Source organism: Branchiostoma belcheri, unplaced genomic scaffold (assembly GCF_001625305.1).
Source record: "Branchiostoma belcheri isolate BF01 breed outbred unplaced genomic scaffold, Haploidv18h27 scaffold102, whole genome shotgun sequence".
NCBI classification, from domain to species: Eukaryota; Metazoa; Chordata; class Leptocardii; order Amphioxiformes; family Branchiostomatidae; genus Branchiostoma; species Branchiostoma belcheri.
Genome location: NW_017802403.1, coordinates 544,944 through 617,032, shown reverse-complemented (window position 1 = coordinate 617,032; position 72,089 = coordinate 544,944). Strand labels below are relative to the sequence as shown.

The 72,089-nt window shown below is 40.4% G+C and overlaps 3 protein-coding genes and 1 long non-coding RNA gene across 4 annotated transcripts in view; 3 read left to right on the top strand and 1 right to left on the bottom strand.

The window, feature by feature from the left end:
- The window catches only part of LOC109474549 (matrix-remodeling-associated protein 5-like), a 20,162-nt gene extending 3,530 nt beyond the window's left edge, over window positions 1-16,632 (top strand). Inside the window, exons 3-14 of the mRNA XM_019774883.1 lie at window positions 169-347; window positions 2,257-2,351; window positions 5,154-5,235; window positions 6,434-6,467; window positions 7,576-7,623; window positions 8,901-9,028; window positions 11,009-11,105; window positions 11,927-12,071; window positions 12,982-13,109; window positions 14,812-14,938; window positions 15,821-15,948; window positions 16,571-16,632. Coding sequence (XP_019630442.1) covers window positions 169-347; window positions 2,257-2,351; window positions 5,154-5,235; window positions 6,434-6,467; window positions 7,576-7,623; window positions 8,901-9,028; window positions 11,009-11,105; window positions 11,927-12,071; window positions 12,982-13,109; window positions 14,812-14,938; window positions 15,821-15,948; window positions 16,571-16,632 — 1,253 coding nt within the window. The remainder of the gene's footprint in view (window positions 1-168; window positions 348-2,256; window positions 2,352-5,153; window positions 5,236-6,433; window positions 6,468-7,575; window positions 7,624-8,900; window positions 9,029-11,008; window positions 11,106-11,926; window positions 12,072-12,981; window positions 13,110-14,811; window positions 14,939-15,820; window positions 15,949-16,570) is intronic.
- Window positions 16,633-16,925: 293 nt separating this feature from the next.
- Window positions 16,926-20,077, top strand: LOC109475046. Its single transcript, XR_002140512.1, has 3 exons — window positions 16,926-17,046; window positions 19,002-19,137; window positions 19,984-20,077. It is a non-coding gene; the product is annotated as an uncharacterized LOC109475046 (long non-coding RNA).
- Window positions 20,078-25,710: 5,633 nt separating this feature from the next.
- LOC109474542 (hemicentin-1-like) lies at window positions 25,711-53,496 on the top strand. The gene is made up of 28 exons (XM_019774874.1): window positions 25,711-25,828; window positions 26,496-26,771; window positions 28,278-28,547; window positions 29,262-29,543; window positions 30,877-31,053; window positions 32,390-32,497; window positions 33,071-33,358; window positions 34,365-34,431; window positions 35,103-35,177; window positions 36,350-36,453; window positions 37,031-37,062; window positions 37,364-37,438; window positions 38,683-38,796; window positions 39,818-39,905; window positions 40,511-40,635; window positions 41,224-41,318; window positions 42,069-42,212; window positions 42,929-43,025; window positions 47,016-47,097; window positions 47,711-47,787; window positions 48,170-48,209; window positions 48,355-48,452; window positions 49,264-49,398; window positions 51,060-51,117; window positions 51,552-51,642; window positions 52,214-52,268; window positions 52,854-52,934; window positions 53,332-53,496. The coding sequence occupies exons 1-28, from the start codon at window positions 25,726-25,728 to the stop codon at window positions 53,479-53,481; spliced, it is 3,387 nt and encodes a 1,128-aa protein (XP_019630433.1). The 5' UTR covers window positions 25,711-25,725; the 3' UTR covers window positions 53,482-53,496.
- A 13,276-nt stretch (window positions 53,497-66,772) lies between these two features.
- LOC109474901 (zinc finger protein 525-like) lies at window positions 66,773-70,344 on the bottom strand. Its single transcript, XM_019775377.1, has 3 exons — window positions 70,093-70,344; window positions 68,622-68,697; window positions 66,773-68,275 (listed from the first exon to the last, which is right to left on the bottom strand). The coding sequence occupies exon 3, from the start codon at window positions 68,254-68,256 to the stop codon at window positions 67,237-67,239; it is 1,020 nt and encodes a 339-aa protein (XP_019630936.1). The 5' UTR covers window positions 68,257-68,275; window positions 68,622-68,697; window positions 70,093-70,344; the 3' UTR covers window positions 66,773-67,236.
- Window positions 70,345-72,089: the final 1,745 nt, after the last annotated feature.

Here is a 72,089-nt window from a genome sequence, read left to right as displayed (position 1 = left end):
AATTGTTACATTCGTGTGCTATTTCTCTATCATTCTACAGGACCTAACTACAGGATCTCTTCTCTCTCAGTTTTTGAAACATGTATGAACAAATTTACATAGTTTTTCATTTATATCATAGCGCTTGGATGTCATAATAAGTAATACATTCTTATCATTTAAATCTAGTGAATATTACTCATGATGACGTTAGCCAAGAGCATGATGGGTCGTTGTCGTGGCAACGCTATGACAAGATCCGTCTGGAGGCCTGTGTGGTGAGGACAGGCTGCAGGTCAGCTGTCGGCACCTTCACGGAACTGACCTCCAGCTCCCTGACCACTTGCCAAAAACTCAGCAGAACAGGGGTGAGTAGTGCTGTGTTAATATAAACTCCCGGATACATTTGATGATTTTTTAAATTTTCGTTCTCAGATTCATAACTATCAAACTCGCAAACGTTCCGATTTTCATATCCCTCTAGTAAAAACTTCTCTTGCCCAAATGTCGGTTAGATACAAAGGTGTCACCTTATGGAATGAACTAACTCCAGCCCTAAAGAATCCTACCTTGTCTCTTCTCTCAATCAAACAAGCTTTGAAAAACCATCTGATAAACGAACCTAGCCCCCTGTAGTACTAGTTTCATTTCGTGTTTTTCTCTTATTACCTCCATGAAATGTGTCATGGAGGTTGTCATGGAGGTTATATTTTCAGTTGCGTTTATCTGTCCGTCTGTCCGTCTGTCTGTTGGTCAACAAGATAACTCAAGAACGCCTGGATGGATGGGTTTCATACTTGGTGTGTTGGTAGGGTGTGACGAAAACTGGAAATGATGAGATTTTGGTCCCCCGTTTTGATATCTCACGATCTGGACATGCTAGGGTCATGAAATTTTGATGGAAGGTAGCTCTCGTGCTTGGGAAGAAGTCATATGAGTTTGGGCCCCCTAGCGGCTTGTTCTGGAACTGCAGGGCACTTTCTGGTGAAATGTTTAAAAGCCAATAAGTCCAGACAGGAACAACATATTTTCATTATTTTTGGTGTGTAGGTAGCTGAGAGAGAGATGTACATAATTAAATGCAAGTTATGCAAATGAGGACTGTATTTGCATAATTAATGAGGAAATTCTATAATTACAGTGTTTTACATTATACTATGTAACCTATGGCAGGTGGAACTTCAACAGATACTAATTATGCAAATGATGACCTAATTTGCATAATTAATGTGAAAATTCTATGATTTCGTAATGGTGAATGATGAGAATGTCATACTTGGGACATCTGTAAGTTAATCAAAAGTTAACATACATCACGATGCATATATCATGTTAATGCAGAGGTCATTTGAACAATTAAAGAAGAAATTTACATTTACATATCAAGATCATATTTCATGGAGGTATGAGATCTCGGAATTCTAGTTTGTAACTCATACCAATTATTATCATTATCATTATTGCTCTGTATTTATACCTTACATTACCTTATTTCATTGACATTAACTTTTACCGTACATTTTTTTTATTACTAGTATCCTTATTGTATTATTTCCATTTTCTATTGTATTATTTATATTAATTTATTGATTATATTTAATTTTGTATAGTTTAGAAGAGGAGGGCCTAGTATAAGCATTCCATGCTTCTCCCCTCCTCCTGCACCTGTTTTATCCTTGTTTTGTATTATTATTGTCTGTTTGCAACGTAGTTTGGGCAAAACTTTGGCCACATAACAATTGGAGGCTGACACTTGATGATGCCCGATGGCAATGTTTTCTTCATTTTGCAGCATAGATTTTGCAATCTATGGAAGGTTTTAGGTGGTTTGGAAAGAAAAGGGGTACCTGATATGGGTTTTTCTTGTAATAATATCCGGACTCGGTTCTTGACTTTTAGTTTTTTTTTTACTCGAACCTAAACATTTTTACAAGTCCGGAACCAGTCCAGCGAACCGGTACACAGCACTAGGGTTGAGTCCTGTTTAATATTTATGAGCTTCACTTCATTTGTGGAATGATTGACATAACAGGTGACTATGACCTCTTCAAAGATGCTTCTTTTTTTCTTTGGTGAAAAAAAAATATTTCTAGTATGATGCTCATCAATAAGATTTTTCAAGAAAATTTAAGAAAAAGTATCTTTTTCAGTCTTCAGACAGGATTTGTTTCTTGTTAGGTCAAATGGTAAGTTTCTTAAGATTCTTCCCTTAAGACATTGTTTTTGTAATAGTTTTATTTTACATTTAATGTTTTCATGTCTTCATGTTCCTTCTAGGAATCCACTCTGAAAGGGGAGGGTTGTATTGTGTCCCTCCCTCTGACCGTCACATGGAAGGCTCCAAAGGAGGATGTCGGACGAATCAAGTTTGTGTAAGTTTCTTACATTATACATCAATGTAGAGTTTTTCCTGTTTTCTGCAGTTACTTATTTGAAGGCATACAATGCCATTTCTGAGTGGCAAAATACTAGTAAAACAAAAAAATTATTTCAGATGAGGAAATCTGCCTAATATTGCCATTTCTTAGCAAATTTTTGTCATTATTTCATGCTTGAAGCAATAATAATAAGCCCAAAAGCAAGCTACATGTAATATATGTGCAGCGTGTCTTTATGTTTAGTCACTACTCATAAATACAGTAGTTGGATCCAACCTACCATACAAAACAAGAAACTGTCAGTGTCGTTGCATTCTGCTGAAATTGTATTGGATTGCCTTCATCAAAGATTAGAGGCCACAAAGCTGTTATAAAGGGGCCTGATAGAAATGAGATGTAGTCAGGCTGCTCTAAAATGTAATGTGAGGTACCCGGTAATGTGATCTTCAAGCAGATCCTAGGGTGGCAAAACACTGTATCAAATTGGCCAGACAGTATCCATTGGCCAGAGAGGGTCCAATACGCTAACCCTTGGATACTGCCTGGCCAATTTGATACAGGCTTATGCCACCCTAGGATGGCTACTTGGAGGTATATGTGAAGGACATAGTGGATGCCATGAAGGTTGTTGCCCTCCATCATAAATATGAAGTCTAGTACTAGTGCTTTGAAGTCTACCGCGAGTAGTGCTTTGAAGCCTTCGTAGTGCTTTGAAGCCAGACAATTAACCGTATTGATGAAAAGCAGGCAGAGACAAGACTTCCAATTATGGAGTGTAGCCCCCCGCTGGGCCCTGAAGTAGAAAGGACACTGATTTTTGTGATATTATAATGCAACAGAAAGCTCCACTTACATTGAAAAAAAAAATTACGCTAACTCAAATAATAAAAATTCAGTCAACTGCAAAATGCTTATATTTTGTCCCGAACAGTACAAAACAGTCCTTTTCTTCCTAGTTGTTACAGTTTTTCCATCTTTCAATGCAATGGTATCATTAAAAGTTCAAAATTCATTGTTTAAATTTTGAACCAGCCTGGTCTGTTGACTTTATGGCTCCTATCGTACCATTTTTACCATTATGATAACAGGATGCCTAGGCCTGTTTTTAATTTTTTTTTTTTTCGCCCGCCCGCTCCATTTTTTTTCTAGAAAAATCTGTTAACCATGAAATTAAATTGGTGTGGCCTTACAATGTTTTTTTTTTTAATGTACAGGCTACGTTTTTGAGTCACATTCATCACAATTATCATAAACCTTCACTAGAGTTCCACAACCTCATACCTTTGGCCAACCAATGTTAACTTTAAGTTTAGAACTGACTAATTATAAATTTTCTTTATTGATTATGCAAATGACATCCTCATTTGCATGATTCAAATTAGTTTAATCATATTCTTCAACCAATGACAGTCTTATATTAGCCAAAAAGGCAATTTCATTTTTTTATATTTCATATGCATGCAAGTAAGGTCTTGGGTTGTGTTAAATGATGGCCAAAAGTTGCCAAAATCTAATCATTTTTAGGTCTTTTATAAAGACTCAATTAGTTGGCTGGCATTATTTTGTTTATTTCTTTTGTTTGTTTATTCTGTAATGTACCTTTGGATCCGTGGTATATGTGTTATCTTTTGTGTTATTGTTGTTTTTTTTTGTAAATGAACAATCAAAATTAAAAAAAAAAAGACTCAATAATATGTACTGTTGTAACTCAGCTACCAAAAACCAGACAATCTACCCAAACCTTCTTGAGTTATCATTTTGATGCACAGTCACAAACACGCACACGAACATCGCGGAAAACATAATTTTTGGCAAAGTTAATAATCATTTAACCATAGTGATAACCCAAATACAATTGATTGTCTGGGAACCCAGATGGTCAGAATATTATTTTCATGCATTTTATAATTATCATTGTGATTATTTGAGCCCAAACAACTTTCTGTCTTGTAACAATTTTCCTGTCTTATTTTCAACCATGTGAAAGAAAACATTTTTAATGAGAACTAGGCCACACAAATTTAATTTCTTGGTTAACGGATTCGCTGCTTCATTTTTTTCTGATTTGAAAATAAAAATTCAGAATCAACTGCAAAATGCTCATCTTTTGCCCTGAACAGTTGATAACAGTCCTTTACATCCTAGTTGTTACAGTTGTTCCATCTTTCAATGCAATGGTATCAATAAAAGTTCACAATTCATTGTTTAAATTTTGAACCAGCCTGGTGTGTTGACTTTATGGCTCCTATCGTACCATTTTGGGCCATAATAGGATGCCTAGGCCTGTTTTTTTATTTTATTTATTTTTCGCCCGCCCGCTCCATTATTTTTCTAGAAAAATCCGTTAACCAAGAAATTAAATTGGTGTGGCCCTAGTGGGAAATATATGAATGAAGACCTTTATTGTACGCAAATACCCACTGGGTTCAGTACAGGTCACAGGAAAGACGTCACAGCTTGCAATGAATATATACAATGTACAAGCTAGTGCTAATTCTATGTACTATGGACATATAGTCTAATAATTACGATAATTTGGTTTCTTCTCGCTTCTTAGTGATGATGTAGATATAAGTACAGATGTGTTTTATAATCGAAGGATTGTCTAAAATCAACAGAAATATGAACTTGTCTGTGTTGCTAAGATATAATATAATGTTGCTATAATATAATGTCTGTTTGCCATAGATTTTGACAGCATGATATTTTTCCGTACTGTAAAATATGTATTTTACATATATTGGTTGTCTATCAACAGTTACTGTAAAAAAATGTTTATCTCCTCATTTTTATCAGGGCCATGATCTCACCAAAGGAAATAAGAAAGTTTAAATCCTTTGAAGTTACATCTGAAACTGTGGATCCTCTGCCCCTGTCTGTAAGTACTAATAGTAGTAATACATGTCTTGTACAAAAGAAATGTAGTTCCCAATTTACCTTAAGAATTTGTTCTTCTTCTCAAGTATCATTACTCTTGTAAGGCCACAGCAAGTAAATTTTTTTTGTTTTTTTGTTAAGAATTTGCCACAAGTACAAAGTTACAAGTGGAAGGGAGGACAAAACAGGTCTATAATTGAATGACAGACACTTTTACAAGTTGTCCTCCCAAACACAACAATACAGAACATGTACAATGTCGAACAATTGTTGACATGAAATACAAATTCCTACAATAACATAAAATAGTCATAAAAATACAATACAATACACTGCCAAAAATATCATTCATCATATATTAATTATTATATATTAAAAACTAGTAAGAATACTAATGAGGCCTTAAAGCTGTACAGGAGGCACAGCCACAAGACGTGGTCCAAGAGCAAGGGAAGTCAGAACTGTAGTGAGCATCGAATCTAGTGAATGTACATGTAGCTCTTACAAGCGATCGCTTGAATGCCATGGATGACATCCTGCACAGACTCTAAATCGAATTGTGACAAGGCAAAAAACAACATTAGGAAGGCAGGCCGAAAAAATCCAATATTCCTACATGTTCAAATTTTGACATGATCATAGACCTTGTTTGAAAAGAAATGAAACCTATATTGTGCTGCCAACTATTACTACATACATTTGTGATTGAAAGAAATTAAAAAGTTTTCAATGATATAATCATTGTAGATTGGTTTTTATTTGATGGGAACATCACATATAAAAGGAATAAAATACATCTGATTCACTACATCAAAGTAAAAGACAAAACAATAAGTCAGAGCCTTATCTTGTCTTCTCTCTTTATATTTATCAGCAATATGCATTCCGGCATTGCAACATTTTCGGCAAGTTGATCACTGTCAGAGGGCAACAAAATTTTTTTTCTTGCAAAATCAGGCGAAAATTAATGTGCATGCTCATGTCATTCATTCAAAATTACTTGCTGTGGCCTAAATTCATCTAATAATAGTATCTAGTTTTTTTGTAGCCTTGGTACATGTATTTCTACGGACTACATAGTTGCCTGCCATATCAATTAGAACATGCCAGAAAATGTTATTGTTCAATTTTCATTCTAGGCTTGCTATATTTAAAAAAATGATCATAATCTACATTTAATTTTTAACAAACTTTTTCAGGAGAAGAACAAGATCCCTCCTCAGCTGATGAACGGTAGGTACATGGAGGATTTCTTATCTTTGTTTAAACATTAAATTCTTTAACAAATACAGTTCTCGATTAACATCTGTGTCCATAATATCACCAGGGTCCATAATATCGCCACCTTGTTGAGAAAAAGTGTACTTAAAGATATTTTTACTGCAACATACATTGTACCCTAGGTATGTACATTTGATGTGTGAAGGAGTGCATACCAAAAGTATGTTGCAGTAAAAATATCTTTAAGCACACTGTTTCTCAAGGTGGCAATATTATAGACCCTGGTGATATTATGGACACAGATGTTAACTGCCCTTCCCACATGGTTTTATCTGGTTTAAAGTTAAAAATTTTGTACCAACACATTGTATTCAAAGCTCTATGATAGAGCTTTTGACCAGTCATTCTGGTCTTTCTCAGTAGACTTACCTAGTCTATACCTAGTCTATCAGTCAGGGTTCTCACCAGGATTTTTTCACAGCATAGGGGTCTGGTACAAAAGGACAATTTTGGTGGTGCAAGTTGCTCCTTGAGTCCCAAAAACATGACTGCAGCAGGAGATCTGGTATTCTCCTCGAACAATTTTGAAACTCATAACCCTCAGAGACACTATTTCTTGCCTTTTGAGACATAGTTTGTGAAGTTAAAGTTTTCCCTTTGCTATAGCTTCATTCTAATGTCATATTTTAATTTTTGAAGATTTATGAAGGTTATCGGCCAAAAATGCTTATTAAAAGCATAGTGGTCCAAATCACAGGATAGGGGGCTCCTGATGCTCAAATAGCTGTGGGAACTAGTCTATGGAAGAAGTGTTTCTTAACATTACCTAACTCAGACTGTGAATATAAACTCTTTGTCCCGAGAGCTTAAGGAGCTAAACTTCCATAATGGCTTAATCTTGTTTATTTCTTGTGCATAAGTCGTGTACATCATGTTTTAATGGTGATTGGAAGCCATGTGAAAGCTCCATAACTTTTTCTTGACAACTTGAAGGTAATGTCAGTTGTATATAGTTAACAACATACTTATTTATTACATACACTTGAATGTCTTTTAGATGTTATTAAAATCTATTATGCCAGGAACTGATCATACTGTATATTGTTTCCTTCACTATCAGACCACGCCTACTTTGTAACAGTACCTGTGAATCAGTCTGTTGCACTGGGTAAGTAACATATTATTTTTCATTATTTATCTTCTTAGTACATAATAAGTGTACAATGTATGATTGTGCACTGCAAGTCTTAGAATAGAAAACCTGCTGACAACCATGCTACATCTGTCTGCATTGTCTGTCAGTGAGAATTTTTTATACTTTTTTACAGTACTGTTACCCTCAGTTGTATTGAAATAGGATTCAGCCAAGTTTACTTTGGAACCCATGTTTTCAAGTTTTTAAGTTTGTCTTGTAGCTAAAGTGATACATGTACGCTTCTATCCACCCCAAACACATGTTATTTTGCTTCCAAAGAATTCCCTAGAAGATACTGTACACGGGGTCAGCAGCCTTGAATAAAATCTCTTAAATATAGTGGGGGATGATGCTTAAATGTTTTCTAAAAGGGTGAGAATATCTTTGTGTAAAATGGTTTGAGAAAACATGCACTATTGTGCAGTAATTATATAGTTCCAATAGACCAATTTACCTTTCACCGATTGCATTAACTGCTTACATCACATGCAGGTGGACATTTCAAATAGAAAGTTACTCCACGGCTTTTACTTGAGTTCTTGTCCCTGGCAATTTACTGACGTGTGTAACTCTGATTTCTGAAATTTCCCGACCTGTGCTGGTACAATAAGTCTAATGCTTATCAATACTTCACTAAAGGTTGGCTGTTCTTTTTTCCTTCCACCCAATCTCACCAGATAGCTGATTCTGGTATCTGGGAGCAGAATGCAGACCATCGCAGTGATCTGCCAGGGGGAACACCGCAAGCAAAAGCCGTTTTCAATTTCATGCCCTTAGCCAGGATTTTGAATTTGGGGGGGGGGGGGGGTTCTTCCCACTGCTTGACGGACCAGCGAGCGCTGTAGGTGCTAGGCGAGTGGCAAAGGTTCCTAGGGGGGTCTGGGGGCATGCTCCCCCAGGAAATTTTGAAAAATGAACCTTCTGAAATGGCATTTCCTGCATTTTAGAGGATTTCAAAGAAAAAATCAGAGATAACCTTTTTTCAATGACAAAGTGAGCCGTTTCCTATGATTCCAGCCTCTTAGTCCATCTTTTAAAGAAAAATCTTGAACCTTTACATGAAAAGGTGACCAAAAAATGGACCTTTGAGCCTTGTGGGGGGTTGGTCTGAACCCCCCGACCCCCACCCCTCCCTGGCTACGGGCATGAATTTCCAGGTTCCCGAAATGTCCCCCTGTGACATATCAACCAGTAAAAAACTGTTCATGTGATTGGTAAAATGTTAACTGGTCTATTTTGAACATTATCAGGTGAACCAGCCACGTTCCACTGTGAGGCCACAGCTAACACTGCCATCACCATCACATGGACCTTCCACGACTACAGGGACATCCCCCTGCCGTATAACTCCAGACACAGGCTGGACGTGGTCACCAGGGTAATGTCTAAAAATCTTTCATTCTACAGCCAGAAAAAAAGCGATGTAAGGCCTTGGATTCAATTTGTTAGTTGATGCCTTTGGGAAAACATTAACACTGAAATGGAATTGTAACATCATCTACATGTAAGTAAGGAAAAGCTGTAGAAAGAAAATATAGTTGGATTCAAGTATAGTACAGAACATGGTTTGGAAGGTCCTTCAGTACTAAGGCTGGGGATGGTACAGGATAGTACAGGTTGGGGAAGGTCATTCAGTACTAAGGCTGGGGATAGTACAGGATAGTACAGGGTGGGAGAAGGCCCTTCAGCATTAAGGCTGGGGATGGTACAGGATGGTACAGGGTGGGGGAAGGCCCTTCAGTACTAAGGCTGGGGACGGTACAGGATAGTACAGGGTGAGGGAAGGCCCTTCAGTACTAAGGCTGGGGATGGTACAGGATAGCACAGGGTGGGGGAAGGCACTTCAGTACTAAGCTTGGGGATGGTACAGGATAGTACAGGGTGGGGGATGGTCATTCAGTACTAAGGCTGGGGATAGTACAGGATAGTACAGGGTAGGGGAAGGCCCTTCAGTATTAAGGCTGGGGATGGTACAGGACAGTACAGGGTGGGGGAAGGCCGTTCAGTACTAATAAGGCTGGGGATGGTGCAGGATAGTACAGGGTGGGGGAAGGCCTTTCAGTACTAAGGCTGGGGATGGTACAGGATAGCACAGGGTGGGGGAAGGCACTTCAGTACTAAACTTGGGGATGGTACAGGATAGTACAGGGTGGGGGATGGTCATTCAGTACTAAGGCTGATAGTACAGGACGCACAGGGTGGGGAATGCCATTCAGCACTAAGGCTGGGGATGGTACAGTATAGTACAGTGTGGGGAATGCCATTTAGCACTAAGGCTGGGGATGGTACAGGATAGTACAGGGTGGGGGAAGGCCCTTCAGTACTAAGGCCGGGGATGGTACAGGATAGTACAGGGTGGGGGAAGGCCATTCAGTTCTAAGGCTGGGGATGGTACAGAATAGTACAGGGTAGGAGAAGGTCATTCAGTACTAAGGCTGGGGATGGTATAGCCGTGGCGACTCTTGACTCGGGCTTACATTGCATTACCCTCAGCAAGAGTCGTGGAAAGATCCATTGGCAGAACTGCACATTTCCCGTTGGCTGCTCGATGCTCCGTTTTTGACCCGGTTTTTTGCTGTCCCGAGCTTCCCTACAATATAACTCCACAATTGGCCGGGTTGCCGATGTTCAGATCGGCCTAAATATTCCACAGCGCGACGGGAAAGTACTAAAATAGCTAGTCGGTACATCCGCGCCGCCATTTTGGATATAGTCCGGAATGTCCGCTACCGCCGTCGGGAACGCTCGGTAGGCTTTCCGGTTATGATCGGAGAGTTTTCGGTCCCGCTTCGGTAATCGTGGCGCTACCGAGCGTTCCCTACGGCGGTAGCGGACATTCCGGACTATATCCAAAATGGCGGCGCGGATGTACCGACTAGCTATTTTAGTACTTTCCCGTCGCGCTGTGGAATATTTAGGCCGATCTGAACATCGGCAACCCGGCCAATTGTGGAGTTATATTGTAGGGAAGCTCGGGACAGCAAAAAACCGGGTCAAAAACGGAGCATCGAGCAGCCAACGGGAAATGTGCAGTTCTGCCAATGGATCTTTCCACGACTCTTGCTGAGGGTAATGCAATGTAAGCCCGAGTCAAGAGTCGCCACGGCTAGGGATGGTACAGGATAGTACAAGGTGGGGGAGGGCAATCAGTACTAAGACTGGGGATAGTACAGGATAGTTCAGGGTTGGGGAAGACCCTCAGTACTAAGGCTTGGGATGGTAAACTATAATACAGACTGGGGGAAGGCTGAGAAAGGCCTGGTGATTATTTTTTTTTTCAAGTACATTCGCATGTATTAGACACTGTTCAAACAATAGTCTAAACATGGTTGTTTGTTTTAACCTGCCATGTTGACAGGACCTGACCATACTGTCTGTGGAGGAGGGTGATCTGGGCAGGTACACCTGTCAGGTCAACAACAAACACCAACAACATGCATGGCTCAACAAGTATGGTAAGATTATTATAATTGTTGACTGTTTTTTACTTAAAAGTTTTAGGCCACACACACATTTTATGGATGACATCCTCTGAAGACCCCCGAACTACATGTGGTGCACCCAGGTGGATAAAAAAAATATGTCCAATATAAAATTGCTGCTAAACAACAAAGCTGGTATTGTAAACTTGCGGTAGTACATAGTGACTTTTATGACAAGTCGACACATGTTGGCGGAATTTATGAATTGGCATGGTACGTATGTACTGGTTTCTTTAGTCGTGGAGATTCAGCAGTGGATAGCATCCAGACCAGAGCTTTGGAGTCTGCATGCCTCCCAGCCTTGAGTTTCAGGAATGATCGTATGCAACCCCTTAGAAGAAGAAGGTCTCCCGTGCTCTCATGCAGAGCATTGGGTGGTGCCCATCTCCATTTCCGTAGCCCTTGGGTGACACACAATTGTGCAAGGCACAGTAGTACAGCAGGGGGCTAGTCCGCTGGTAGTGCTATGTGTTTGCAGCAGGGGGCTAGTCCGCTGATAATGCTGTGTGTTTGACCTTCCCACACTCTTTCTCATATGTTCTGAGTGCTAAGCAGAGAAAGAAGTGTGTACCATTTTTTAAAGTTTTGGTATGACCCGGCCTGGGTTTGAACTCATGACCTCCCGGTTACAAAGCGAGCACTCTACCAATTGAGCTATTGCACCGGTTAATGCAACCCCTTACCTGTCGAAAAATATTAAAATTTGGACATCCGCAACTTTCGTACGCACTTTCCATATGCAAGGGTTTCGCCCAAGGGCCCAAGTTTGACTGTGTACCATTTTTTTCACACAGTGAAGCCCAGGATCACCCACTATGTGCCAGACATGAACATCAGGAAAAGAGAGAGTGCCATGCTGGAGTGCCAGGCAGTGGGAAAACCCCCACCAACATTCACATGGCTGTTCAAAGGAAAGGATGTGCAACGCCTAGAATCCGGGTAATGTCCAGTTTATATAGCTTGTATAGTCCATGCATACTTATACTGACCTAGGGTCAATGTAAAATAGCATGATTGTATAGTTTATGCATAGTTATGACCTAGAATCAATAAAATTAAAGTACATGTAGCATAGTCTATGCATAGCTAGTGACCATGGGTTAATGTTAAGTAGCATGTGTAGTCTATGCATAGTTATGACTCAGGGTTAATGAAAAGTAGCATGACTTGTGTAGTCTTTGCATAGTTACCGACCTAGGAATAATGTAAAATAGCATCTTTGTTTAGTCTATGCATAACTACATGTAGTGACCTTGGGTCAATGTAAAGTACATGTAGCATGATTGTGTAGTCTATGCATACATGTTCATGTTGTACATGTAAGTTATGACCTAGTGTCAAGGAAAAGTAGCTTGAATGTGTAGTCTATGGATAGCTAGTGACCTTGGGTCAATGTAAAATAGCATGTGCACTCTATGCATAGCTAGTGACCTTGGGTCAATGTAAAAAAGAATGACGTCTATGCATAGGTAGTTACCTTGGGTCAAGATAAAGTAGCACATGTAGTCTATGCGTAGCTAGTGACATTGGTTCCAGATAATTTAAGTAGCATGTGTAGGAAATTTATAGCTTTAAAAAGACCTAGGGTCTTCTATAATATGTGGGTTATTTGATTTTAGTAGTAAATTTTTTTTTTTTTGTGGTAAGGGATGGTGGTGAAGTAAGGGAGCATTTTGGACACGGTTGGAGTCTGCTAAATAATTGTTTTCTGATGTCATCATAAAATGGATAGTTAGAGATGAAATGAATTTCGTCTTCCACTGCATTTGAGGAGCAGTATTTACAAATTCTCTCCGACACAGGTACATGTAGTTTCATATATCGCCCTTTTATATATTTCTCTTTTTAGGTACAAGGTGTTTGATAATGGAACTCTGAAGGTCCACGCCATCCAGGACCGGTATGACGGGGCGTTCACATGCGTGGCACAAAACCTTCTGGGTGAAGACAGGACAGACATCCATCTGGAAGTCTTGTGTAAGTTTCCATTAAAAAGAAATTAACTTCGTGGCTAGATTTGAATGAAAACTCAGCTGAGTGTGTTAAAATTTGGTAGAATCCATAGTCACAGAGATTGAGCTTATTTCCAACACACGTTCATTGCCCAATCAAAAAGATTCTGTGCCTCTTCCAGCTGAGCCACACTAAACATTCAATTGCTGTACTGTACTGTTATAAAATTGATTTTAAATGCAGGTGTAATTTATCAGATAATGTTATTTGACAATGTGTATCTTGTTCTAACTATTTATTGTTTACTGTTTTTTATGTCATATTGTACAGATGTGTTTTAGGTGTGCATGCTATCAGCATACTTGCTGCCTAGTGCACACTTTGTATTGTCATGTTACAAATACAATTCAAAATAATAAATAAATAAATTTCCAACACAACAAAGGGAACTCACTTACTCTCCAGAAGCTGGAAATGTGATGATGTAAGGAGTGAATCCAAAATAGCAGGAAGATGGAATCTCCCACCGTCACGGTTCAGAGAGGGTTGGTGGACCCTGATGTAAACTGCCTCCTTCACTTTGTTGTGTTGGAATTAAGCTCAAACTGTATACATTTAGTTAATTATTTTTTAGTACTATGGATTCTACTAAACTTATTGTACCCCCTTGGGCCTCCTTGGAAATCAGCTATTGGCTGAAGGAGCTACCCAGGTGTCTTTGAAGATTAAATAAATAAATAAACAAGACTTCCGCGATCTCATACCTTCGCCAAGTGATGTTAAACCTTGCGGTTGACGAATTATACAATTTAATCATCGATTTTGTAAATAAGAGCCTCATTTGCGTGGATTATATCAGTTGATCATATTCGATCTCCACCCAATGACAGCCTTATTTTAACAAAAAGGCTATTATAGCACTTCCTCATCAATTATGCAAATGAGGTCATGATTGTAATAATTTATGTTTATTGATGTTCAGCTTCACTTAACTTCCAAATGTGGCAGGTATGAAATTCTCAACAGTTATAACCATGAAAATATAAAAATTTGCCATTAATTATGCGAATTAGGTCCTCATTTACATAATCTATATCCTCAGATGTTTTATCTTGTTCTCAAGTAGATGTCACAAGTGTTTCATAGTTCTATTATCGAACAAAGCAGATTTATAGAATTTCCTCATTAATTATGCAAAATTAGCCCCCTTGATTTGCATAATTGTAATCTGATTATGTCAAGCATCACTTCAACTACCTACATACTAAAGATCATGACAATCCGTCAACCGGTTCTTGAGTTATCATCCTTCGAAATTTTTTCAACAAATGCTCCTGCAGTTCCAGGACAAGCTGCTAGGGGACCCAAACTCATGTCACTTCTTCCCTATTCCAAGAACTATCTACCAACCAAAATTCGTGACCCTAGCATGTCCAAATCACGAGATATCAAAACCGGAAGTTCTGCTGCAGTACCAAGGAAAGCCGCCAGGGGGCCCAAAATCTAATCATTTCTAGGTCTCATGAAGACCTACATACCTACCAAGTTTCATTTCAATCCAGTCACTGCTTCTTGAGTTATCTTGCTAAACCACAAACACACAGACAAACACACACACAGACAAACGCTACTGAAAACATAACCTTCTTGGCGAAGGTAACAAATAAACACAGATGAGCTTTCATTCAAGTGATATTTACTTGTTTTATTCATCCTACTACCATAGACCCTCCAGAGATGGACCAGGATATCCCAGAGACCCGGACAGTGTTGACAGGCGGGGAGGTACGTCTGGAGTGCAAGGCTAGAGGGAACCCACCTCCGGAGTATGCATGGTCTGCCCCCAACAACAGGTAATTATAGTTTACATCAAGTCTAGAATTCCACATTTTCAGAAAGAAATTTATTATTTCAGACAGTTACCACAATTTTTCCAATTTCTCATCATTTAGAAGATCACCAAAAGACTAGTATGTTTCTGCTAAGATCACAAAACCCACTTATTATGCAGAATGTGGGTCGGAGTATTCATTATCCACTACCTTCAAAGAAGAAGTCAAACCCCATAATAGCTAGGCGTAGTAGTATAGAAGTATAAGTTTTTCCAAACAGTTGTCTGTCATCTGTATCATACCAAATACCTGTAGTATCTTTGATCATTGTAAATCAATTAGCCTTCAGACATGATTTTGCAAAATAATAAGGCCATGTTGATTTGATTATATGGATGACATCCTCCGGGAGCCCCAAAACTGATGCGCGCGTGCGAATAAAAAAAAAAGTTTTGTCAAAAAAAAAAAGTTCTTTTCATTATGAAATCTACGTGGTCATGAGGGTTGAGCAAATGGCACAGAATATGGTTTGGCGAATAATCTAGTCTTCAAGTTCATTTCTTTACAATTTCGTCTTTTTTCGTTTGATTTTGGCATTCTACGACATTGGTATAGTTTTTATTAATTTTTTTGAAACTTATGGTATATTTTTGCTCATTTTGCAACTGTTTTGTGCGATTTACAGTATGGTTGAAAACTTTTTTGGAAACGGCCGAAAATTCATGCGCGCGCGGATGTCATCCATATAATCAAATCAACATGGCCTTAATAAGTCTAAAAAGTCTATTATTATAGATATTTTATTATAGACTGTGAGCCAATTATAATAGTTTGGGAGCCTTAATACAATAGAAATGACAGTGCCTGGGCTATCTGTCTAAGTTTGCTTTTTTTTGTTTTCAGTGCGATGATGAGTGACAGTGGTCAGATGTACATACCTGCAGTCCAGCTGTCAGATGCTGGACAGTACAGGTGTGAGGCAGGCAACGGTCTGGGAAAAGATGAAACCACTGTGGAGTTGGTTGTACATGGTAAATATGTTCTGTCATATAAGTTCATCTGTGTTCACTTCACGAACTTGGTAGTTTGTTGTTCCAACACAAACTTAAGGTAACTAGAAAGTAACATTTGCAAGGCAAATGCAAATGCATTACCTTCTCATATGGTCTGCTCTGTTAATTCTTACTCAAACACATTGTTTCATATATATGGTGTCAGCAGTCTAAATTCCTCCTGCTATGAAATTGCAACATGATGTAACCCAACACTTTAAGTTACTGTGGCCACAGACAAAACATTGCTTCAGGTCAGAGGTCACTGTTTGGAGAAAAAGATGAGGAAGAAGAACCTGAGCAAAAACAGTATGTTTTCCTTTGGTAAACATTAAATATTCTCACCTAGAGAATTTGACCAGTCACCCTGGTCTTCCCACTATACTGACCCAGTGTTGATGTCACACGTCAGAGAAGCCACAAGATTAGTCCCACTGGGTCAGTCAACTGAGGAAGACCTGAGTGACTGGTCGAAAGCTCATAGGTGAAAACATTTACCTTAAAGTTTTGTCTTGGAACAAAAGTTTCAACTTTAAACATGGTTAACACAGTGCATGTTGACAATGTTATTTCAAAAATCTCATTTAACCTCGGATTTCAGATTCAAGCTCTAAAGAGATGGTTACGAAACAGGTTTCATTCACTGGCAAGGCATCCATATAGGGGCACATTGTACAAGAATAGACTGAACTTTTTTTCTTATGTATTACAGTTGTACTGTACTTTGTGACCAGTTATAATATGTTATCTTTATTTCAGGTCTTGTACTTATAGTAGATTTCTTTTTTTGATGTTTGTCTCCATGTTTGTATTTGTGGGTTATCTGATACCAGTCACCACTGCCTTGATAAGCTGTGTATTAAAAAGAAGAAAGAAAAGAAAGGAAGAACTGAGGAATACATGTAAGATTGATTTTTGTGGCCTAAAACATTCCTCTTTAAAATTTCAGTGCCTCCAGAGTTTGCGAACGAGGTTCCACAGAAAGTTACTCCTGCAGTGAATGAATCCGTCTACGTCCTGTGTAATGCCACCGGAAACCCCCAACCCACTGTCAAATGGCTTTTCAAGTCTGAAGAGGTAAAGTCTTCTAACCTAGAACTACTATTTTTGGTTCAAACTATTAGCACTTCTGAGAATGTCTCATATAAGGTCGTATTTGCACATATAAGGTTAACACTCCATCACTGTAGTTTCCAAATGTTAGGTCGAAAAAGATATCCTCTGCAATAGGCAAAATTCTCATGCAACATTGACCAAACATCCAATATAAACCGTGAAAAATCAGTGTTCTGCGCAAGCGCAGTACATTCAGCCGACGTGCTCAGAATCATCTCCAGCCTTATTATTTAATTGTCTCCCCCCATACTATCCTGTATACCATCCCCAGTCTTAGTACTGAACGGCCTTCCCCACCCTGTACTATCCTGTACCATCCCCAGCCTTAGTACTGAATGGCCTTCCCCCACCCTGTACTATCCTGTACCCTCCCCAGCCTTAGTACTGAATGGTCTTCCCACACCCTGTACTATCCTGTACCCTCCCCAGCCTTAGTACTGAAGGGCCTCCCCCCACCCTGTACTATACTGTACCATCCCCAGCCTTAGTACTGAATGGTCTTCCCCCTCCCTATACTATACTGTAATATCCCCAGCCTTAGTGTTGACTGGCCTTCCCCCACCATGTACTATTTTGTACCATCCCCAGCCTTAGTACTGAAGGACCTTCCCCCACCCTGTACTATCCCGTACCATCCCCAGCCTTAGTACTGAAGGGCCTCCCCCCACCCTGTACTATACTGTACCATCCCCAGCCTTAGTACTGAAGGGCCTTTCCTTACCCTGTACTATCCTGTACCATCCCCAGAGTTAGTACTGAATGGCCTTCCTCCACCCAGTACTATCCTGTACCATCCCCAGCCTTAGTACTGAATGGCCTTCCTCCACCCAGTACTATCCTGTACCATCCCCAGCCTTAGTACTGAAGGGCCTTCCCCCACCTTGTACTATACTGTACCGTCCCCAGTCTTAGTACTTAATGGCCTTCCCCCACCCTATACTATCCTGTACCATCCCCAGTCTTAGAACTGAATGGTCTTCCCCCACCTTGTACTATTCTGTACCATCTTCAGCCTTATTACTGAATGGCCTTCCCCCACCCTGTACTATCCTGTACCATCCCCAGTCTTAGTACTGAAGGGCCTTCCCCCACCCTGTACTATCATGTACCATTCCCAGCCTAAGTACTGAATGACCTTCCCCCACCTTGTACTATCATGTACCATCTCAAGCCTAAGTACTGAATGGCCTTCCCCCACCCTATACTATCCTGTACCATCCCCATCCATAGTACTGAAGGGCCTTCCCCCACCCTGTACTATCATGTACCATCTCAAGCCTAAGTACTGAATGGCCTTCCCCCACCCTGTACTATCCTGTACCATCCCCATCTCTAGTACTGAATGGCCTTCCCCCACCCTGTACTATCCTGTACCATCCCCAGCCTAAGTACTGAATGACCTTTCCCCACCCTGTACTATCCTGTACTATTCCCAGCCTAAGTACTGAATGACCTTCCCCCACCCTGTACTATCCTGCACCATCCCCATCTCTAGTACTGAATGACCTTCCCCCACCCTGTACTATCCTGTACCATCCCCAGCCTTAGTACTAAATGGTCTTCCTCCACCCTGTACTATCTTGTACCATCCCCAGGCTAAGTGCTGAATGGCCTTCCCCCACCCTGTACTATCCTGTACCATCCCCAACCTTAGTACTAAATGGTCTTCCTCCACCCTGTACTATCTTGTACCATCCCCAGCCTTTATACTGAATGGCCTTCCCTTACCCCGTACCATACTGTATTATTCCCAGCCTTAGTATTGAAGGATCTTCCCCCACTATGTTCTTTACTGTACCATCCCTAGCCTTAGTACTGAATGACCTTCCCCTACTCTATCCTGTACCGAGTACTGATGTCACATGCTAAATATACTAGAAAAATGTCACGTGAAAACACTGTATTTTCCTTTGCAGGTGACATCCATGACGGACATGTATGGAGCTGTCCTGGCCCTGGACATGATACAGAGGGAAGATGCAGGGAACTACACATGTCTGGCATCAAGTTCTGCCGGAAACATCACCAGAAACATGCAGCTCATCGTCCAATGTAGGTTATTCTGTGATTTTTATCTCCGTTGTTGTCTCACAATACCAGCAGAAATCTTGATTAGAGTCTTTTGTGATAAAGATTGCTCTATAAGACTTAGTGTAGTTGCTGCAGCAGTAGATCTGTTAAAATACATCTAGCGGTTGCCTTGGACAGGTGGTCTCCTTGAAGAGGGTCAACTCACAACATGAATGAGACATACAATTATACTGCTTCTAGTCAGGCTAGGGTGTTTTATTCTAAATAAGTAAGTATATTTAGAATGAAGGGAATGCTTACTCTCTCTGTCTCTCTCTGTTTCGCTCTGTCTCTCTCTGTTTCTCCATCTCTCTGTCTCTCTCCGTCTCTCTGTCTCTCTCCGTCTCTCTGTCTCTCCGTCCCTCTGTTTCTCTGTCTCTTTCTCTTCCTGTCTCTCCGTCTCTCTGTCTCTCTCCGTCTCTCTGTTTTGTCTCTCTTTGTCTCTCCGTCTCTCTGTTCTGTCTCTCTTTCTATCTCTGTCAGTCTCTGTCTCTGTCTGTCTCTCTGTCTCTGTCTCTCTGTCTCTCTCTGTCTCTCTCTGTGTCTCTGTTTCTCCGTCTCTCTCTGTCCCTTTGTCTCTCTGTCTCTGTTTGTCTTTGTCTTTTTCTCTCCGTCTCTCCCTCTGTCTGTCTGTCTCTCCATCTCTTTCTGTCACTGTATCTCTGTGTCTCTCTTTCTCTTTTTTTTAGGGACCAACAAAAAGTGACCAAAAGGCCAGCTTGGAAAGCTGGTCACTGTGGAGGGTTTGACTGACCAAGTCTCTCTTACTCTAACTTCCCCCTGGATGTCTAACCTTCATCAATCTCACTGTATTGATGCTCCCCCCAGATCCGCCCAGTGCTGAAGTGTCTCCAACTGATGTAGTGACTGAGGCAGGCCAGTCTGAGCTGACACTGACCTGCCATACCACTGGAAACCCCTCACCAGAGTAAGTCATTCATCTGATTGTGGATATGTTTAAAATATTCAGGTGAAACAGGAGATTAGACCAAGGTTGGCTGGTATTCAGGAGCAGGTCAGCAGTGTTCAGGGGCCAAACTTGACTCAAATGTCACTCAAATTTGATTTGGTTTGTGAAAGGTAAGCATAGCCTAGATCTGGTTAGACTGCTCCATAACTTAAGCCAATCCGTCTGGTTATGTGGCAGCAGAGCAAAATTTACTACTAACTGTGGCTTTTTATAAGTACTGAGTGAGAGTGAGTGAGTGGTATTCAGTTCTTGTTTTTTGTTGTTGTTTGCACATTATATACAATGTACAAAATATTTACATGAAATAATAAAAATGGACAATACCATGATGGTATAACAGAGAGGCCTGAAATCTATGCAGTTTCCGTGGGCCTTCCTCAAACAAAATGATAAAAATATTACATTTCAGCTGCTGCATGGTTCTATATTTACTCTCATTAATGTTAGGAACACTCTAACTTGAACTTCAGATTGCGGTGGTACGTGGATGGGAACCCGATAGTGTATGGAGACAGGATTAACACAACAGAGAACCAGCTGACTATCCATGACCTACAGGCCAATGACACTGGAGACTACGGCTGTGTCGCTGGGAACTACCTCGGCATTGCTCAAGCCTGGGCACATGTCTTTGTTCAAGGTTGTACACTTTACTTATTAATCTACATTATATATATACTGAGTAAAGTTCAGAAACTTGCATTAGAATGTGTCTTATCTTTAACTTTGTTATTGTTTCCGGATGGAGGATGAAATGTACTTTATTTGTCATTGGCCTCATTAAAGATCCAAAAGAGATTATTTGAAATGGCCACCAAAATCTTCCCTAGCTTAACACCTCTCAATTTGTATACATATCACAAAATGTCAGCCATTTCATACTCTTACACTACTGCACACAGAAAAGAAATCAAACCTAACAATATCTAATCATCAAAAGTGGCAATCATTCACTTCCTATTATTTTATCATGTTCTTGCAATTAGCCCTCAGGCATGAATTTGCAGTAAATTTTTTGTTATAATATTGTTTTCGGAGTCATAATCAAATATGAACGTTTAGAAAAAACATATTACATGTATACCCACTCTAAAGGTGGCAGTCCAAGTTATGTTTTCTGTGCAATACTTTTTGGGGATGTCAGGTTGCCCAGCTTGCAAGTTAGGATTTATGGTTTTGGTTCAAAAAGTTGAAGAGCATGCCAGGTTTTGCGGTATGCGGTGGTGTACTTCAGTCTACATTCATTGCATTTTGCTGCGGTGTGATGCATTGCATGGCAAATACCTCTAAATCGTACCTATACACTGGGTGCTAGATGGTACTGTACATGTACATGTATGTGCAACCAAGGGTTAACATTGTAACTGTACCTGTCCAGTAACAGTTGTTAATGTGATATCTGAAAGTTTCATCCGTCCTTGTCATTCATCATACGTTACTTCCCAAGGGGTTTGGAATCTCTAATTTCTTGTTCTTATTAAATTTACAACTAACTAGTTTTTGTGTTGTCAGTTCCACCCACCATCCACATGCCCCCCATGAACACATCTGTCCTGCCTGGTGAGACAGTCCAGTGGAGTTGTGAGGCTGCTGGTGTCCCTGCTCCAACTGTCATGTGGTACAAAGATGGCATCGACATCTACAGGACCAACGGGTAACTTACAGTTTTTCTTTAGTAAAGAGACCTCTTTTTACACAGGCAAGTCTTTTATTCAGCCTATGTTTTGGTGACCGTCACTTTCCTTTGGGCAATTCTGACTGGTTCACATTGCATTGCAACCCTGTAATCCAATCACGCATTTGTGTACTAGATATGTAAATATTGTATATTTGGGAATGCATCTGTAGCAGCGACACCTGTGCTGCAATGCAATGTGAACCAGTCAGAATTGCCCTGAGGAAGGTGACAAATGGTCACTGAAATGTCGGCTAAATAGACTTGGTTGTGTAAAAAGAGTCTCTTTACTCAGTGTCTTACCAACCTGATGAAACTATTCACGGATATAGTTAAACTTATTTATCTTCTACTTTTATGCTCTACTTCGCAGGTACTCAGAGGATGTCATCCATAAAATTAAGTCAGTGTGACCTCAGTAAAAATTACAACATGTATGTAATTGGTTTGTTTAGATCTGAGTACATCCAGGATGAGGAGACTGGTTCCCTGACTGTGTTTGAGGCAGACTCTACCATGGCTGGGGTCTACACGTGTTATGCTGTCAGTGATGCAGGAAGTGCCACTGCCTTTGCCTGGCTCAAGATATACAGTAAGCAATCAGTAAAGCACTTGACACTAACTAAGCCTAATGACTGTCTCTTGTCATGTGATAAGCAACATCAAGTCACGTATCCAGAGAAATCTAAGATTAAATCTTACTGGGTTGACGAAGTGACAGAGACTGAGGCGTTTTCTAGCTTCCGGGATAGGAGTATACGTAATCTGGGCATTAAAAATCTGAGTGTGTTTCAAACACTCCCCAGAGTAGCTAATTTTTGTATAAATTGAAATTAAATATTTGTCACTTCACACATTCACGAATTTGGCCTATCATGCATGGCTAGTACAGCTGTCGTAGGTTGGTGTAAAGTTGTCTTGTGTTCGCGCTAACTATATTTGGCTGTGGAAGCCAAATGTTTAGAACATTTGGCGGTTGGTCAGGAGATGTTTTCTTTTAGCTGTTAGTTAGCAGAATACCAGACAAACATCTTGGAGTAAGTCAGCAGTGTTTGGGGCATGTTCAGGGTCAAATTTGAACACTGTGTCTCACCAAGTCATGTGTACATGTAATGTGATGTCATTCCTTGTTTTGGAAACTACAGTAAATTTCCTGCATAATCATGTTTACCGTAAAGTTTGTAGAAGGAAAACATACTGTTTTTCTCAGTTTCTTTTTCTGTTTCAAACACACAAGGTCAATGACGTGGACCAGGTGTCTAAAAAACAGACACCATGGTAACTATGGTGTCATAGCAGAAACCATCTGATTTTGGGTTACATTATGTTGTAAGTTGCAAGTCAGAGCATCATCATCATCATCATCATACACCATATTATACTACAACTGCTCTGATTATCTTTAAGTTACTGGAAACTCAAATTAATTCTCACTCAAAACAGGTTATTCGCACTCCTGTGGAGGAACACCTTGACTAACTCCCGTCTGAGTATGAATCTGAGTCTAACTTAAGTTTGTACTGTTACAGTATAAACTTTATTGTAAAAAGTTTATACTGTTACAGTTTATTAAATTTAAGTTAGACTCAGATTCATACTCAGACGGGAATGGAGTTAGTCAAGGTGTTCCTCCACAGGAGTGAGAATACCCTGGATTGAGTGAGAATTAATTTGAGTTTCCAGTAAGATAAACAGAGCAGTAAGAATACACCATATGAAGGTGAACATTATTCTTTCTAATCCTTTCTAGCATTCATCTTTGGTTTTGTTTTGTTTTTAAACAGCTGCTCCCACTGTGCTGTACACCTCTGAGGACAGGACATACACACAGGGTGACCCTGCAGAAGTCATATGTCTGGCAGTGGGCTATCCTGACTCTGTCATCACATGGACATTCCAAGGGCAACCTCTAACCAACAGGAAGGGAATAACGGTGGAGGAGGCAGGCATTGTCTCTATTGAACAGGTGATTGTCAGCAAAATTGTATAGGAAGGTACCGGTTTTGGTTATCATGTTGTCAGCAAAATTGTGTAAAAGGGTACCGGTTTTGGTTGTCATACAGAATTCTATACACCAATGTTCTAGCCAGTATCAATCTTTTCGTCATTTATTGGAATTTTGCCACTCATGATGAACAAATATTTTGACCAATCCTTCATTTTTGACAAATATTGGTTCATAGATATGGGAAGAGATGACATTATGCTAGTGTCCAGCAAAATTTGCCCCTAGAAATGAAGATTTCAAAATTATCATCGGGGAGCATGCCCCCAGACCCCCGGGGAACATGCCCCCAGACCCCCCTAGGAATGTTATGCCTTTGGCCCTTAACATAACATTACATCAAAGAAAATTGAAATTATGTCTTCGGGTTGGCTAGAACAAAACTAAACATGTGGCCAAGGCCTTTTAGGTGATCCAACATGTGGGTGGGCTGGGAACATACAATGTCATGTACTCTGTAACAGTTTCAGTTTAATAATGGTATAAAAGTTGTTTTTTTCAAGCAATGTACCCCGGTAACTAGTACATGTATTCTATCAGAGTCTAGTTCTATCATTGACCCTGAGCCTGACATTTTGTGCCGCAGGTGACACTGGCAGACACCGGTTTGTACCAGTGCAACGCTTCCAACTTTGTTGGCTGGTCAGAGGCATCTGTATACATCACTGTCCAGAGTAAGTACAAAGTACAAAGTAAACAAGAGTTCCGAGATCTCATACCTTCATGAAATATGGGCTTGCTTTGTCATACTTCATTTCAACTGCGGTTCTGCTGCAGTACCAAGGTCATCCACCAGGAGGCCCATATTTGACCTTGACCTTTGTCTTCCTAAGACTTATCAGCATACCAAATATCATCACAACCCATAAAGGCGTTATGAAGTTATGCTGACTACAAAGTTGCGGAAACACACACAGACAGACACACAGACAGACAGACACACAGACAGACGGACACACAGACAGACATGCCAAAAACAATACCTCCATTTTTCATGGAGGTAATAATAAACAATAAAAAAAACGAGAATCATACAAAGTATGCCAAATAAACTACCATGAAAGTAAATGAGCTCACTGTAGATTTATTTTCCTCTCAGCTCCACCAACGTTCACCGTCGGTCCATCAGACCAAACCGTGTACCCAGGTGAAACAACCTACTTCACATGTAACGCCACGGGGGTGCCAACTCCTGATATCTCCTGGACATTCTATCCCAAGGCCAAGGTAAACAGTGTGAAACAAAGTGAATACCAAACTGAGCTTACCTTCTACAGAGTTATCCTTTTTGCACAATGACATTCTTTACACTGCTGTCCCTTTTGCTGCTCAACATTTACTGTGCTGTTCTTGGTGCTAAATAACAGTCACAGCACTGTTCTTGGTGCTGATATCATTCACACTGCTGTCCTTGGTGCTGTCCTTGGTGCTGAATAACATTCAAACTGCTGTCATTGGTGTTGATAACATTTACACTGCTGTCATTGGTGCTGATAACATTCACACTGCTGTCCTTGGTGCCGATAATATTCACACTGCTGTCGTTGGTGCTGTCTAGTTTGTTGCTGTATGTTATTCACATTGCTGTCCTTGATGCTGATAACATTTACACTACTGTCCTTGATGCTGATAACATTCACACTACTGTCCTTTCTACTGATAACATCCACACTGCTGTCCTTGGTGCTGATAACAATAACACTGCTGTCCTTGGTGCTGTATGACATTCACACTACTGTCCCTTTGGTTGCTTAACATTCACATTGCTGTCCTTGGATCTGAATAACCTTGCTGTCCTTGGTGCTGTCCGTGTTGCTGTATGACTGTATGACATTCACGTTGCTGTCCTTAGTGCTGATAACATCTTTCTTCAATCTGTAGACACCAGATAATGAAGAGCTGCGTGGAAACCAGTCCCTGATGTGGGTGGTGGAGGCAGGGTACCAGGATGTGGGGATATATCAGTGTTCTGCCACCAATACAGCCGGAAATGTCACTACACAAGCCAGGCTGGATATCTTCAGTAAGTACTAAATATGGATGACAGGATTAAAGTTTAGGAAAAAACAAGATAGGCAACACAACAAGATGCCCAATAGCTTTTAAAGGATGTATCAAGGATAGAGGCAACAAATCATCACAACTACTAAGGCAGCAAGGCCTAAATCAGAAAAGGTTTACTTCAAATAGGCAGACCTTAAAAACTCTGAGGTAATCACTACCTTATACAGATCTTGCTGTATGATAATATAATTGTCAATGATTGAATTTCATATAACTGAAGGAGAATTTTGCTTAGTACCCTTCTTCCAAACAAGCATGTTTACAGAACTGCCTCCAGTTTGATTCCGGAACTCCAATTTAATTCTGGACTAATTCTCATATGTCAGCAACCTTACTTCTACATAGGCTAATATCATAAACTTAACGTAAGAATGATGTAAGAAATACACAGTAGTCATTCAGAACCCCTTGGGATTAACCCAATCTGGCAGAATTGTAATTATAGAGCCAGAATTCTGCAGTATTCTGGAACTGGAGCCCATAGCAAGGTCTAGGAACTGGAGCTAGAATTCTGCCAAATTCTGGCTCCAGTTCTAGAATACTGCAAAATCTGGAATTGAACTTGAATTTCAGAATAAAACTAATGGCTGTTGAAGGAATGACCCATTCATAATATCTTGTTTCAGCTCCCAGCAACATCACTTCCCCTCCTAGCAGCCTCACCGAGGTGAAGGGGGGAACCGCCGAGTTTCTGTGTGGGGCTGTCGGCTTCCCTCCCCCAGACGTTACATGGACTTTCCAGAACAGGACCATAAATTCCTCGGATGTCTCCAAGTACCTGGTTGAGGAGACGGGTACACTGGTGGTGAGGGTAGTGGACCTGGCTGACGTGGGGTGGTACAGTTGTACTGCTGACAACGGAGTGGGAAATGACTCGGCATCAGCCTACCTGACTGTACACGGTGAGCTCAGTCCTTAGAAATTCTAGCCCAGCAGACAAAAGCCTGGACGATACCTGGATGATACCCATGTTTTGTGATGTAATTCTTATTTTATGTCTTAGTAAGTGGTGACGTGAATATGACGAAAATATGACGAAAAAAAAAAGCATCTTGCTTCAGTGTGTCACCTATGTATTGTATTTTTTAATGTTGAAATAAAAAAGAAAAACACTAAACAAGCCTCGGTCACAACCCGCTGTACGTGCATCTGCGTGCTGTCTACGTGCAAAAACGTGGGCAAATTTTTGGGATCCGTAAGTGGTGAGTACCGCCTCCGTACAGAATCAAACGGATTTGGGAGCACGCAGACACGCCGTAGCAGTTTAAGTGCATGCAAACTCTCTCTGCGTGCGGGCTGCGGATTCACCCCCTGTATGAACCAGTATTGAGTGACCAGCCGTACGTAAGCAGCACCTGCATACGGTAAAGTGGCAATCACACAGAGATTGTATGCAGTGACGTTGTAAGGGCGTACAACTCACCACTTTCAACTGCTTACATTTTGCTTATAATAAAAAAATAAAAAATAAAAAATAATAATAAATAATAAAAAATAATAATAAAAAAATAATAATAATAAAAAAATAATAAAAAATAAAAAAATAAAAATTAAAAATTAAAAAATTAGAAAAAAATAAATAAAAGAATAATAATTACAAAAAAAACTAGCTTACGGCCAGGCATAACGTGCAGACCACATACCTTACGCAATCATCTGAGTGACGTGCGTTGACGTACTGATCATACCAGTCCTTCTCCTTGTTTTGAGGAATTAACGTAGCAGATGTAGCCTTAAAAAAAATATGTACGGACAAAAACATGTACGGCGAGTTGTGACCGATGCTTAAGAGACTTAGAAACTCCTTTCTGCACTGACAGTCAGATTTTCAACAACAAACAGAAACAAGCAAAATATAATGTCTCCAATAACTGTCACATGATTGTTAATCTCGATTTGTAATCTGTATCGGATAATATGTAGATTTTATAGTGTCTCTGTGATTTTTATGATTCATATTGCATGTCTGGTACAATTTGGGCTAACCAGGCTTTCGTAATAAGGCTTGAATGTACATGACACAAAATTAATGTTCATCCATCCTATCAATCATTCTGTCGATCATTTGGTCATTTTTCATTCATTCACTCATTAAGTCAGCTATTCAGTTACTAGTATTCATTTACTTATACTCACTCTTAATTATCTATCTTCACTAAGTTCATTAATTAACTCACTCATTCACCTACGAAAAACGACCAATTACATGTTATACATGTTATAACTAAATTTAAATGTACTGATAATGAATTAGGTTGATTTTGGGTGGCTGTCTACTAATTATGAAGCCTTAAAAGGCCTGATTATGCCGTAGGAGAAAGGGCTATGTTATACTGACCTGATGAAATTATTTTCCAAACTGTAAGACTTAGTACTTCATGTAGTTTTCTTTGTTCTTATGTTCACAGTGCCTGCTAATTTCAAGATGGCGCCTCAGAGTCAAGCTGTCAATCACACCCAGAACGTGGTCTTCTACTGTGAGGCGGAGGGCGTTCCCCCTCCCCGCCTGACCTGGCTGTGGAACGGCTCCCCCACCCTGGGGAAGGGCATGCACGTGTCCCAGGGGGGGCGCTCCCTGTTCATCCAGTATGCAGATTACTACCACCAGGGGGAGTACACCTGTGTGGCCAGTAATGCTCTGGAGACAAGGAAGGGCGCAGCCAGCCTCAACATAAACCGTGAGTATGAAGAGCATGTCAGCAGAACGTACTGCACCTGCGCAGAACTCTGGATTTTCACGGTTTTTGTTGTATGTTTGGTCAACGTTGCATCAGAATTTTGCCTGTTGCAGACGGTATCTTTTCTGAGTCAGACATAACATTTGGAAACTACAGACGGGATGTTAACCTTATATGCGCGAATGCGCCCTTATATGATGAGATGTTCTACCAAAGTGCTTCGTACAATACATTACGGGTTTCGCGCAGGTGCAGTATGTTCTGCCGATGTGCTAGTATGAAGCCCCCTATCACACATTCAGAACCTTACCCCGACGTGACCACCAACCAACCAACCAACCAAGTTCGGCTTTAATTGGTTTTCATTTAATGCCAAAGTTCATGATAATGTTCATTTTGGCATACTCATTTTCATCTGAGCGGAGTGAGAAAAGTCGTGTAAAGCGCCTGACCCAAGGGCACAAAATTGGTGATTTGGCAGGATTCGAGCCCGGCACCTCTTGGTTTTGAGCCGATTGCTCTGCTGTTATGCCAGACAACCCCACAGATTGGCTAAAGTTATGGAGCATTCTAGCCAGATTTAAGCCAAGCTTACCTTTCACGAATCAAATTAAATTTGAATTAGATTTGAGTCAAATTTTGCCAACGAACACTGCTGACCTACTGCTGAATACCTGCCAACTATGGCACCTCCCACATGTATTTCAACTCTAGGGAAGCCCTCTGTGTTTTCGATCTCCAATCCTGCACCTGTGAGAGAGGAGAGTAAGAATACCACCATACTGGACTGTCCTCACGACGGCTACCCCACTCCACAAGTGCGCTGGATTCACAACAGGAGCAGGATCATTGACGCTGATCAGCACAAGTACTTCATATCCGCACAGGGCTCCCTACAGATCTACCCTGTGACATGGTCTGACACAGGCATGTACATGTGCGAGGTGTGGAACAGTATGGGTTCCGATGGGGCCAAAACAGAACTGGTGGTCTGGGGTAAGTCATCATTATCTTTTATATATATGTATAGCCGGTATAACCACCCTTCATCGTAACACACCGGCTTCTGTATCTGTATAGCCGGTATAACCACCCTTTATCGTAACACGCCGGCTTCTGTATCTGTATACCAGGTATAACGGCCCTTCAACATAACACTGTATCAGATTCTGTATAAAGCAGGAATAACCGCCCTTCTGTGTAACACACAAGCTTCTGTATCTGTTTAGCCTGTATAACCACCCTTCATTGTAATACACCAGCTTCTGTATAACTGGTATAACCGCCCTTTGGCGTAACACACCAGCTTTTGTATCTATATAGCAGGTATAACCACCCTTTGTCGTAACACTCCAGCTTCTGTATCTGTATAGCCAGTATAACCGCCCTTCGGCGTAACACACCAGCTTCTGTATCAGTATAGCAGGTATAACTGCCCTTCATTGTAACACACCAGCTTCTGTATCTGTATAGCCGGTATAACCGCCCTTCGGCGTAACACTCCAGCTTCTGTATCTGTATAGCCAGTATAACCGCCCTTTGGCGTAACACACCCATATATAATAAGCTTCTGTATCTGTATAGCAGGTATAACTGCCCTTCATTGTAACACACCAGCTTCTGTATCTGTATAGCCGGTATAACTGCCCCTCAGCATAACACACTAACTTCTGTATATCTGGTATAAGCCCTTCAGCATAACAAACCAACTTCAGAATCTGTATTCTGTATAACCAGTATAACTGCCCTCCGGGGCAAATCACAACAACTTTGCAGGCACGCGGTGCAGTGGCACCTGGTTACATTACCCTTAACGACTTGTTAGACCTAACCTTTGAACATCTAAGTCTAAACATTGGTTATTAGGTTAAACTGTTCATTGGGATTCTTTCTTTCCCATTCAAAACCTGTTCATGTCATGTGTTCTCGTGACCCCATCCCCTATAACCATACCTGTGAAGAGCAACCAAGGTTGACCAGTCAAAATAAAGAATAAATTATCAATTAAATCTTTGTTATATTTACCGAAGGAAAACATATTGTTTTTGCTCAGTTTCTTCCTCTTCTTCTTCTTCTCCAAACAGTGACCACTGACCTGAATCAATGTTGGGTCTGTTGCCATGGTAACTAGTGTTGGGTTACATCATGTTGCAATTTTATAGCAGGAGGGATTTAGACTCCTGTCTGGCCATATATATGAATGTGTTTGAGTAAGAAAATAATAGAGCAGACCATATGCCGAGGTAAACATTATGCATTTGCCTTGCAAATGTTACCTCTCTAGTTTCATTGAAGTTACATAATGTCACATATATTATTGTTACCACAGTGAAACCAAGGTTTGTTGAGCCAGTGCCTTCCGGAACCAAGAAGATCTTTGAGTATGAGAAGAATGTGACAGTGGAGTGTCGGGCTGTTGGCTCTCCATCACCTACCATCAAGTGGTACAGGGAAAAGCATGGAGAAGTCTTTGGACTATCTCGTCATCAACTGGTCACTGACACAGGTAAGGCATACATGTACTAGGCTTTTTGCCCCAAGTTAGTCTTAACAAATGTTTTTATTTTTGTAGAACAATTATCAATAAACAAAAATCATGATATTCATTATCATCCACATAGCTATCCTTGTTGCAGGATGATATTCTTCACACTACTGTTACTTTCTGATTAACATTTACGGTGCTGTCCTTTGAGCTGAAAACTTCAAACTGCTGTCCTTGGTGCTGAAACATTCACACTGCTGTCTTTGGTACTAAAACATATAAACTGCTGTCCTTGGTGCTAAAGCATTCAAACTGCTGTCCTTGGTGCTAAAACATTCGAACTGCTGACCTTGTGCTAAGACATTCACACTGCTGTTCTTGGTGCTGATTCACACAGCTGTCTTTGGTGCTGAAATATTCACATTACTGTCCTTGGTACTGAATGACATTCACATTGCTGTCCTTGGTGCTACAACATTCGTACTGCTGTCCTTTGTGCTGATTCACACTGCTGTCTTTGGTGCTAAAATATTCACATTACTGTCCTTGGTACTGAATGACATTCACATTGTGTCCTTGGTGGTACAACATTCGTACTGCTGTCCTTTGTGCTGATTCACACTGCTGTCTTTGGTGCTAAAATATTCAGATTACTGTCCTTGGTGCTGAATTACATTGCTGTCCATAGTGCTTATAACATTCACACACCTTTCCTTGGTGACTGATAACATTTTCAATGCTGTCATTGTTGCACAATACCAATACTGTGCTGTAGCTTGTGCTGAATAGCATTGACAGGGCTGTCTTTAGTCCAGTGCAACATTTGCAGTGCTGCCCTAGAGTTAAATAAGACTCAAGCTGCTGTCTCTGGTGTTAAATGACAATCTGCAAGAATCCTTTAAACTGCTGAATGACATTCATACTGCTGTCCTTGGTTCTGAAAAGCATTCAATGTGCTGTCCTTTGTGCTGCTGCCATGTTTGGCAAATAACGCTCAGACTTTCTGGTATTGTGACACATACTAAACTCTTGTCCTGCGAAGTACAACAATTGTTGTTTTGCACATACAGTACCATCTATATAGCACCCCATATAGGTACGATTTGGGGGTATTTCTCTGAAACACATCACACCGCATCAAAACGCAACAAATGCAGAAGTAACTATGCCACTGCAAGGCAAAAAAATTGGGGATCTATGATCTAACTAAGACATAAAATTATAGAAAAATATTGTGCCAGCAGGACAAGGGCTAAGACTGACTGACATGAAGAAAGAGAGGGAAAGGCAGAGAGAGTCTTCAAAGAATTGCTTATCTTGTTGACTATGTGGTGAAAATCTTGTTGTACCTTTTTAGGAAAACTGATCTTCCTCCGTGTGACTGAGGATGACAAGGGGACTTACGTCTGCAATGCCTCTAGTGACGCTGGATTCAAAGTTGCGAAGATCCGTGTTGAAATACTTGGTAAGATATTATAGCTACATGTTACAGTTATTGTTTCTGATATTCCACTCAATACAGATATTATTCTTTTTCTTCCTTAAACTTTATTTATTCCTGCAAATAATTCCTTTTATTTTTAACAATAATTTGTAATGTGCAATATTCTTAAATATGTAATGTGCTTTAAAATAATCAGTAATTTTTATGTCCATATCAATAATCGATTTAGGAAAATATATGACAATTAATTGTAATAATACTTGGAGTTTTCTGGTTTCCCCTGTGTATTTTTTGTTTTTTTGTGTGTAAGTATAATAAAAAAAATACCCAAAAAACGTTATCCACCACCATACTTATATATCTGTGGTTCTTGCGGCCACAAATTTATCGTTGCCGCGAACAATTAATTCACCAACTTCCTTAGTTTTTTTATCTCTACCTTCCTCCATCAGCCATTGCAAACATAACAGTTACTACAGTACCACAAACATGTCCCTAACGCAAATATAAGTGATTTACAGTGAATTGCTGACTCCTACAGCTACAATGTATCACTACGTTCACTATAAGCTGCTCATCTTGCTCTATCATCAGTTCCTCCGCGGATCCATGAAGGCCCTGTGAACAAGAGCGTGCCCGTGGGAGGTACAGCTGAGTTCAGCTGCAAGGCACACGGACAGCCCAAACCCACCATCTCCTGGACCTACCGACCCGGGATGCCCATCCCATTCGACCTTGACCGGCACACCGTCCGCAATCTGACCGACGGCGGAAAGCTGACCATCACAGGAGTGACCTGGCATGACCAGGGGGTGTATGTGTGTAAGGCATGGGGCCAGAGTGCAGGAGAAGACTTTGCAGTAGCTGGTCTTACTGTGCACGGTGGGTTACATTTTGCCTTCATGACTTTATGTGTATTCTAAATGTTACATGTATAGTAGCAGTAGTCCACTGTATTCTGCTGCTGCTGCAGTAGCTCGGCAACATGTATATTGATACTTTTTTAACAATACTTCAATTCAATTCGGAATATATTAAAATTTTGTAGGCTGGAAAAATTGGATTTTGTAAGTTAATAATTACTGTGTGTGTGTGTTTGTCTGTGTGTGTGTGCGCGCACAACAATCCATAGTGATGGCTAAATTGTATGAAAAGTAATATTCACAATGTGCAGATTGGCTTTTGCTATATGATGCTGTCCTTGGTGCTGAATAACATGTAACATGCATGTAGTGTGTGTAGTCCAGTGTTTACCGACCCAGACTCTGGACTAAGAAGTTGAAACTTCAAATCCTGGCTGTTGTCGCTCACCTGACATGCACGTTAAAGTGTCACAGTCCCTATAGGATGGGATGTCAAGCCAGTAGTTCCCCAGTACAATAAACCTATAAATGCTGCATGTGTGCACGCCCGTGTGTATGTGTGTGTGCGCGTGTGTGTGTGTATAGAATGTGTGTGTGTGTGTGCCTGTGTGTGTGTGTGCCTGTGTGTGTGTGTATGTGCTGTGTGTGTGTGCCTGTGTGTGTGTGTGTATGTGCCTGTGTGTGTGCGTGCCTGTGTGTGAGTGTGTGTGTGTGTGCCTGTGTGTGTGTGTGTGTGTGTGTGTGTGTGTGCCTGTGTGTGTGTGTGCCTGTGTGTGCGTGTGCGTGTGTGTGTGTGAAGCTAACCTCCACTGCTCCATGTATTTGTGTACTATAATATTATCTTTACCTCTGGAGAAGAAGACATCCTTCCGCAGAAGCCTTCAGTCTATATTTAATAACGGTTGATGTTTCTGAGTTCACAGCTGTAACTTACGGGTGGCTGGAATGGATTTCTCTGGGTCTCAGTATATAATTTCTTGGCCATTGCTCTTGGTTTAGCTGAAACCATCTTGTGTGTTCTGCAGGTCCTCCCATACTAGTGGAACATCCTCAGAGTGTGGTCTTCACTGGCAAGAAGAAGATTCTGCTGGGGTAAGCATTTTGTTGCTGCCATCATTGTATATATTATTATCAGACATAATAGTTTTAGACACAGCAATAGTTTTAGACAATTAGATTTTATTATGTACAGTTTGAAGTTATTTTAGACCATGTTTCAATGTTCTTTTTACAGTAACTTAGCAAGACTTTTGGCATGGATTTGCAATAAACTTCTTCTCAATTAAAACTGGGCAAAACATACATTGAACTCCCTGCAGTGTTATTTAAAGAAAGACCAAAATTAATATCGAAGAATGACAAACATTTTCTCATTATGTTGCGAGGATATTTGATTAAATTTGCAGCAATTAATGTGCAGGAAAGATAAGAAGACTTAGAGTTCATGTTGAAGCAATAATAATTATTCTAATTTATGAAACACAATCATGTACTTTGCAGTGTAATGACTTAAACTACTAAAATGCACATGTCTTGAAAGCCCCGCAAAACAATATTAATAAAATTCTGTAATGCCTGTAAATTTTGCAGATTAGTTATTATAAATTATTGAGACTGAAGATATCCGCCAGGCTTGTATCAATAAAATGACATCTAGCACTGTTCGGCTTGAGACATTAAAGAGGCATGTGTATTCTTAGGATGCTGAGACTTATGTACATGCATTTAAAAGTAAAAATAAATATGTTCTTTCTTTGCTATAGGTGTTATGCAACAGGAGAGGGTCCACTCCGCTACACATGGAAGAAAAATGGCGAGGAGATTGGCAAGGGAACAAGGTTGGCAGACAGTCTTTCATGATTCATGACAAGTGTATTAGCCATTTTTACCTCCATGAAAAATGGAGGTATTGTTTTTGGTGAGTCTGTGTGAGTTTGTGTGTGTGTGTTTCCGCACATTTGTAGTCAGCATAACTTCAGAACGCCTTTATGGATTGTATTGACATTTGGTATGCTAGTAGGTCTTATGAAGCCAAAGGTCAAGGTCAAATATGGGCCTCCTGGTGGGTGACCTTGGTACTGCAGCAGAACCTTTGTATTTTGAGGGAAAACAGATGTGCCAGTTATGCAACAAAACACCAAAGTCAAGGACTTCCTCTAATGGAAAACATGTGTGGTCAGGCAGCGAGCCTACCCAGTTTTATTGATGAGGTTCCTCTGGAATAGGCTACATGCATGTACTGAGTTGACAGCCTGACCTATTTCAGGCCAAGAAAACCTGTGTTATTTTGTTCTGTACTGTAGTGTAGTGTACAGTGTAAAAACATTTACAAAAACTCATATATTTCATGGAGGTTTGAGATCTCCAAATTCTTGTCGAGTCATGCCGTGACCTGGTTTCAGTGTTCAACACTGTGCCAGCCTGAGCTGAATAAAAAGTAAACTCACACCAAAATTCTTTTACCTTTGTGCCTTCCATAAGGCCACATGTACACTGACTTAATTTTAGGAATGACATCCTCTGAAGACTCCCAACTTATGCATGCGGGCAAATAAATGAAAGTCTAGCCAAAAAATGCTGCTAATTGTACTAAACCACAGAAATACAAAGCTGGTATAATTGTGAATTTATGGTAAGTACACAGGGATATTTTTCGACAAGCCGGCACATGCTGGCCTTCAGCATGTTTTATGAGTTGGCACTGTCTTTCAACTTTTGGACTCTGTATATGATGACAGTGTACAAATGTAGTTACATGTACCACTGACTCCCTATACCGTCACTAACTATACCATGGAGCACATCTTGCAGGCCAGAGCCTTGTCAGAGTTTTTTTTTCTTTTGATAAGAACAGGCAAAAATCAATTTGTGCACGTGTACAGATGTCTGCCATAAGTAGTGCAAGACATATTATTGTACTATGTCAAGCACAGTTTAAGACTTTTGTTCCTAGCCTTTTTAATTCCTCTACTGTGAATTTCCCTACTGTAAACCTGCATCCTTTTTACAGAATACTGCTGCAGACAGGATCAGATGCTGTTGGTCGGTACCGCTGTGAGGTGTCCAACAGATATGGAACGTCCAAGTCATACACTGCCGTGGTGAAACGTAGAGGTTTGTTTCACTTTATCTACATGTAACTGAATCATCCAATTTTGTGTTTAAGATAAATAAAATACAGTGTACATTTTTTTTTGTCATTTGTATGATAGGGAATGAATCATTATTTTAGATTATTTTATTATTTGTCATATGAAATTAGTAAATTTAATTATAGAAAAATTTATATTCCTTACAGCCTTTGATAAACCAATTCTCATACACACAGCCACCTGCATTTAATTGCTACGAAGAAGCAAGAGAAAGTACTTGAATGTGTATACTAGACAAAGTCATGTACAGTAACTAAGTATTATATATACATTGCACCGTACATTGAATTACATTGTGCCCATGTGGCCTAGCCTTGTTGGGCAAAAATGTAAAATAAAGATACATTTTGCACTTGGGTCAGTCATTCTTTTTTAATTGAAACAATTGCAACTAGGAAGACAAGGATACATTCAAGAACCTTCCTACAAATCTTTGGTACCAAAATATTTAGCATTATGGAGGTCGTTCATATTATGGTATTATGTGATTTTTTTATATTACATGACATTTTTTTCTTTCTTTTTCTCACTACATACAGGCAATGAAGCCTCAGATCCTAAGCAGCTAAGTGTAAGTAACAATATTACCATACAAGAAATGCATAGTAGTACACAGTAGTGCTTCTAATTAGATATTCTTTAATGGGTTCTTTTACAAATGTATAATCATGATAGCTTCATTGCTGCCATACAGTCTACTAGTGTACTGCCTGCCCATTAATATTTGTCATGGACTAAGAGGGTAGCAATACCAGCATGGTTGGGGGGGCATCTCTGCTCATATTGTTCTATCATACTGTGATCATTTAACTATCTTTTGTTGCAAATTAACCCTTGTGTCAACCTTGTTGTTCTGATTAATTTTTTTTTAGTTTGAAGCCAAGGTAGAGATGACAGACTTGGCAAACGAGTACCAGGGAGAGTTCTATTCCAGTCTGAGGGAACAGGTAAGGGCTTGCATTCATAGTACAGTGGCAGACATTCCATTAATTTAAAAATAAACCATGTGCCCTAATAAACCCAGTTGTCTTTATCAGTGTTCTAGCCAGCATCTGTTTTTCTGTCAGGTAGCATTTTCCATAACAAGACTGGTGTCACATGATGTGGCCTGAACTGTGATTGGTGCATTCTGACTTGTGATGATTTGGATATAAAAACAACCACAAGTCTTTGATAGACACATTCTACACTGAGATACTAGTAAGCAGGCATGTTACCCTGACTGGCTCTATTTTCTAAATGAGCCAACTGTCACCACAGGTCCAAATGCACCAATCACAGTTCAGGCCACATCATGTGACACCAGTCATGTTACGGAAAATGCCACCTGATAGATAGTTTTTACAAAGCCTGCTTGAAAACACAGTGCCATCAAAAATTATACGACAATCCATAGTGATGGCAAAATTGTATTAAAACTGATATTCACAATGTGCAGATTGGCTTTTGCTAAATAATGCTGTCCTTGGTGCTGAATAACATGTAGCGCCCATGTAGTAGTCCAGTGCTTACCAATCCTGCCTCTGGACTAAGAAGTTGGAAGTGTCACAGTCCCTATAGGATGGGATGTTAAGCCGTAGTCCAATGTTCATTGTACTTGTCAAGAAGAGCGAGCATAGGGGAATTTCCCAGGTACAATGAACCAAATACTTCCCTGTCACAACCAGTGGGAGATTATATAAACATGTAGCTCTATAGTAAGCTAAAACTTGATAAAGATCACTTGAAATTCATTAAAGAGGTTGAATAGCAAAGTTCTTTCTATCACAACCATTTTGACCAGTATTGCCCTGATGAAGATGACAGAAGGTCATCGAAACGTTGGCTTGAAAAATAAATGGTTGTGATAGAAAGAACTTTGCTATTCAGTCGTTCATCAACCTAATGAAATTATTTACGGATGTCATTAAAGAGGTGTTTGGGAGATGATCCAGATGCACAGACAATGCAGTACCCTGAACATTGACAGCGGGCATCACTACCTCAAGCCCGAATATGGCAGCCTCTTGTCACCTAGTAATCAAAATTAAGTCACCTAACAAGGGAACTACAAGACGAGATCTTTTCCAAGACAGAGTGCGTCTCTAAAGCTCCCTAGAGTAGCTAACTTTCTGTTGTGTGTATAGTTTAAAATATTCGTCAAAAGTATCACTAAAATCCCCTCCCCCCCCTCCCCATCTCCCATATTTAGCTGGCAGATCAACTGGGCATACCAACCAACAAGATTCTGTACCTACGAGTCTACAAAGGCCTGGTGACCTTTGACCTGGACGAGAATCTGGCCAACCACCTGAAACACCAAAAGGTACGTCACAGATAATGTACACTGTCAGCTGTCTGCGTTAGGTTGGAATTCCCTGGCAAGTCGTCGGCAAATGCACCTCGATGCCATCGATCTTGTGCCCTTGGGAAAGGCACTTTACACCACTTTCCTCACTTAGCTCAGGTGAAAATGAGTATTGCCCTGTCATGTATTTCTTCCTTGTGTTGGTGGCGGCATTAATATAAGTTGAAAAAACTTGAGTATGCCGTCACCACGTCTTGTGATTACATGTTTGAAATTTAAAAAATGCACCTCCTTCAAACCATCTTCAAATCAATACACCAACAAGCACTGGAATACCTACAAATGTTCCGGAGAACATCTCATATCTGCCAAACTAGGCACAACTCAAACTTATCTTTAAAACTTCCCAAAGTCCGACTGTGGCAGCATTTCCCTAGAACGGCCTACCTGCCACAGTTAGAGTGGCCAAGTCTTACCTGTCGTTTAAGAAGGTTCTGAAACAACACTGCTGACCTCTGACCTCCTGACCTTGGCCTGGCTTAACGACATTGATTTATGGTTAACGATTTTGTTTTGACGCTTGGTTGTTTTGTAACTTTATGTATTGTTAAATGTGTTGGTTTCATTGTTTTCATGTGTAACTTGTTGTCACAGGGCATTCCTGAAAAGCAGTGTTTTTAAATAGCACCGAGGTCTCTACCCTCTTTAAATAAAACAGAAATAAATACTATTATTAAATAATTTTTCAACAAAAACAATAGGCAAGTTAGTATTATTCTTAATTTATTTGATTCTGTATATAGCATTATCAACAGAATGTAGTTCTTAAACTAATACTGGTCTAATTTATTTCTGGCATATTTCAGTTACAATATAACAACAGACTGTAAATACTCGAATATATGTAGTCCTCCTATAAATTTGGGTTAATGTTTTAGCTCTTCAGCCTAATACTGTTTTAATGTACGAATAGAATTTCCATTGTTTGTGATAATGTCAAATAAATCTTAATTGCATTTCCTCTGTTTATCTCTTGCAGCTTACTGTAAAGTTGAAGCTCAAGGATGACACGTACATGCATGACCTGAAATACCTCCCACCACCAGAGCCCACCACACCCAGACCAGGTAGGTCACAGCTTGTTTCTTACACAACACATCAAATGTACATCATCATGTGGCATTGTTTAGCACATGTGGCATTGTGTACTAGAGTTTTACTCGGAACCAAAAGGTCCTGGGTTCAATCCCCAGACATGCTCATTGACAAATGTTTTGCCCTTGGGAAAGGCACTTTATTTGACTCTCCTCAGTTCACTCAAGTGAATATGAATATCTAGTTTTAATTTTTTTAGATACAGGCTTTTAATATGGTTTTTATTTCTTTTTGGGCATTTTCGGGCAAAAATATCCATTTTGGGATCTGGAGCCCTCCTGGTATTAAATCTGAATGACCGTGAATGAAATTTGGCATAGGGATACTTTGGACTCATGCCTACAGAATATTTTTCACATTTTTGGCATATGCCACCTAAAATTGCATCAAATGGGACTTTTGCTATTTTCTGAGAAAAATGTCACCATATTTTTGGATATTTTGGGGTTTTGAGAACAATTCTAACTTAGAGGTATTTGAATGGGGAGGGGAGGACAATGGACTGAAATATGCTGTATTTGCATGCTTCTTAACAAATGTTAGTCTTTCTAGTTCTCACTGAAATGTCTTCTCTCAGTCCGAACCAGGACAGTGATCGTTGAGAAGAAAGTTCCGTATCGGGTGACGGTGCGTGTACCTTGGAGACCAACTACCACCCCGCAGACCTCCACTCAAGACACAGATCCGGATGAGAAAGTTGTGGTAAACAAAATTCAAACAAAACAACCACAAATACACAGCACACTACATGCACTTTACACTTCATCAGGGCCTAAATTACCACCTAGGCCTGCATATGCAGGTTAGTGCAGGTAAAATTGTGCATGCCAAATATTTCTAGTTTTGTCTAACTTTCACCTAAGCTGCACCAGTCAAAGTAGGTGTATTGTGGATTTTTTACTTGCTATATTGGCTTTTTAGCATGATCCACACTTCATAAATTCAGAAGAACACTCCCATCAGGTAAAATTTGCCAGGTAAAGGTATTTTACAATGTTATGTGCAGTAGTGCAGGTATGCAGAAAAAATGCACTGTATTTTAAGCCCCAGTTACACAATGAATATTAAGCAAAGTACATTTTTATATCATATACACTGTATGCACATACATGATGTAAGTTTCAAGTTTTTTTTAATAGGCATTTTCACAAAGAGGTAAATTCTGAAGGAAGAGTCTTTTCTGCAGGAATTTCTGCAGGAATTGCCTTATGTCTATAAAACAATGGCATAAGGATATATGAGTTTTATTTGCATGAAATATTCATGTATTGATATGAATGATTTCCTCAGCCCCAGGATGATGACATAGATGTAGGAGTGTTGGTGGGAACAGTTGTGGGGACTATCGTGTTTCTCAGCTGTATCTTCATCTCCATCACTGTCTGGTGAGTCCAACACTCATCATCACAGAAATTTTATTAATAGATAATGGTAAGAGATTGTACAATGTGTACTACTATTAGCTTAGGATTGTTAATTATGATATCATGTAAAATGTGTGTATAATTTGAATCCTGGAGATTGTACTGTGTACTACGTAAAGCCACACTGACTTGATTTTTATGGATGACAACCTCTACCCCATATCAAATTCCTTCTAAAGACCCCAAGCTATAGTGTGGGCTGGGCAAGAAAAGAAAAAATTCTAGCCAAAAGAAATGCTGATATACAACAGCAATATAAAGCTGATATTGTGAATTTCCAGTTAGTAGTACATAGCGACTTTTATGACAAGCCGGCATATGTCAACCTTTTTGGCATTTATGAGTTTGTACTGTACTGAGTTCAGCAGTTCTGTGGAGCTTCTGTATCTTGGGTGCCATCCTCCCTAGTTACCGTCAGCTGTCTATTTTTGCTAGCTACCATGGACTACAGAGGATGGCACCCAGGCTAGAGCCATGGAGGAGCTGAACAGGCAAAAATTAATGCGTGTGCAGATGTCATCCATAGATTAGACTGAATTAAATCAGTGTGGCCTAACAATGGTTGCAAGAAGACTTCTTTTCAGCAAACCAGACTGAACCACTAGTAGGTTAAACCCTAAAATATATCAAAGTACATATTACGTACAATGTACATCATACATGTACAGAGTATTAAAGCCTCTAACATGTGTCAATCTTCCTGTATTCCAGGAGATCCTACTTTGCGGAGAAGAAGACGCCCAAGTCTGCTCACCAGCAGTTCTCCTTCCTGCAGCATGGCTACGGTGTGGAGGGGTGGGGCAACCAAGGGGACCGCTTCCAACTGGAGTACCACCCCCCTCCCAACATGATCAAGTCAGAAAAAACTTTATTCATTTTTTATTTAAAAGGCATCTAAAGCAATTTCAGGGTGGCAAATCTGGATTTTTAAAGTCAAATTTCTGCTCATTGTTTTGGCATAGTTAGTGGAATAAACACTATCCCACAGTATGTGAGGGAAAAAATGGAATGTCGCTGACGGAAAATGGTCCCTTGTATTTTAGGCTGGTTTTAGTTTTTTATGGGCAGGGAGATGCCTCACGTGGCATATTTTGGGGCCGTTTCAAACGCTTCAAGTATGAAATGATGAATACATCCAATTTGCTATAAAATGGCTGTACTTGCCAATATCAGACAGATTTTCCCACCTAGAATATTTTGTTTGTTTTGCCCCCCTGAAATTGTATTGGATGCCTTTAAATGTAAGGCTTAACCAATTTATTTCCCTGGTTCTCCAACATTTTATTGTGAACATATGTCCATCAGACACCATAAAAGCAGAGGACTAGGACAGAAACTTGAACATGACCAGGGTTCAAACCCACTCTTGCACTCTTATCTTGCATGCAAGTTATTTTCTCTGTATTTATATTTTCATTTTCTGTGAGACTTGTGGGAAGACTTTTTTTCTGACAAAGTGGTCTAAAAATTTTAAGCGTATCAGTTAAGGGTATCATTTTTCACTTTGAGAAAGCAGAAAGAAAGCAGAATCCATAAATTGAGCTAATAGCATATGTTGTCCTTGTCTCTAGGTCCAAACCCATGGGGTACATGTCTCTGAAGCGGCTGGTTGACGATATAAAGAAGGCAGATGATGGAGCACTGGCAGTACTGAAACAGGAGTTTGAGGTGGGTGGAGTCATTGTTGTTGTTGTTGGCTGTTGTTAGTTGTTGTTGCTGACTGTTGTTGAGTTGGCCAGCTACTCTCCTTGCAGCCAAGGGATTAATTGTGAGGAGCTTATACAATTATTTGGGCTTAATCGCAAGGGTCTGGAGCGGCTGCCATTTGGCGCTAACTCAGGTGACCTTGATACCACCCCAGGTGTGGCCATATAGGACTGTAAGGTTTTGAACTACTCACACCGGGAAGGTCCCCTTCTTTTTTTTTTAATGTGTGGTGTGTGGCTCTCCCCAAACACCGGACCTCCGTTTCAAGTCCTATCCAAGGGACGTCCCTAACTGAAGCTTAAGAGCGAATGTCTGTAAGGATCAAACAATGGTGGCAGGGGTCAAAAAATCGATTTGGCTCAAACTTTGCACAGTGATAGTACTTGGCCCACAACCCCTCAAAATAGCTTTCTTTTCGGTCAGCACCGATCGTTGCCATGGTAACGGGCCAAACAAGTTTCGGGGCCATTTTCCCTGGTTTAGACATGTGAAAAACATGAAATTTGGCATAGTTTAAGGCACGATTACGAGCAAGTGCTTTAATATTATGGAAAAACAAAGTATGGGCCTAAAAGACCAACTAATCCGCTATTCTAGAATAGCTTTGAAATTTTCAAGAAGTTTGTTTAAAGGACCTGGGCAACCCTAACACAATACAGTGTTTGAGGCTTATGAAAAAGCGTTATTTCTACCCAACTTCAAAGTGCTGTAAGTCCAAAGATGGTGATTTTTTTTGCTTCAAATTTGGATCATAGATACATAAACATATGTGCTATAAAATGCATGGTTGCAAACTTTGGGCACTTCTTTGATTGTCACGTGGTTGTCCTTAGAAGTAGGCCAAATTTTGAATTTGAGGAAAAATATGATTTTCAGCCATGTTCAGGATACTATATCTACAAAAGAAAGAAAGCAATCTGATAAAGTCTTTAGCCCAAAGTAACACTATGTTTTGTCTATTAAATGAATACTTGTGGAGGTTGGGTTCTTGTGTCGTTGGTGTGTACTTGTCCCTCAAAGTAGGCCATATTTTGGACATGTACATAAATTGACATATACGGCTATGTTTGAAGCTCTAGAAATAACAAAGTAGGATGTCATTTGAATTCAATCTTTACAGGGAAGTACATATATGTATTGTGTATCAAATGAATACTTGTGGAGGTTGGGTTCCTCTGTCGTTGGTGTGCCATTGTCCCTAAAAGTAGGCCATGTTTTGGACATTTACAGAAATTGACATATACGGCTATGTTTGAAGCTCTAGAAATAACAAAGTAGGATGTCATTTGAATTCAATCTTTGCGGAGAAGTACATATATGTATTGTGTATCAAATGAATACTTGTGGAGGTTGGGTTCTTGTGTCGTTGGTGTGTACTGTTCCCTAAAGTAGGCCATACTTTGGACATACATACAGAAATTAGCAAAAACGGCTATGTTTGAAGCTCTAGAAATGACAAAGTTAGATGCTTTTTGAATTCAATCTTTGCAGGGAAGTACATAATATGTATTGTGTATCAAATGAATACTTGTGGAGGTTGGGTTCTTGTGTCGTTGGTGTTCACTTGTCCCTAAAAGTAGGCCATATTTTGCACATGTGCAGAAATTGACATATACGGCTATGTTTAAAGCTCTAGAAATAACAAAGTAGGATGTCATTTGAATTCAATCTTTGCAGGGAAGTACATGTATTGTGTATTAAATGAATATTTGTGGAAGTTGGGGTCTTGTGTCGTTGGTGTGCACTTGTCCCTAAAAGTAGGCCATATTTTGGACATGTACAGAAATTGACATATACGGCTATGTTTGAAGCTCTAGAAATGACAAAGTTAGATGCTATTTGAATTCAATCTTTGCAGGGAAGTACATATGTGTATTGTGTATCAAATGAATACTTGTGGAGGTTGGGGTCTTGTGTCGTTGGTGTGTACTGTTCCCTAAAGTAGGCCATACTTTGGACATACATACAGAAATTAGCAAAAACGGCTATGTTTCAAGGTCTAGAAATGAAGAAGTAGGATGTCATTTGAATTCAATCTTTTAAGAGGAGTACATATATGTATTTTGTATCAAATAAGGGCCTGTGGAGGTTGGGGTCTTGTGTCGATGTTGTATACTTGTCACTAAAAGTAGGCCATATTTTAAACATTTACAGAAATAGGCATATACGACATGAACAAAAAAGGAAGCCTCAAAATCACCCATGTGATAGCAAATACTATCTATATGATATAATGATAAACACATGGGAGAAGGATGGGTCTGAAAATAAATTCACTTTGGTATTTTCATCAGCTTAAAAACAGCCCAAAATCCAAATTTGGGGACAAGTGCGGAAAATGACCTACTTCGAGGTTGCCCAAAGACTGGAATCTGCCTGTACATCAACTTCACACCTATTTCGTACAAGTTAATGCATTGGTCTAATAATATCCTGAAGTATTTGTCGTTACTTGAAAGCAGTTGGCGGTGACCGCGTCCTAATCTTTGCCAATTTCCGTGTTGTAGAGACGCAAAAATCTGTCAAAATGGCCCCAAAACTTGAATGGGCTGTTGCCATGGCAACAATGGGTTTTGAGCGGAAAGAAAGCTATTTCAGGGAGTTTTGGGCGAAGTACTATCACTGCAAAATATGAGCAAAATCGATTTTTGACCCCGCTCACTATTGTTTGATCATTACAGACATTTGCTCTTAAAAATGGCCTACTTTTGGGGACAAGTATACAACAGCGACACAAGACCCCAACCCCCACAAGCCCTTATTTGATACACAAATTTAATACACAATACATATATGTACTCCTCTTAAAAGATTGAATTAAAATGGCATCTTACTCGTTATTTCTAGAGCTTCAAACATATCCGTATATGTCAATTTCTGTACATGTCCAAAATATGGCCTACTTTGAGGGACAAGTACACACCAACGACACAAGAACCCAACCTCCACAAGTATTCATTTGATACACAATACATATATGTACTTCCCTGCAAAGATTGAATTCAAATGACATCCTACTTTGTTATTTCTAGAGCTTCAAACATAGCCGTATATGTGAATTTCTGTACATGTCCAAAATATGGCCTACTTTGAGGGACAAGTACACACCAACGACACAAGAACCCAACCTCCACAAGTATTCATTTAATAGACAAAACATAGTGTTACTTTGGGCTAAAGACTTTATCAGATTGCTTTCTTTCTTTTGTAGATATAGTATCCTGAACATGGCTGAAAATCATATTTTTCCTCAAATTCAAAATTTGGCCTACTTCTAAGGACAACCACGTGACAATCAAAGAAGTGCCCAAAGTTTGCAACCATGCATTTTATAGCACATATGTTTATGTATCTATGATCCAAATTTGAAGCAAAAAAAATCACCATCTTTGGACTTACAGCACTTTGAAGTTGGGTAGAAATAACGCTTTTTCATAAGCCTCAAACACTGTATTGTGTTAGGGTTGCCCAGGTCCTTTAAACGAACTTCTTGAAAATTTCAAAGCTATTCTAGAATAGCGGATTAGTTGGTCTTTTAGGCCCATACTTTGTTTTTCCATAATATTAAAGCACTTGCTCGTAATCGTGCCTTAAACTATGCCAAATTTCATGTTTTTCACATGTCTAAATCAGGGAAAATGGCCCCGAAACTTGTTTGGCCCGTTACCATGGCAACGATCGGTGCTGACCGGAAAGAAAGCTATTTTGAGGGGTTGTGGGCCAAGTACTATCACTGTGCAAAGTTTGAGCCAAATCGATTTTTTGACCCCTGCCACCATTGTTTGATCCTTACAGACATTCGCTCTTAAGATACAATCTCTTTGCTTGATGATAAGTACTAAATCTATTATAAGGTGACAGTTTTATGCCTGATTAATTAAACTTATAAACTTATAACATAATTAATACTCTTATTTTGTTGAAACATTCCTGACTTTTGTTGTTCAACAGAGCGTTCCTCTGAACCAAGCCAAGATTCACCACACACCGTGTGGCACTGAACAGAAAAACCGCTACATGAATGTCCTGCCAAGTATGTATTCATCACAACTTTTTCTTATGTTTTCATATTGTGTGTGTGTGTGGTCAAATGTTCCCACCAGATACTCTAATATGACATTTGAATTTGAAAATGTCCACAACTGCAGCATCTGATTAAGTAATCCCTGAAGTTTGCACACTTTATGAGAAGAAGGAGAACACACATGAAGACTGTTCTTGCTCTCTCTTTTCCAAACAAAATAATCTCAATGACCTAAATGACATGTCTGTCACTATGGTTACTGGTGCTGTAGCAGGCACCCTGTGGTTTTGGATTACTTTTTGTTAGTAGCAGAACAGAGCTGGAGAAGCTCAGGTTACCTTATAAGTATAATATTATGAATGCGTTTGAGTATGACTAAATAGAGCAGTAGTTTGTTAGGGAAAACTATATGAGCTTCAAGGTAAACATTATGCATTTGTTTTGCTTAAGTTATAGTTTATCAAGGTGTTAAAGACATGTTTGGGAAGTCCTTGTCAGAATCACGAGAGCATGACATTGTCAGTCTGAGAATGATCTGGCAACATGATCAAGCTTAATAATACAAATATCATATCAGCCAAAGGCCAAACCGATTTGATTTGTATTTGTTGTTGTTTTCCAGACCCACACACCTCTGTGAAGTTGCTGCAGCTGAATTCTGACACCACCACTGAGTACATCAATGCCAACCACATCAGGGTATAGTTATCTTGTCTTTATCCTTATGACTGCATGAAAGTTTATTTTAGTTCAAATTGCATAATATGAGAAATAAACTATTCTCCAATGCAAGGAAATTGACTGATGGGAATTTCCAAAGAAATCGTCCTCAGTTATCTTTCACACAAGTCCTACAAGTGAAATGCTGCAAAAAGTTGGCTACTTAATAATATGTATTCATTTAAGTGCAATAATTGGAAAATAGCACTCCCTCCTGGACTCTAGGATCCCTTTAAATGGCAGCTGCATGAAGATAGTCATTGCTGTGTAATGTTGTCATAATTTGTACATCATACATTTCATAATTGTTATGTCATTAATAATGATCATAAATGACTCAACAATTTGTGTTTTGTCACAGGGCTATGACCGTCGACAGAATGCCTACATTGCAGCACAAGGTGATATAAAGTTTATATTTTCTTAAATAAATGGACAAAAAGGATAATGAATCTCTCTACACTTTCAAATTTGCATTCAATAACCTTGGCAACATATATTCTATTTTGAGAAGGCCTTTGAGCTCCTGTGAACCCCTGTCTGCAGGTCCGCTTGGTACGACCCGTCAGGACTTCTGGAGGATGGTGTGGGAGCAGAACGTGGACATCATCGTCATGACAACAGGGCTGGTGGAGAGGGACAGAGTAAGTCATTATGATGTACTGTAAATCACTCTACATTATGTACAAAAAAAAGTCGTGTATATTTAGCCAAATTTTGTGGCTAAATGAGGTATCTCAGTCTATGTTTTGAGGACCACCCACAACTAGCCTAGAATACAAAACAAGAAACAATTTCTGTCAGTAACATCATCTTTTTCTTAACAGATATCAGTATGTTATGGGATATGATTAATTTAACTTAATACAGTGACTGTAACATTAGAATAAGGAATTACCGGGAACTAGGCTTTGAAAATCCAGTTTTGTGGCCCTGAAATTAAGATACCTTTAAATCAGGGCTTTAACCAGCGCCCATTTTACCGTCAATTGACTGTATTTTGTCCCGTCGGACGGTAAAGTTTAAGTTTAAGTCCTTAAGTTTAAGTTTAAGTTAAGTTTAAGTAACGTTTAAGTCCTTACCGTCAACATTGACGGTCAAAAATCGTGTGTAAACACATTGAAAAAATCCAGCGAATTTGAATGAGCCACGGCGTGGCGTCTTTTCCAAGCATGTGGCGTCTTTTCCAAACGCACGGGCCCACGCATTTCTTATTTGAATACGGCGGAAAACCTGACTTCAAGGACCGTGCCGACGTCTGTTGACTCTGTTCTATTGTCCATGTTGCTATCTGTTAAAACAACATGTGCTAACGGCCACATAAGAATAAAATAAAAGAATGGCTCGACTCAGACACACGCTGCTAACTGTACAAGACAATAAGATAAATAAACAACATGTGACAACGAACAAAGAAATATCAAACGTTTTGAAAGTGTGCGTTTTGTCCTGTAGGTGAAGTGTGCGCGCTACTGGCCCAACTCTAGCGGGAAGACCAAACACGAGGACTACGGGGACCTGATCGTGACAGTGCTGAGTGAGGAGAAGAACGTGAAGTATGCCATCACCAGGATGGAGCTGCAGCACAAGGTAGGTGACAGGATTCTAGCTCAGTATTTTTTTTCTATGCTATCACCAAGTCCTCCGCTTAGCAGCTGTATCGAATAATGTTTGCTATACAGGTCGCTGACGAGAGTCACTGAGGTAGGCGTTGACTTTACGTTTGAAGTTCCGAAGGTCCCTGGTATTGACAATGTCCTGTGGGAGACAGTTCCACAGCTTGACTGTAGCAGGGATGAATGTTCTTCTGTGGCTAGAGGATGACGACAGGTTCAAAGGCTGCACTGTGTTGGAATGTAGATTGGGGAGTTTTTCGGAAATGTGCATAGGGCTTAGGTGTTTGGATTGGATTAGGCCATACTGAATTTTTAATAGATGACATCCTCTGAAGACCCCCCAAACTAATGCACACGGTCGTATTAAAAAAAAGATTCTAGGCCTGTCCAATTGATACTAGGCCTGTTATTGGTTTTTAACACATTCCACACCATGTACCAGACCTGTCCTTGGTGCTGAACACCTTCCACACCATGTACCAGACCTGTCCTTGGTGCTGAAAACCTCCCACACCATGTACCGGACCTGTCCTTGGTGCTAAACACCTTCCACACCATCTACCATACATGTCCTTGGTGCTAAACACCTTCCACGCCATGTACCATACATGTCCTTGGTGCTGTAGACCTTCCAGACCATGTACCAGACCTGTCCTTTGTGCTGAACACCTTCCAAACCATCTACCAAACCTGCTCTTGGTGCTGAACACCTTCCACGCCATGTACCAGACCTGTCCTTGATGCTGAAAACCTTCCACACCATCTACCAGACATGTCCCTGGTGTTTAAAACCCTTGCAAACCATGTAAAAGACCTTTCCAAGGTACTGAAACCTTCCACACCGTGTACCAGATTTGTCCTTGGTGCTGAACTCTTCCACACCATGAATTGATTCCATTCTGTGCGCTGAATACCTTCCATACAATGTATTGGACCTGTCCCTGGTGCTGAACACCTTCCATGCAATGTATCAGACCTGTCTCTGGTTTTGAACACCTTCCATACAATGTATCGGACCTGTCCCTGGTGCTAAACACCTTCCAAACCATGTACTAGACCTATCCTTGGTGCTGAACACATTCCACCCAATGTATGGTGCCTATCCTATGCACTGAACACCCTCCATACGATTTATCGGACCTGTCCCTGGTGCTGAACACCTTCCACACCACGGTCTAGACCTGTCCATGGTGCTGAACGCCTTCCACACCATGGTCTAGGCCTGTCCTTGGTGCTGAACACCCTCCACACCATCTACCAGACCTGTCCTTGGTGCTGAGCACCTTCCACACCATGTACCAGACCTGTCCTTGGTGCTAAACACATTCCACACCATGTACCAGACCTGTCATTGGTGCTGAACACCTTCCACACCATGTACCAGACCTGTCCTTGGTGCTAAACACCTTCCACACCATGTACCAGACCTGTCCTTGGTGCTAAACACCTTCTACACCATGTATTAGGTCTGTCCTTGGTGCTTAATAACTTCTTAACAATAGACCAACCCTGTCCTTCCACACCATCTTCCACCCTGGTGCTGTTCCACACTTTTCACTACATTTCTAGGCCTGTCCCATGTGCTGAACACCTTCCACGCCATGTGACAATATCATAATTGTCCCTCTTGTACAGGATGCCTCGGAGGTTCGACACATCTGGCACTACTGGTACACTTCCTGGCCAGACTTTGGTAAGTCTAATAAAGTCAATATAATTATGTAGTAGTACATGCAGAAGGCTCAAGTTGATTTCTTAACCTTGAACATGTGAATTTGTATTGGTTAAGGGTTAGAAGAGAGACATTTGCCATCTAATAATACATTATAATAATACAATAAGCATCAAAATGAATTTTACACATTCTACACCAATTAATACAACATCTAACAATATTACATTTCGAATTTGCCTGAATTATTACTTGCTAGGTTTTATAGAAAAAAATGCATGTTTTGAACATTTACTACTATTTGCATTCACTTCTAACTAGTATGTAAAAAAAAAGTCTTACTAACATTTTCCATCTAAAATATAATATAATAATACAATAAGCATTAAAATAAATTACTACTTGCTAGGTTTCATAAAGAAAATTGCATGTTTTGAAGTTGTTTTCTCTGTCAGGTGTTCCGGATGAACCAGACTACATCCTGGATCTTCTGGAGGACATGAACTGTCACCGCGCCCGCTCCAAACCTGTCATCGTACACTGCAGGTATGGCCCCTCTCTTGTTCATTAATTTGATTTCATTAAGAAGGCTGTTATGATATATGATATAACACTGTGTAAACCGTATCACCCGAGCTGACAACCCAACCACGGGTCGGATCGCCCAAAGACTTGAGGATGATCCAACCTGTGGGATGGCAGAGGCTGTGTTGTGCTAGTATTTCATTGATGTCATACTTGCCCAGGAAATGTGGCTTTCAATGTAAAATTTGCCAAAATTTACCAAAAATGCAACAACATTCCAAAATCCAAATCTTTAGCATAAGGCAAGCAATCCGAATTTACACATATAGGTAATTTTCACACCACATTCATCAGAACATTCATGATTTTGAAAACAACAGGTAAAATCTCCGAAAAGCAACTGTACAATTAGAGACTCTGGCGTTAAATATCAAAGTACATTGAACATAGATTGTAAGAAAACTAGTAATCAAATGAAGATTTTTAAAGTAAGGACTAATGAACATACATGCATATGTTGCCATGTGCGACCAGTTGTTCCAAGGCTAGTGTATATTCTTGAAAAGTAACAGTTTGTTTCCTTTTTGTGCAGTGCTGGACTTGGCAGAACTGGAGCCTTCATCGGCATCGACATGGGAATGGAGCAGGTACTGTCAGATTTGTTTTTTAAGTATAAACTTTTATTCCAACGCAAAAGGTAAATTTTCTTACCCAGAGCTTTTGACCAGTCACTCTGGTCTTCCCCAGTAGACTGACCCAGTGAAACTTGTCACATGTCTATGAAGTGTCACGTCAACACTGAGTCTCATGCAGATATCTGGTAAACAATGTTGGATCCCCCCACAGTTGAGTAAAGGGTGATGGGCCCTTATGTTAATGTTTTTTACCCCTCCCAGAAAGTAGTCTTGCGTGGTGTTCAATATACTTACAGTGTCCAGTGAAACCAAATGTCTAGGTGACTCGATATGATTGAAGGTTTTGTAACACTTCTGATCTGGTTGAACTTACTAATAGTCTTGAGCGCTCCTTGTGAGTGACTCTCAGGATTTATTGTGACTATCTCTTTCAGTACCTTTAATGTTGCACAGATGTAGTTTCTTTTATGGTTCACATGGTCAACTGTTTTGGTAGTTTTCATTTGAAGAATCCTACATAGCATTATTCATATCTTTAATTAAAAGAATATCTGTTTCATCAGATGCAGAGCTAAGTGTTAAGATTATGTGTTCTAGATTCAGAATGAGAGTATCGTGGACCCTCTCCTGTACTTCACCAGGATTCGTCAAGACCGTGGAGGCTCTGTACAGACTCTGGTAAGTCTTACACATTATACGAATATAATACACTTTTTTTCTAATTTCTTTGCATTGTATATTGATTATGACAGGCATGCTGGCATGTGACCCATAGCTATATATTATATATAAGCTAGCATGTAAAGATATTGCATATTCCGTTATGCTGGTAAGACCGCAAAGGCATTGTAAAATCTATATTTTTCACTGGTGTACTGAACTGACATCATTGTTAATTAGCAGTGTATCACAGAATGAGGTTTATGAGGTATCAATGGTGTAGTAACCGGGCATTCAAATTCATTTTTCACAATGTACTGAGTAAATTTGTATTGAAATGACATAAACACTTTGAAAGTGTAACTCTATGCTCTTAAGAAGGAATTTCATGTGTACCAACCTTTCCTTTTTCCAGGCACAGTACATCTTCATCCACCAGGTCCTGCTGCTGTACTTTGAGCGGAAGCGCAGTGAGCTGTCCATGCAGCCTGACCTCACCCGGCTGTCCATGAGCACCATGTCCCAGGGCACCAGCTCGCTCACACAGCTCACAGCCATGCTCTGACTCACACAGCCTGACCTGCCCCACCAGAGTACCAGCTCACTCACACAACACACAGCCTGACCTGTCCCACCAGGGCACCAGCTCACTCACACAACACACAGCCTGACCTGTCCCACCAGGGCACCAGCTCACTCACACAGCTCACAGCCTGACCTGTCCCACCAGGGCATCAGCTCACTCACACAGCTCACAGCCTGACCTGTCCCACCAGAGCATCAGCTCACTCACACAGCTCACAGCCTGACCTGTCCCACCAGAGCATCAGCTCACTCACACAGCTCACAGCCTGACCTGTCCCACCAGGGCACCAGCTCACTCACACAACACACAGCCTGACCTGTCCCACCAGGGCACCTGCTCACTCACACAGCTCACAGCCTGACCTGCCCCACCAGAGCACCTGCTCACTCACACAGCTCACAGCCTAACCTGTCCCACCAGGGCACCAGCTCACTCACACAACACACAGCCTGACCTGTCCCACCAGGGCACCTGCTCACTCACACAGCTCACAGCCTGACCTGCCCCACCAGAGCACCTGCTCACTCACACAGCTTACAGCCTGACCTGTCCCACCAGGGCACCAGCTCACTCACACAGCTCACAGCCATGCTCTGACTCCCAGCTTGACTGTGTCACCAGGGCACTAGCTCACTTAAACAGCTCAAAGCCATGCTCTGACTCATAGTATCTAAGTAATACACACCCAGACTACTGTTGAGTCATATCCCTCATGTCATTCCCAGATTTACTAAAATATTTTGTGAATTGTGTACTATTGATACACTAAGTGCCCTATCATAATTGTTATGCTTGAAGAAACCTTGTATTTTTTCAAATGAAGTGATACCACATGAAGCATACTTTTATTGTCAAACATGTATGTACTAGATGATTGAAATAATCATTGTTAATCTAATTGTAATCTTTTCCTCGATGTCACTTTATTGTAATATGTTGTTGATATCGATGTCACTTTATTGTAATATGTTGTTGATATACACTTGTGTAATGATTATAGGCTTGATGACTGAGACAGCTTACACGAGGAAGAATTGTAACTGTTAAGTTAAAAAGATGTGAAGCAAAATTGTTTTAGGGAAACCTTTAACAACAAAACAGTTTACCTTTACCTGTCACTTTGAAAGAGATAACAAAGTCTACATGTACAATACTTAGACCATGACTGCCATCCATTTTATTCTATTTAGTGCCTTAAGTGAAATTCATCACATCATTGACTAATAAGTGTAGTACTGGAGTTAATTGACTACTTATCGGATGTTTCGATGTTGACCATTTAAAATTAATGTAAATTTAAGAAAGAGATTTAGAATGTTGGATTTGGATGTCGAGCAATACTAGATTGCCTTCTAAACAACACACAATGTTTGGGTGGGGATCTTGTAGCCTTAAAAAGAAGACTGCAAATTGTGAAAGAAATTGTCATCAATATCAACATTCTGGCCATTGCTAAGTTCCTGGAGGCTACATAGGGGTAATTTACCAAACACAATGCAACTTTTTCAGCTAGCCTCAATTCCTCCGAACGTGAGAGCTTAATGAACAAAATTAAGTCTGTATGTACCTACATTTCATTGGAATTATGATACACGGTATAGAAAGACATGATTTGAAAGACAACTGTACATTAAATTGTTAAAACATTCCAGTTATTTTAAAATCCATTAAACTACATGTACCTGTCAAATCTTGGATCACAAAGTGGTCACAGCCTCTAATGGAAAGTTGTTATTGCAAATTTTCATCCAATTTCTAGCTGTGCATCTAGTATTTTATTTTCAATTGGTATCAATGGTGACATGATCAATTTGATTTGTATATTAATCTAAGATTGATGAGAATGATGTAGATTGGTGTAGCTTTATTGACGTACATGTATGCTATAGATTTGTGCCTAGTGAAATGTAGAACTGAAAAAAAATGTTTTCAAGCACACGATAATGTGATGTGTTTCAAATTCCGAACTTGGTATGCATTTTTGGAGGAGACCTGTTGGTTTTTAATTCAACAATAGCAACCACAGAAACAAAAGTCTGCATGTTCCAATATGTATGTTTCCTGCACAAGGCAGTGTAAAGAGAGTAAAGACGATATAGATGAGTAAAGAAGATTGAGTGAAGGCACACTTATTATTACACGAGTACCGAGTGTGTATCAATGTTATATACAACTGGGGGAAAATCAGCCAGTGCTTTGTTACATACCCTAGTCTTGAGTCTAATGCCATTTGAAGGTACCAAAGTACAAAAATTAAAAAAAAAAGATAACTGTCTTGTAATGTTAAGTGTTTGTAGTTTTAACATTAAGTTAAAGAATAATGATGATGATGATGAAAGAATAATGTTTCTAAACAGATTGGGCCCTTAGATTCTGTATACTAAGTCTGCTAGTTCACATGTTTGTAAGAGACACCGCAGCTACAGTTTTTGTTTGACTTATTTTAAATTACGTATACCGTGCATTACCCCAGCAAATTAACCGTGTATGACCACAGACAAGAAACAGCAATTCATTTAAGCTTTGCAGCGTAGCTGTATTAACTTTTCAGAACACGTTTAATCCTAAGAAGTGATATCACAAATTCAAGGAGATGTACATGTTGAATAAATCTTTGTTCAATACATTTATCATTTTGAAACGATTCGTCAATTTGTATACTTTGTTATCGTTATTTCTTACAGTTAGCCATGTTGTTACACATTTGTCGTCTCTTTCAAAACATCTTTGTTTTTTTACGCCCTGCTTGTTTTTATTTTTATATATAGCGTCTCCAGAGGACGTCATCCATAAGAATTACTCGATGTGGCCTTGGAGATGTAAGGTATCTATTACTACTGATTGTCATGACGTCACAGTCAGCTGCAAGTGGCAGGCAAAAAAAGATCAAAACCCGAGTGACGGTTGATTGAGTTTTGCCTTGTAGAATCTGGACATGACTAAGTAGACAATGTAGAGGACGAAATACCCTGTCAATGTGTGCTTTTATGCCCTTAAACCACTGTAAGAAACAGGAGGAGTGAGTCGAAACATAAAAAAAAACCTCACGGTCCCGGGCCGGGGTTCGAACCCACGACCAAACCCGGGCACCAGTCCACATGCCGACGCTCTAACCACTCGGCTGAAAAGGTCTAGACCCATCGGCCGGGTCAGTTGGTAGCAACTATAAACCCAGAGTCCACTGTTACACTTTTTTCAGTCACCGTGAGCGCGATCCTTTGCTCAGCCAGTGTACATTTGTTGGGTAATCAGGTAACGAGACTTGACCGCTTGCAGAGGAGTACTTCCGGGTTACAGCATCGCGTCTTCCTGTCCCGCAAAGACACGACTTCGGCGTAACACATCCCTCTTTGGTGGAGTCCACAAACGTTTTGCAGTGTTTCAAAAGGTGACTCAGTCCGGAACTGTGTGAGTATCAACTAACTCCCAGGTAGGAAAAGTCGGCATGAAGTTGGTTGTCAGTTTTGTAGAGTTGGCAAACAGCGGTTTTGTGAGGCGGTGTACGTGTGCGTTTGGACCAAATTATCTGAATGTGAATGTTTATAATTTTCAGTCAAAGCGCTTCAAATCTTGTTTCAGTTCAGCTGAAATGTCTTTCTGTGGATGTGAGAGATTTCTGAGTTGTACGTTTGAATGTTTGCTGGAAGTTGGTAACGTAAGCAGAGTGAGTCTCGGTATGCGTAGGGGGTTACGAGATTATGCTTGTCCCATAAAAAATCAGCCCGAAAAATTATCGCGATCCAGTACGTCACATCCGGAATATGGAATAACATGTTACTATCCTAAAGTGATACTCGTCTTTGTGATAATTAATCTAGGAAAGACTATGCTAATCCTTCTCCTAGTATACTGTAAACCCCTACTTGAGCCCCGCCTAATTCTCACATCTGGATTCTATTCCGTGGTGACGCGAGGAGGAGAGTGAAAACAAAGGGACGGTTCACTAACTGATGGAGGTGGGGTGTGAAAAACACAAGGCGGTGCACTAACTTATCAAGAGGGTGAATACCACGGAACGGTTCATAAACTGACGGGAGAGTTTGAAGAACTTTAAATTTCATAGCAGATTTTTGTTGGTGGCTGCAAGCCTTTCTGCAAGACAGCATCAAATAGTATCGATGGCAGTACAGTATTATTTTTTTTTTAGGTGGCTGCAAGTACAAATACAAAATTAACATTACAAGACGTATACAGACACACAAACAAACACATTACAAAGCCACACATGGGCACTATAGTACAGTCCAGAGAGTCCTGAGAGTTACTGCAGAGACTCGTTGTACAGGCATATTGCCTTGTGTAAGAAAGAGTTTTTCAGTCTTTTTATACGGGCTGCTGGTACTGTAAGTGCAGTTCCATTTCTTAAGGTCTTCCCAGCCGGCCGTTGTCCTGGCCGGTGGAACCAGGTCATGGAGGGGGTGACCCTCGTCCAGCATGTTCTTAAGTAGCTTCACTGCCGCCACCTCTCGCCTTTCCTTCAGTGTTGGCAGAGGAGGCACCTCACGTCTTCCCCCCAGTGAGATGATCCGGAGTGCTCTCCGTTGTACTCTTTCAATCAATATTATACCATGAAAGTTTGACCAGTGATAAATATACATGGTGTCAGTACTGCCAAAAAGACAGGCCGACAAAAACGGCTACAAATACAAATGTACATGAAAGCGGAAATTTACACCATTGCTTGATGCGTCCACGGGACGGCAAAGAACTGGTTAAGTACCAAACCACATGCAGTAAGGACAATTCACTTATTTGCCCGTCTATTTATGGTGTAATAGTCATACTAGTGGTGGTATTACTAACTTTTACAAACGATGAGCATTTGTTCACGTGCCCCATACTATACATGCATACATATTTCAGCATGTTTTATAGATCGCTTCTTTCATTTTGTTTGACAGCTCTCGTTGACATGGCGACAACAGACAGTATAGAAGGTTTGAATGACGTCCGGAACACCGTTTCCACCTGGCAAGGAGGATCAGCAGGGGGTTCTGCCAGCACTGTTTCCACCTGGCAAGGAGGATCAGCAGGGTGTTCTGCCAGCACTGTTTCCACCTGGCAAGGAGGATCAGCAGGGGGTTCTGCCAGTACCTGGCAAGGAGGATCAGCAGGGGGTTCTGTCAGCACTGTTTCCGCCTGGCAAGGAGGATCAGCAGGTGGCTCTGCCAACACCGATTCCACCTGGTATAGAGGATCAGCAGGGGGTTCTGCCAGCACTGTTTCCACCTGGTATGGAGGATCAGCAGGGTGTTCTGCCAACACCGTTTCCACCTGGCATTCAGAAAGCATTAGAAAGTAAAGGAATATAAAGGAGAGTGAACGGTCGAGACAATCATTTGGGAAAGAACTGGCCATCTTCTTTAGATTGATGTAACCTATAAAAGCCAGTAGTCATGAAACACCGAAGATCCCGCTAGTGTTCCGGTGCTTTATTTTGTTGTGTATTCTTTAGTTACTGTCAATATGTTCACTTTTCGTTGTTATTTGACATATATAACGTTATATATATATATGTGTGTGTGTGTGTGTTTACTTTTAAAGTCGACACAAAAATATATGTTTGAGAGAGGTTTACTAAGATTTAGCAAATGCTAGAAACATGTTTTCTCTGCAATTTATCGTATTGATATGTTGTACAGCACCTACGGTATTGTTTTCCTAGCTGTGTACTTTTCTTACATTGTTCTTTGGTTGGGTTAGCCATAGATATTGTTTTGTTGTCATTTTCATCGCATTAACTTTGATGGTATCTATTGGATGGTTAGCCTGGGTGCCATCCAATTTGTATGCCGGAGCTCCCATACTCGCTCCCTTATGCCGGGGCTCCCATACTTAATTAGGGAGCGATATGGGAGTCCCGTTATACAACTAGGATGGCACACCCAGGCTATGGACGATGTACATAATCAGTATCTGACATCGGGAATTGATTGTATATGCTGGTTAGCATTGGGTTTGTATGAATGCACTTTATTTGACACGAAATTTGGCTTGGGCACTTTTCACCCACCCCCTGTACATGTCTAGATTGTATCTTTTGAAGTTGGTCGTGTGTACGTAGCCTAGTTACATTTCTGATTCCATTTGTCTACAAAACTTTTTTCATTAAAACACCTTTTTTTTGCAATTATATTTCATAAGCATCATATCTTATGAGTCTAGACCATTTTCCTCTTCTAAGCAATCCAATGTGTCTGCGAAATCCCAGAATTATAAAAAAATTAAAGACCTTTTGTTCCCGATTAGATTCTAACCAATCAGAGAAGTTTGTCTGCTGATTAAATTAGATAATAAAGGAATATAAGAGAGAGAGAGAGAGAGAGAGAGCGACAGAGCCAGTCAATGGGAAGGAACCAGCTATAAGGCAACGATCTTCTTCAGAGAGATGTAATCTTTCATAGCCAGCGGATCAGCTAAGTAGCGGCGACTGGCAAATGAGCGCAAAAAAGATAAACAACATGCCGAGTATGATATAGGTGAGTGAAGAAAATTTCCTTTTCAATGTATTAAAAATGTTTAGGGTCTGTGTACTTTGTTCTTTATTTACTTATCCAGGACAGCAGACTTACCGCCCTCTGGCGTTTTAACAGGATTCTTGGGGGGGGGGCAACCCCAACAATAGAATAACATAACAGTATGACAAATAAGCAGAGTCAACCAAAACAAAAGCGAGAACAAATAATAAGCCCCGTGAACAAGCAGAACGTAAATAACGACACAACGAAAATGAAATAACGTAATAGTAAAACTATATTTGGAGAGGAGCTGTCCTTTTGTCTGTAAATGTAGAGAAATGACGACGACAGGGCAATACAGTACAACTGTATCTTTACAGGTCGACCTTCCACACTGTAATTTTCCGGCGAAATAGCGGGAAAGGTCAGTGTCTTTGCCTTCTGAATATTCTCTAGAAAAAAAGCATTGCATCAAATGGCGTTCTGCGAAGAAAGCGTATGTCGGAAAGGAAGCAGTGTCCTGTTATTGGTTCTGGTTTTTGTGTCTGCTGGTAACGCATTTGATGGCTTTTGCCCTCCACAATGTAGAATAACAAACCTACCTATGCACTTAGCTGAGCACATCCAATCCAATGGATACGGGCCTTTGAAAACGCTGAAAAGTTTCCAATCATGGACTGTGTGCAATGTAAATGGAACGATTGTCGCACATCAGAGGATACCCTGCCATACAATTACGAATACAGCTGTGCTTACAGTAGCGGGGTATCCATTGGGACTTTTATCATCAAAAACACTGGAGGGTCTTTGCCTGGTGTGTACCGGGACTTTTGCCCTGGTGAAATGCGATATCACAGATATTGAAGAAAACGTCCTGTCCAGCATGTCTAACCTATGGGTGTTGGTCCTAGACTTCAACAAACTCACTCGTGTCAGGCAGAATTGGTTCTCTGGTTTGAAAAGACTCTACGCGCTGAGCTTGTCCAATAACAACATAGTGAGGGTGGATGTGGGGTCTTTTAAGGACCTGACTTCGCTTCAAGTCTTAAATCTACAGAATAACCAGCTACAGACTGTAGACCCGGACTGGTTCTCTGAGCTCCAGAATCTGGCGGAGCTCCGCTTAGAATCAAACCACATTCCCCAGGGTGCATTCCAGTACCTACATGACCTCCGCGACTTGACTCTAGGCGGGAACTTCCCATTTCTAGACGGGGAGACGTTCTGGGGGATGAGGAATGTCCCTTCCCTGCTTCGTGTTGTTGGCAAAAGGTTGGGCACGGTTCGTGACACGGTCGTGCATGATGTGGCGTGGAGCCTTTCTCTCCACAATCACAAGGACGAACCGGAACCTCATCACATCAGACGACAAGATGTGTCACTCACGATCTCCGACTACTTCCTCTGTATTACACACGACCCTTCAAACAACAAACAGACATTTGGGTGGGCGTATAATCTATCTACATATCATGACCCCAGGAGTGTTACAATAGTAAACACTTCATGTGGCTTGCCAGATCCAGACATCCTCTTAACAAAGGTTAAGAGTCAAGCAGGCTCTGTTGTCCTGTTGAAGACTGGATCTTCCGACCAACACACCCATCCTGATGACTTTGCCCAGTGTAGACAGGGATGGGAACAAAATGGTGGCTTGACAGTGGCTTTACAGAGTGGCTTACGCCTTCGCCTCACCACATTATCAGAAGGAAACGCGACTATCAGAGCGTTTGCCTTAACGCTGGATCGGACGACACAGAACACAAGTACGAATAGCTCAGCCACTGAGGGAAATCTGAAGACGTTCATCCAAACAAACGTTACAAATGTAACTTGCTTTGTACTCGCCAATGGAAATGCTAATTTTCTGGAGCTCAATTTCCGTCAAGGCGATCAAATGAGGGATAACAACAAAACATGTCCAGATTCCAGCCATTGTCTGTCATCTCTTCAGACACCTTCAGTGAAGAGCCAGACCAAAGTAGTGTTGACGTCACAACACCAGACGACACCGGCCTCTGCGCCGCAAGTCAGTACCATGGTGAGCAGACCTGCCTCGGACGACGTTTCCATCTACGTTGCAATTCCGCTACTGCCGTTATTCGGTCTAGGTCTTGTACTCATCATCAGCATGCTGAAGAGGGTGGTGATGTTACGCAACAAAGATGCCCGAGCTAACACCGTACCACCTGCGAAGCCTGGGCGGGCGAGGTCTGCTTCCCTCCCGGCCATTCCCCACCGACAAAGCGTCGTTACACACAGCCTACTGGTATCTTGCAGATCGCTGCCTACAACCCTAAGCTCAATCGAACCAAACTACTGCGAGATCCCATACGACTCTGTCCATGCCCTTCACACGTACTGGGAAATCCAAGATGGCGGCATGTCTGATGTGACCAGTTCAGCCTCTAGATCGCACACACGGAGGGAAGAACGAGAGGACACAGTCTCCTGTCAGTCAATGCCTGTTTTCCTACCCTCTATCAAACCAACGTATTATAACATTCCAAAATGCAACGATGTTGATGAAGCCCCGTTACCATTCTATGGCATTGCAGTTGATTTGACGCTTCCTACAGTTATGGGACATGGGGAGAACCGCAGTATCTACCAAGTAGACCAGTCCAAACGTTCACGCCATCTCAGCTTACGTAAAACACGGTATGGTAGATGGAAATCCCATCGTGTGACGTTCTACGGAAAGGCGGCAGAGACGTCCCGTGAACACGGCAGCCTGGGCAGAAGTTCACGCCGTCTCCAGCAGACATCTAGACGACATACAGCTGTGTATGGAAGATCCAAGTCCCACCACGTAACGTTCCACGGAAAGACAGCGAATGTCCTATATAACTGGGGCATGCGAGCTGAGGCAAAACCACCAGGTTCTAATTCTCAATCAATGCTGAGAAAAGTTGACCAGAGCGTTTCAGGAGAGGATGCTGCTTCGCCGACTTCGCGAGTCCCACACATCTCGCAAATTGTAGAGGACGGAGTCCACATGCGTAGCGCCAAGCGACCTACTTCACTTACCGAACAGACCTGTGTAATGGAACTCCAGCGTAGAGATGGCGAAAACACACCAGGGCGAACTTCCTTCACCACACCTCACACTACCTCCTGTCGATCCTTGGCACTGCCAAACAACTGGCCATTGGATATTTCAAGCGGTCTATGCACACTACGGCGGAGAGCGTCCCTTCCCTCGTTAAAAAGTACCTGCACACCCGGGACATCAGAATATGAAGTGAAATTAAACGAAACATCAACCAACGCCAACAAGCCTAACGAAATACCAAGCAGTTTACAATTTAACGCCTCGCGTCTACAGCCTCCCATTCCCATTGTAACAAACACCTACTGGCCATGGGAGATAGCTAGTGGAAGAAATACAGACCAACTGAAGAGGACGCCCCATTTTGCCTGCGATGAGACACCGCAAAGTAAGGGGCCTTCACAAATAAACACCTACTGGCCGTGGGAGATCCCCACTGTTAAACAGCCCACTATTCCTCATCTACCCAAAACGTAAGAGATCATGACATCTTTTAAACATGTTAAATTGTTTGGTCATCATGGCTTCTGATCCTGGTTGCCATCATATCGTTAGAAAACCCGCATTAGAAGCTGCAAAGAGGCTAACCAGGTAGTTTTGCCACTTTCCTTAACTTTATTTATTATTTATTAATTAATTAGATCTACATGAAATAGCCAAATTCCCTAGTTTATCCATCTGCTAAACAGTAACTATCCTATGCCCAGCAATGTAAGCTCAGTTGATATCATTATGTAATTATCATTATTGAATCATTTTAGTATGTTCAGGTGATATTGGTAACATCTCGAGTTGTATTTATAGTGCTTATTTGTACGTAATCTGTCATGTGCTTGGACATGGCACCATCAATGAGTAAACAAATGCTATACCAGGTGATAAAATGTTTAAATGTTTTTTGACAACGTATAGGACTTACAATATATGTGATTTGAGTAGAATAAACCGTCACCTGAAAGGTTATTGATGATTTCCGTAATAAATGAAAAAAAAAAATTACAATTAAAAAGGCTCTAAATACTAAAATAGTCCATAGAGATTTTCGAATTCTTGTTACGTCTATTTCTGGCACTCGAGGTCGGTTACCTAAAAAACAGGATGATCGACCGAGCCCGCGTCACACCGCATGCAAAATTGGGTGGGCAAGAAGATTACAAATTGTCTACACAAATCAAACTAAATTAATAGCACGCCGAGTAGACAAATCAATTTGTTAAAAGTATCATGTGGAGCTGGTGTGGTAGCCTAGATACATTTTTAATTTCATTTGTCTAGTCAGAAACAGAGCAGTCAGGGACGCGTTTATATAGGGACTGAGTGGGTGGATAAAACCGGTCCGACAAATTTTTGTTTTGAAAAAGTTGACAAATCTTTATAAGCTACTTAGCCGCGGCGACTGTTACAATATTAGCCCTAAAAAATAACATAACTCCTGTTGTTAGGGCTAATGTAAAAGACTGCAAGCAAGAGAAGCCCTGCAACAGTCGCTGCGGCTATCAGCTACAGTACTGTAAGTGGTAAATAGAATGTCTTACCTGTATTTCAAAACTACCCAGAGTTGATACACAGCCGAAGTATGATGGAAATTGCCTCGGCATCGGATTTGAGAGAAATAATGACACCACTTACAGTTAAAAATGGCGGTTCAACATAATCACAGGTCAAACCCACCGAGGGCAAAGGTTAAAGGTGACTAACCTGATTACCTGGCTCCTGAATTATGTTGTTACAGACGCCTTGTCGGGTATACTAATCATAATGATATAAGAGATTTTGTCTGGCATATTAGTTTAAATGATTGTTTATTTTACAATTAATACTATAAGAATAAAACAGAGACAAGAAAAAATAACAGAAAGAATAAAATATTTGCAAAGGAGATGCTGCAATGATGACGAATAGTTACGAGATATATGTCTTAGTCAGAATTCGAAAACATCTTCACACAATACAGAACAGCTTCGAGAAGAATTACGAAGATGCATATGGTAGACAATAGAGACCACACAACATTAGGTGTCTAAATTTACTGACACTGTATTTGTACGTAATCTGCCATGTACTTGGAGATTGTACCGTCAATCAGTAAACAAATCCTATACCAAGTGATAAAATTTAGAAATGTTTTTTGACAAAGTATAGGACTTAACCCATACAATATATGTGATTTGTGTTGAATAATCCGTAACATGAACAAATAATGATGATTTCCGTAATAAGTGACACAAAATAACACTACAGCATTTACAATTTAAAAGGATCGCCGAATTCTTGTTAAGTCGTTTTTCTGGCACTCGATGTCGTTACCTATTAAGTAAAAAAACAGGATGACCGAGCCCGCGTCACACCGCATGCAAAATTTGGATGGTCAATAAGATTACAAATTGTCTAAACCAATCAAACTAAATTAATAGAACCCCGAGTAGACAAATCAATTTGTGGAGCTGGTGTGGCAGCCTAGATGCAGTTTTAATTTCATTTGTCTAGTCAGAAACAGAGTAGTCGGGGACGCGTATATACGGACTAAGTGGGTGGATGAAACCGGTCCGGTAGGCTTTACTTGATTACTAAACAAAGGCAAGTACGATGACATGATGTTACATGCGCTTATTTGCATAGGGGAAATAAGACAACAAGAAAAAAAGACAACACCCCCAGACAGAGGACACCTTGGAGAATAACTATGAAGATGAACACATACATTGCATGTTTTCATTTATTGGCAAAACTGAGATGCAAAAGTTAGTAAATCGCTACCAGCAACGTTAACATGGAGCTTACAAAAAACTAGGAAAGCAATCAATACTGAGCAACAGCTAAATGAATACATTAACAAAACAAGAGTTCCACGATCTCATACCTTCGCCAAAAGATGTTAACCCTTGCGGGTGACGAATTCTACAATTTTAATCATTGATTTTGTAAATAAGAGCCTCATTTGCATGGATTATATCAGTTGATCATATTCTCCACCCAAAGATAGCCTTATCATAACAAAAAGGCTATTATAGCACTTCCTCATAAATTATGCAAATGAGGTCATGATTTGAATAAATTATGTTTATTAATGTTCACCTTCACTTAACTTCCAAATGTGGCAAGTATAAAATTCGGGGTGCAGCAGTTACAACTATGGAATTATAATAATTTTCCATTAATTATGCAAATTAGGTCCTCATTTACATAATCTATATCCTCAGATGTTTTTCTCGTTCTCAAGTAGATGTCACAACTGTTTCATAGTTCTATTATCAAACAAATCAGATTCATAGAATTTCCTCATTAATTATGCAAATTAGCTACTGATTTGCATAATTGCCATCTGATTATGTCAAGCATCACTTCAACTACCTACATACCAAAAATCACGACAATACGTCAACCGGTTCTTGAGTTATCGTCCTTCAAATGTTTTTCAACAAATGCTCCTGCAGTTCAAGAACAAGGCGCTAGGGGACCCAAACTCATGTCACTTCTTCCCTACCCCAAGAGCTATCTACCAACCAAAATTCGTGACCCTAGCATGTCCAGAACATGAGATATCAAAACCGGAAGTTCAGCTGCAGTACCTAGGAAAGCTGCCAGGGGGCCCAAAATCTAATCATTTCTAGGTATCATACCCACCTACCAAGTTTCATTACAATCCATCCACTGCTTCTCGAGTTATCTTGCTAAACCACACACACACACACACACACCCACAAACACACCCACACACAAACGCTACTGAAAACATAACCTTCTTGGCGAAGGTAACAAGTATGCTGCAATTAAAACCGGTCCGGTACGCAATGAAACAAATACAACGACACATACTACGCCTGGGCGATTTTTATTGTTGAATCGAGATACAGAAAGTTGGCAAATCTCTAACAACTACAGCTACCTGGCAGAACACTAGGAAAACAAACAACATTTAGATTCACTATAACATGTAACACTGTAACTATATCTAAATTAAAAAAATACAGTATATCAATATATAACTACATGTAGTTGGCATATGTTTGCATTGATTGTGATATAAAACCACTTCTATTGTTAACTTTACAGTTAACCTTGTGTAGAGGGAATTCTACTGACAGAAAAACTGTACATGTATATACTGGCAACAGAATAACATAACTATCACACAGTGACATTTAAAGCTTCTAGCTCTAATCAACAGGCTACGGGGCATGTGCTTGCATCGATCGTGATATTAGATCCTCGCTATTGTTAACTTTACATGTACACATCGGTAGGTTTCTCGCCAGTGTGAGTCCGCAAGTGTGCCTTTAGAGTTTGCAAGTCACTAAACTGCTTGCTGCACTCCTCACACCTGTAGGGTTTCTCCCTAGTGTGGGTTTGAATGTGTCTCTTTAGATTACCCAGCTGACTGAACTGCTTGCTGCACTCCTCACAGCTGTACGGTTTCTCACCAGTGTGAGTCCGCATGTGTCTCTTTAGATCTTGAGGCTGACTAAACTGCCTGCTGCACTCTTGACAACCGTATGGTTTCTCCCCAGTGTGAGTCCGTATGTGTTTCTTCAGACTACTGAGGGCGCTGAACTGTCTGTTGCACTCCTCACATCTGTACGGTTTCTCACCAGTGTGAGTCCGCATGTGTATCTTTAGACTACCCAGCTCACTGGACTTCCAGCCGCACTCCTCACACTTGTACGGTTTCTCACCTGTGTGAGTCCGAATGTGGCTTTTGAGATGAGACAGTCTACAGAACGATTTGCTGCACTCCTCACACCTGTACGGTTTCTCACCCGTGTGAGTTCGCACATGTCTATTTAGAGCACTCGAATCACTAAACCGATTGCTGCACTCCCCACACTTGTACGGTTTCTTACCCGTGTGAGTTCGAAGATGTCTTTTTAGATCACGCGAATCGCTAAACTGCTTGCTGCACTCCTCACATCTGTACGGTTTCTCACCAGTGTGAGTCCGCATGTGAGTCTTCAGATTACTGAGGGCGCTGAACTGTCTGTTGCACTCCTCACAGCCGTACGGTTTCTCGCCAGTGTGAGTCCGGATGTGTGACTTTAGCTTACCGAGCTCACTAAACTGTCTGTTGCACTTGTCACATCTGTACGGTTTCTCACCAGTGTGAGTCCGCATGTGTCGCTTCAGATAACTCAGGTAACGAAACTCCTTGTCACACTCACCACACTTATGGGTACGCGGAGAATCCAGCTCTCCAAGCCCATTCTCTCCCTCCTCTTGTTTCAGGTGAGATTCAGCTCTGGTCGTCATGTTGGTCGAACTCGTAACCCTGCAGGAATATTGAACATTGTATAAAATGTCATAAATTTAATGGAATTTGTTGTTTAGACTGTAGAACTGTGGGACTTAGTGTACTAGTGGTTAGACTGTGGAATCGAGAATCTGGTATACGTGCGAACACGCGATAATTATATTGACAAATATAAAATAAAGAAGGCCATCACATGCCACTAATCTCGAATATGGCACTCATAAACCTTCGCAAAACATTATTCACAACTGTACACCATTGTAGTATAGTACACAGCCGCCCCACAAGATTACAACCCCTATATACATGTACATAGAATAAATGAATAGATCTAGAGGAAACTAAAACTATAGCCGACACTTACCAAGATGCACTGACGCTCCAAAGCACTACACGACGTTTTCACGACGACACAGATTCTCACGGCTGCAGAGTCAGTACTGACAGAAACAGAGCAGTCAGGACGCGTTTATATAGGGGCTGAGAGGGTGATTAAAACCGGTCTGGTGGGTTTTACTTGATTACGACACAAAGGAACCCGCCATGCTCATTTGCATGGGAAAGAATCAGACAACATCAGTCGAAGTAAAAAGAGGCCGAGTTGGAGACTTACAATACATTCGGTGATTAATAAAACAACACCTGTATGTGATCAATAAAACAACAACTGTGATCAATAAAACAACAACTGAACATGAGTTGTCTGAATTTATTGTTAAAATATCATGTTACATGCGCTGATTTGCAAAAGGAAGAATCAGGCAACATCATTCGTAGTAAAAAAGAGACCGAGTTGCAGACTAACAAGTAAAGTTGGTGATCAATAAAACAACAACATATCACGTGTCTGATTTTATTGTTGAATTATCATGTTACATGCGCTGATTTGCATAGGGGCAAATTAGAAATCCTAACCCTGAGGATAAAGATTAATAAAGAAACAACACAACGCGTTTTGATTTATTGGCGAAACTGAGAGCAGAAAGTTGACAAATCTTTATCAGCTACCGTAAGTGGTAAACAAGTAAAATCTGAGATTTTATACCTCCGGGCTTTTTATTGTATATTTTTCCATGTTGTTTGTTCTGTATAGTTGATGGTGTTGAATTTTATGTGTTAGATTTAGCGTTCCTGGTTGTGTTAATACAGGACTGGTCAACATTTTCATCTGCAGCCCATACCAATACCATGTACCCACGGTAAAAATGCATGTCGAGAACGTCTGAGACAGTATACCACGGTATTTGTAAGTTAAGAAGTCGTACTATACGCCGAAAACATCCAAGAGGGCGTTGACCCCTGACCCATTGGCCCACCCGGAAGTTGCGCTGGCAGCCAGCCCAGCGCCGCGCGCGACCATTTTCAGATTTTTACGCCCCAAAACACATATACAATAAAAACAAAAAAACCTGCACCATCTACAGCCCATTAGAAGAACATACACCGAGTCCAGTCTACCCCAACGCGAGATACAACTGCGATAATATTTCAAAATACATATCCGAAGCAGACACCCCTCTGTTTGACCCCTTTTAAATGGTAAGACCCAAAACTGAAACCTCCCCATTCCTTAACAACATGGTAAATTCCATTTTCAGCATGGCGGGGGTGTCCGGAGCACTTAAAAACCTTTTATTTCCACGCCCATAAACACATATACAATTAAACAAAAACGTTCTGCATCATCTGCAGCCCAACAGCAATACGTATACCGAACCACAGACAAATCCGTCCAGCCGATCGCGAGAAACAGCTGCTGACAGAAATGTTTCGAACCATAGTAAAACCTCCTCGCGGAAGGATATCTCCTTCCCCGGAGGTAATAAATGTCTTACCTGTATTTCAAAACTACCCAGATTTGATACACAGCCGATGTATGATGGAAATTGCCTCGAATTTGAAAGAAATAATGACACCACTCACAGTTAAAAATGGCGGTTCGGCATAATCATAGGTCAAACCCACCGAGGGCAAAGGTTAAAGGTGACTAACCTGATTACCTGGCTCCTGAATTATGTTGTTACAGATGCCTTGTCGGATAAACTAATCAAAATGATATAAGAGATTTTGTCTGGCATATAAGTTTAAATGATTGTTTATTTTACAGTTAATGCTATAAGAATAAAACAGAAACAAGAAAAAAATGACAAAAAGAAGAAAATATTTGCAAAATAGATGCTGCAATGATGATGACGATGATGATGATGATGAATAGTGACGAGATATTAGCCTGGGTACCATCACACTTGTATAACGGGGCTCCCATACTCGCTTCCCTAAGAAGCGAGTGTGGGAGCCCCGGCATACAAGTAGGATGGTACCCAGGCTAACGAGATATATGTCTTAGTCAGAAAACATCTTCACACAATAAAGAATATAGCTTCGAGAAGAACGACGAAGATGCGTATAGTAGACAATCGGAGACCACACAACATTACATGTTTAAATTTACTGATAATGAAATGCACAATATCATCAACATTTTAATGTAATTATAACCACATGTCACTGCAACTAAATTCAAAGATCTCAAAACTCGATGAATCTATAGTGTCTTTACAACAGTTAGTCAAATATAAAGAGAAAAGTGGTAACTAAAACAACTAATAACTGAGAGGTGGTGATGGCGAATAAGGTGCCACACAAACGAAGGGTGTTTTACCATGTAAACCTCTGTCATTAATGTCCACATACCCCGCATTAGTATTTTACACACGGCTTCTAATTCTTATAAAGATGCTACGGAGCATACAGTACAATGACCGTGATCGTGACAAAAAAAACTAGTTTACAGATTGTCGACATGCAGCACTCTCGCCGTTTGAACACTACACTGTACTTCTAGTTGTAATATAATCAACGCTTAAGGACAATGCAATGATAGTAATAGGAAATAACTGTTACTCTTAATTTTACACCGTATTGATGTAGAGAAAATACTAATGAAAAAATTGAATAAGCCTTCACGTTGGTTGTGATATCATGATTTGTAGCTTCAATTCTTGTTTAGGAAGGTTTCTAATCTCAAAATTTTATGAATCTTGTTATTTTTTTGGCCAACCTCAGTGTTTTCTTTTTTTCCTTGTGCATTACATTTGGTGTCTGTGAAAGATTTCATTCATAAAATGTACTTGATGTGGCCTTAAGACTAAACAATGGCAATGTCCAATATTAGTGGTCACATAGAAGAACAATTTTGTCGATTTACAAGAAACTAACCATGTATACATTTTAGGCCTCTCATACAACTGGCGAAATCTCACTAACCATGCGTTATTTGTAGAAGCTTCATAAGACTTATGGGACCTTGCTATGAACGAGTTCGCCATTATCATTTTTTTATTAGTAGCCATGTGTTCATTTCTAATAAGACTCAGGTCTCTTATATGGTTTATGAGACCGTGCAGAGTACAAGTAATCAATTACAATATTTATAAAAAAGCTTAATTACATTTTAAGACTCAGGCCTCATATACATGTTGATATAACTGACGACATCCTATAAAATCAAGTGGGTAATTATAGATGGATATTTACAGAATCTTGTATTAAATAGGTTATCCTTATGAAATTGTAATAATATACCATTAGAGGTCATAATTTTCATTTGTTGTGCAATAAAGTACTCTTTATTTCTTACAAATGTTCTTACAAACCTTCCATTTTTTAAAGAGACCTTATATATACTGTTGGTCATTCTAAGTACAAGTTAATGATTTGGGGTGTATTTGCATACCCAGGCTAAGTAGAAGTGGAGTTATACAGTCGAAAATTATGGTCTTTTTACACATCAACAGTATGAATCTTTTTGAGAACCAGTTTATTTTCTGAG

Bases quoted from the DNA above. Each gene is read 5' to 3' on its own strand.
- LOC109474542 (XM_019774874.1), top strand. From the start codon at position 25,726: ATGTGGGTGGTGGAGGCAGGGTACCAGGATGTGGGGATATATCAGTGT. The intron at 25,829-26,495 runs GTAAGTACTAAA...ATCTTGTTTCAG, and splicing joins AGCCAGGCTGGATATCTTCA to CTCCCAGCAACATCACTTCC. The intron at 42,213-42,928 runs GTCAGAAAAAAC...CCTTGTCTCTAG, and splicing joins CCCCCTCCCAACATGATCAA to GTCCAAACCCATGGGGTACA.
- LOC109474901 (XM_019775377.1), bottom strand. From the start codon at position 68,256: ATGACGACCAGAGCTGAATCTCACCTGAAACAAGAGGAGGGAGAGAAT.